The 52,708-nt window shown below is 43.5% G+C and overlaps 1 protein-coding gene and 1 long non-coding RNA gene across 2 annotated transcripts; both read right to left on the minus strand.

Annotated features, from left to right (window-relative positions):
• Window positions 1-3,352: 3,352 nt before the first annotated feature.
• Window positions 3,353-32,160, minus strand: LOC311010007 (CD5 antigen-like; the record flags this gene model as incomplete). The annotated part of the gene is made up of 7 exons (XM_084004490.1): window positions 3,353-3,370; window positions 22,744-22,804; window positions 24,592-24,790; window positions 24,884-25,198; window positions 28,858-29,142; window positions 31,655-31,710; window positions 32,090-32,160. The coding sequence occupies 7 exons, from the start codon at window positions 32,158-32,160 to the stop codon at window positions 3,353-3,355; spliced, it is 1,005 nt and encodes a 334-aa protein (XP_083860616.1).
• A 604-nt stretch (window positions 32,161-32,764) lies between these two features.
• Window positions 32,765-33,260, minus strand: LOC311009679. The gene is made up of 2 exons (XR_014596674.1): window positions 32,963-33,260; window positions 32,765-32,869 (listed from the first exon to the last, which is right to left on the minus strand). It is a non-coding gene; the product is annotated as an uncharacterized lncRNA (long non-coding RNA).
• Window positions 33,261-52,708: the final 19,448 nt, after the last annotated feature.

Below are 52,708 nucleotides of genomic sequence, written 5' to 3' on the forward strand. Positions count from 1 at the left end.
GAGGGAGACAGGAGAGAGACAGACAGCAGATGATAGAGGGAGACAGGAGAGAGACAGACAGCAGATGATAGAGGGAGACAGGAGAGAGACAGACAGCAGATGATGGAGGGAGACAGGAGAGAGACAGACAGCAGATGATGGAGGGAGACAAGAGAGACAGACAGCAGATGATGGAGGGAGACAAGAGAGACAGATAGCAGATGATGGAGGGAGACAAGAGAGACAGACAGCAGATGATGGAGGGAGACAAGAGAGACACACAGCAGGTGATGGAGGGAGAGAGGAAAGAGACAGACAGCAGATGATGGAGGGAGACAAGAGAGACAGACAGCAGATGATGGAGGGAGACAAGAGAGACAGACAGCAGATGATGGAGGGAGACAAGAGAGAGACAGACAGCAGATGATGGAGGGAGACAGGAGAGAGACAGACAGCAGATGATAGAGGGAGACAGGAGAGAGACAGACAGCAGATGATGGAGGGAGACAGGAGAGAGACAGACAGCAGATGATGGAGGGAGACAAGAGAGACAGACAGCAGATGATGGAGGGAGACAGGAGAGAAACAGACAGCAGATGATAGAGGGAGACAGGAGAGAGACAGACAGCAGATGATGGAGAGAGACAGGAGAGAGAGACAGATAGCAGATGATGGAGGGAGACAGGAGAGAGACAGACAGCAGATGATGGAGGGAGACAAGAGAGAGACAGACAGCAGATGATGGAGGGAGACAGGAGAGAGACAGACAGCAGATGATGGAGGGAGACAAGAGAGAGACAGACAGCAGATGATGGAGGGAGACAGGAGAGAGACAGACAGCAGATGATGGAGAGAGAGACAGACAGCAGATGATGGAGGGAGACAGGAGAGAGACAGACAGCAGATGATGGAGAGAGAGACAGACAGCAGATGATGGAGAGAGAGACAGACAGCAGATGATGGAGGGAGACAGGAGAGAGACAGACAGCAGATGATGGAGGGAGACAAGAGAGAGACAGACAGCAGATGATGGAGGGAGACAGGAGAGAGACAGACAGCAGATGATGGAGAGAGAGACAGACAGCAGATGATGGAGGGAGACAGGAGAGAGACAGACAGCAGATGATGGAGAGAGAGACAGACAGCAGATGATGGAGGGAGACAGGAGAGAGACAGACAGCAGATGATGGAGAGAGAGACAGACAGCAGATGATGGAGGGAGACAGGAGAGAGACAGACAGCAGATGATGGAGGGAGACAGGAGAGAGACAGAAAGCAGATGATGGAGGGAGACAGGAGAGAGACAGACAGCAGATGATGGAGAGAGAGACAGACAGCAGATGATGGAGGGAGACAGGAGAGAGACAGACAGCAGATGATGGAGGGAGACAGGAGAGAGACAGAAAGCAGATGATGGAGGGAGACAGGAGAGAGACAGACAGCAGATGATGGAGAGAGAGACAGACAGCAGATGATGGAGGGAGACAGGAGAGAGACAGACAGCAGATGATGGAGGGAGACAGGAGAGAGACAGACAGCAGATGATGGAGGGAGACAGGAGAGAGACAGACAGCAGATGATGGAGGGAGACAGGAGAGAGACAGACAGCAGATGATGGAGGGAGACAGGAGAGAGACAGACAGCAGATGATGGAGGGAGACAGGAGAGAGACAGACAGCAGATGATGGGGGGAGACAGGAGAGAGATAGACAGCTGATGATGGAGGGAGACAGGAGAGAGACAGACAGCAGATGATGGAGGGAGACAGGAGAGAGACAGACAGCAGATGATGGAGGGAGACAGGAGAGAGACAGACAGCAGATGATGGAGGGAGACAGGAGAGAGACAGACAGCAGATGATGGAGAGAGAGACAGACAGCTTAGCTTCTTTTTAAGTTGTGATTTAGAGAAAATGGGCCTGCAGCCATATAAACTACATTAACTAGCTAAAGTTAACATTAATGTTAGCTTAACCCATTTAATCCCAAATTTTTCCCAGACATGGAAATATCCAAATCATATGTCATTACTAACCCATTTCAATAATCAATCATTACTTTTGAAAATCTTCATGGAAAATTAGGTGAAAAGTGTGTTTTATGGTCACAAAGGTGACCGGTGGGATAATGTCTATGTTAGCATATTTCTCCTTCACAGTCTTATAAAATACTTCTAAAATGTAAAACTCTGTTTCTGGCAGCATCTCCATCATCGCCACTAAAATACTTCATCACATGCTAGTGTGACTATTTTACATATCAAAAGTCCTCATACATCACCGATATGAATACAGAAAGCAAACTCAAAACATCTCCTTTATTGTAACATTGTGACTTTTGGAAAATGTATTGAAACCTTCATGTTCTAACTTTGTTCTAACATTTTATCTTGTACTTTAGTTCAATATTACTTTAGTGCATTCATTGTAACATTGTAATATTTAATCTGTAGACCAGTCACATGATTAATTTACAATATAGGGGTTATTCAGGATAGAGGTATTCTGCATTCAAGAAGAGGAAAGCATCAAACTAAACTTTGATATATACATGTATATATTTATGTGTGTGTGTGTGTGTGTGTGTGTGTGTGTGTGTGTGTGTGTGTGTGTCTCCCCCTCATAGTCCATATCTGACCCATCACTATCACCATCACTGAGGACAGCATCTTTCTCATGTAACAAGTACATGTACATCTAGATACTGTACATTGTGTTATCCCACTGGTCACAACATGTTTCTTCATTCTGTGACTTCAGTGAACAGAGTTGAGTGATTGTAAATACATATATCAATACTAAACATCTTAAAGATTATGTGTACCAGAAATATTAGTCTCATCTTCATATTAACATACTTTACTAAGCTTGTTTTGTCGGAGCTTTCATGCAGCCATCCTCCTCTACAGGTGCAACCAGGAAGTAATCAGCTCTGGTCATGTGACATTTACACTAAACATGCAACACTGCACATATGTCATTGAGAGGTTTTATTACTTCAATACTTTCTGGAAATGGATCGATACAATATTCAGTAATGTTTTTAGGACCTGTTAACTGAAAATGTTTTCATGGTCACTATAGTGACCGATGGGATTAAATTTAAAGTCCACAGTTTAACCAATGTTAATGTTATTTAATTTACCTGACAATGTTCCTCTCTCAGCCTGAACCATCATAATATCAAATAAAAAGGATACAAATTATGATCTCTGGCTCCATTTTAATCAGATCAGTTAGTTACGTCTTCTTTGTGCTTTAGGGTCAACAGCAGCTGGTTGCTAAGCAACGGGAGTGGCAAAATGTGAGGGCGGGAACAGCTGGTGACTCAAACAGGAAGTCCTCTGTAGATCAGACCATCTTGGCCTTCACGTTCTACGTCAGCTGTGTTCTCTGAAGGATGAGGCCGCTGAATTTAGACACAACTATTGTGTTTCCTGTGACCCCTCCACAATAAAAGTTTATCTAGTTGAGGTGTTTTAATGTGAAGCAGCAGCATTTAAATGCAGCTCTGACACAGAGTGAGCAGGAAACAGTGAGGATGATCAATCAGATGGACTTACACACAGTAACACTGATCACATGCTGCATCGTTTGTCACAAGTCTGAATATATGGCGGACTAACAACACCAACCGCTGCACAGAGAGATGCTTACTGAATATACATACAGTGATTGTAGAAATAATACATGTAACCACTTCAAAACATTCATTTCACAAATACTTATTTACAACAATGATAACTGCAGTTTAGAAAAATATAAGTAGACACTGGCTGCAGCCCAACCCTCCCACAGTAGAAGAATGGACAGATATGATTAATGATAGATACAGAATGGGAAGAAAATCACCTTTTCACTTCATATACAAATGGATAAATTCACAAAAATATGGTCAAAATGGGTTTCCTTCATGAAAAGACACAGACGGATCTAAGGGAAGTAACGGATTAAATATGAAAGTGTCCTCAGCTAATTGAACGGTCATTTTAAAAGCTGATAGACAATCTCCCTACAAAGGTGTTTTCTCTTTTCATGTATTATTTTCCCACACACCCCTGCTCTATTTCACTTGTTCTAATGTTGGGAAAAACCTGATTCTTATCCCCTCCTCTCCAATGTTTTATTTTTATAGTTATATATAATTATCCATGTACATGAGTACACAATCTGTGTCCATTTATAAAAATGAATATATTATTGGTTTCACAGTCGTTGGAAAATAGCATGTCATTTGAACCCCAGCTGTAATTCATTCTGTCAGCCGCTAGAGGGAGCTAGAGGGCCATCAATCCGACCGTCCGAATACACGGAAGTACATCTCTCATGTGAAGAGATGCACAAAGATGCTCCTGAAGTACAAAGCTGAAATTTAAAAACTGCAGTTTAAGAGCAGCAGAGAACTTTACAGAGGATAACATATTTGAGAAATATAATTTAAAAATGTTATGGAATGTAAGGGCAGAGAATAAAATACAAAGAGATATGTTTGCACTGAAATAATATATGACTCAGTAATGTTTGTTTCTGTGTGAAGTTCACAACATTTTTCTTATGAAAATAGAAAAGTAGTTGTTGAAATATGAATTTTTCTGAAAAATAGATATGTAAATGGTAAAATGTTGATTTTTCTCACGAAAATTAGAAATGTTAAAAATGTTGGCCCACTAGGGAGCCTTGTCTGGGTCATGTGTTCTTGAGAGCCAAATCATCTGTATTTTTTTTAAATTGGTATAATAAACTTTGATTGCTAGTATATATGTTGTTGTATTTATTAAATGAGTGAGCTATAGTAGGCCAATGAAGTGACAAGGTTATAATGGTGGAAGTGTATGGTGATATATCTGGCCCTCTGGTCGTGAGGTGAACATTTGTGTGTCCCTCCCTTTCATCAAAGCTGCCCTCCCTGTTCTGGATGAACTGCTTTTTACTTCCCTGTGATCAAAAGCAAGGAAAACATGATTGATGTATGAAATACTCTGAAAAAACAAACAAACAAGAAATAATAAATGACTGGAATAGAATGAAAACCTCTGATTGGATGAAAACCCCGTGGAGTGGAGCCTGGCGGTGTTGATGTATGTGAGCAGTTTACTTCCCTGTAGGGCTGTCAAAATTACTCTAAAATGACGTTCAAATATTCCCTTTAAAAAAACATATATATTCAAACATATTCATATTTCTGGTTGTTCATTAGGCACATCAATAAAAGGACAAATTAATACAACGAGACATAACTACTTGTATTGGTAATTTATTTAAGTTTAAACATATTCAACAACATATTACCTACAAAAATAAGGAAATGAACTGATGGACAAGCAGCCCTCTCTCTCTCTCTCTCTCTCTTCCTCTCTCTCTCACGTTCTCTTTCTCTCTCTTCCTCTCTCTCTCTCTCTCTCTCTCCCTCCCTCCCTCCCTCCCTCACTCTCTCACCCCCTCCCTCTCTCTCCCTCTCACGCTCTCTCTCTCTCTCTTCCTCTCTCTCTCACGTTCTCTTTCTCTCTCTTCCTCTCTCTCTCTCTCTCTCCCTCCCTCCCTCACTCTCACACCCTCCCTCTCTCCCTCTCACGCTCTCTCTCTCTCTCTCCCTCCCTCCCTCCACATATCGGTTTAAATGAACGACAACAAGAAACAAATGTTGATCAAGAGTTTAGAGCAATTTAAGGTTGTGATTCTTGTCCTAAATATGTCAGGCTTCATTCAGTGGTTGAAACAAATATTATTAACATTAATTGAAGTTGCCACTGTTTTTTTTTTTTTTTTAACGTATGATTCAAAATAATTTTCACATTCGAAATTCTGTTTTTAACAACTATTCGAATACATATTGGAATTTAGAATATTTGTCGACAGCCCTACTTCCCTGTGATCAAAAGCAAGGAAAACATGATTGATGTATGTAATACATACTAAACAAGAAATAATAAATGACTGAAATGGAATGAAAACCTCTGATTGGATGAAAACCCCGTGGAGTGGAGCCTGGCGGTGTTGATGTATGTGAGCAGTTTGTTCTCATTTAAAGATCCAACACAAATAATATCACATCATCTTTAAAGCAGAGTCCTACCTGAGATCCACAGGAACAGTGCCAGCACCAACAGGGGGTCCATGATGTGCAGGTAGACCGTCTGTCTGCCCGCCTGTCTGTCTCTGCTCTGATAAAGACCTGTGCTGCTCTCAATGTAGATCTGTGTACAGGAAGAGGTGGAGCTTTACTCTTTACTTAGAAACATTTCTCAGAACTGCATTTCTGGGAAACTAAAAAACTTTTAATCGGACAAGAATCTGCCTACTGAGGACATATTATATGACTGTTACTATGACAACCAGGAAACCAGGAGATGTTCCTATGAGATTAATGCTGTCAGTGTGGTCTTATCACTTTGATCGATGTTTCAACACCAAGTCTTTCAGAGGAGACTGGATTACAGCTTATATTAACTGTTGATGGATCTATTGAATGTTTTAGTAATCAATCATTGAGTCTATAAAACACCAGTAAACGGTATAAAATGTGCAGCCCAGTCTGTCAGAATCCGAGGTGAAGTCTTTAAATGTCTTGTTTTGTCCGACCAACAGTCCAAAAGCCAAAGAGATTCAGTGGATGTGGATCTCTGCAGGAAGCTCCGAGCTGTCCATTCCTGTTGGATTCCTTCTAACTTCTGAATTCAAACATCGTCCCTCAAACTCGTAGCAGGAAAATGATGATGAGAAACGGTGCAGGATGATATTTGAGTGTTTCAGTGTGTCTCCTTGTTGACTGCAGTCTGTGTGTAAATGCTGCTGTAACTGACTGTGTCTCAGTCAGTTCACTGACATCATGTTTCAGTCTGACTTTGACTTTCATTCGTCCTTCATAAAGCAGCAGGATGTTTTCAGCTCTGCTGCTTTCTTTATTCAGAACACCTCATATTTTATTGCTCTGGAGGCTCATTTTATTCTGAACCTGTAAATCTGTTTGTGTTGTTTTAGCTGCATTTGGCCTGCAGAGGGGTTCCACCTTTGTCACGGCCTCCTGCACTGCTTTACTCTGGCGCTCAAATACTCTAGAAAACAACTTTGACAGGTACGGTGGCTGAGGAGGAACATACAGGGTGAACTTTACAATAGTGATCCAGCGCTTTATCAATACATTACAACCAGAATCAAAGAGAGGGAGTGAGGGGGGCTCACAGTCTGGTTATGGGACCAGCCGGTCATAAACTGATGCACGGTGAACCTTTGCTGAACAACATGAACAGCTTCATGAACACAATTCAATAACATCCATGAATATAGGCCAGAGATCTTCAACATGGGGTCCTGGACCCATAGGGGGTCCACGGATTTCCAGCAGGGGGTCCCCAACATTATTTGATCCCAAACCTTTTTTCTTACAAAATTAAAAATATGTTCAAAAATACACATTAACATTAATACAACATCTAATAAGCAAATATAAATGTTAATTGTTGTGTAAATGTGAAATTGTGATGTAGAAATGCCAATATAGATTTACAACATGTTCTGTAAATATATATTTCTGTCAACAATTATTATTTTAATGGCTAAGCATTGCATACATACATCATTACAAAGTACCTGTATACATGGCACTATAGGCTGCACTACACATTATTATTGGCCCGGCTTAATAAGGAACATGATTAATATGATATGTAATAGGGGGCCCTCCACCGTGTCACTATCAGCCAAGGGGCCCTTGGCCTGGAAAACGTTGAAGACCTCTGATATGAATGAATGTAAAAATATGGTCACACTGTTTAAATAATGACAGTAGGCTACTTCACTGGATGGAAACTTGGAATGAGCAGTGGGATAACCGGAATGAACACATTAGTTTCCCAACAAAGTGACTGAGATACAGATAAGACTGATAGATCCTGGATCTTAGCCCGGTCTGGAGCAGGCTAGCTCCACAGGATACATCTCCATGGTGACCGATGCCATGACATGAGACATACTTTCATGGAACTGGATCAAGGCTAACTTCAGCCAGGATCTGGACCTCTGGACTCTGAACCTAACCCCGGACTCTGAACCTGACCCCGGACTCTGAACCTGACCTACGAGTCACCATGGCAACCAGGAGAGTTAGAGATATTACTTTTGTGTTTATGGAGAAAACAAGCTCATCCTTAGAAAGCGGAGCAACACAGCTGCAGCAACGGAGCAATAGTTGGTCTGGGAAGCAAATGTAGACCGAATTAAATAGTAATTTGATTTCAAAGTGAATAACATTTTCTTTTTAGGTCCACAGCGCAGTACAGCGGTGTAACGGTAAGCAACGCTGACTAATACAAACCCGACTGAGGTTCAGTTCCTGTTGGTCATGGCTGAAAGTTGTGGAAATAAAAAGAAGAGTTTTGATTTAGGTTTAATCCCACAGACACAAAAAGAATGTGGCTGCAGCTGAAAATGAAGCATAAGAATATTGTGCAGCCTAAGATATGGTTTTAATCATATTTCACATATTAAACAGAGTTAATATCAGTGGCTATTTCTACTTCCAACAGAACGCTGCTTCAACACACAGAAATGTCCTTAAACATTTCAGAAAACTCCCGTTTGCAAAAAAACCTAAGAGCTCTGCAAAGAATCTGGTCTGAGATTACGATATGAAATAAAGAAATGGAAGGCCGGAGAATATTGTTCAGATGTGTGATGGATGGTGAGGTAAAACTGAAGAGTTCTACTAAGTAATCAACATCCTCTCCAGACGCGAGGCTGCTAGAATCACTTGTGCTTCCATATCGATGGTTGACGAGGAAAGGACTCTGCAAGTTTCCACAGCTGGTTCAGGATCAGCAAAATGGAGGAGACAGATTGGGAGAAACTCAGTTTGTTGAAGAAAACCTGCCAGCGAGCAGGTTAGCTTCACAGAGTCAGTTACCATGGTAACAGTTTACTGATAAGGAAACGTCAGCCTGTTAAAGCCTGAACGTATTAAGTGTATGTTGCAATAACAGCTGAGTGGAAGGAGAGGCGGTTTGAGGGGGAAGGGGGTGGAGCTGCTGATACAGCTGATAACGACACACACGTGCACGCGCTAGTGCTCGAGACGGCAGAGTGTGTGCAATCAGGAAGTAAGCATCGACACACAGGCACGCCGTCCAAGTTTACCTCCGCCCCGACTTTTTGATTGACGGGGTTTTTAACCTTTAATCTGCAGAATCAAGATCACTTTAGGTATTTACAAATCAGGGATTTTGTCTGCAAAATATTTAAAAAATGATACTACAATGGGAGAGGAGATCCTAGACATTTTTCAAAAAGCCTGTAAAAGAAGCTACTTACCAAAACCAGAATATCTAAATGATATTGAAAAGAGACCATTCTCTGAATATTAAAGCAAGATGGAAAGCCGAGCTTCACAAGCTCTCCCTCCTGGAGAGAACGGGACTCCATTATTCTGAACTCAGCACAAAATACTCACTTCTCTAATCACTCTGCTTGCTGGAGGTCCTGTTGAAGCATCTTCACATTTCCTGGAATCGCCCTTCTGTGGCTCCATTTTGGTGTCCATGGTGTCCTGGAAGCAGTTTTTAAGATGAAAATCTATTTTAGTGTTTAAATCTTGTACCTGGGTGATCTAGAAGGGCTTTCAACTAACATGTAGAAGTTAACTTGACTGACAATTATTTCAGTGTATCTGTATCAGATTGGGTTGTAAAGCGGCAGAACATTTCCAGTACATTTTCTGAAGACTTTCCATGGGAAGTTACGCTGGGGAATTTGGGAAATATTCATATATTATATTTGCACTTTACAATATGCAGCTGCAGTTTTGTGGCATTCTTCACGTATGTCTTTTCACAATATTTACACACAAAGACTTTCCTTGAACATTAGCTTGTGTGAAATCGGATGGTGCACGTGGCATTTCTCGGTAGAATAAGAAAACAGTATTCATACTCTCAAGTGTACTTGCATGAAATCTGTCCGTTTTAGTCAAAATTATGCTTAAGTATATTTTCCACAACTATATTAAAAATCCCTGTTCAGGACCAACCTTCAATTTTGTAAATTGCAGGTTTATTCCCATGAATTCCTGATAATTCCCATGGAAAGTTTCCAACTGAAACTTGCATTAAGCAGCCCTGTGACGTCACTGCTCCTCTCCTGTCAGCCTCTCTGCTGCTGTGAAGACACACAGCGGTGGTAGGGAGGACGGGCTGGTTGTCTCAACCTCAGAGTAACAACAAGTTCACCTGTTTCCAGACGCTTGACGTTAAATTATGACTCAACTGTTTTACCTTCAAACTGACGTTCGTGTTGTTTAATCCGACGTTCCGTTTGTCGTGTAAAACATAACGGAGGACACGAAAAACCCATTCTAACGTTCGGTTTAAATGAATCATTTCACTGTACGACTCCAGTAAACCTGGACCCAAAGTCCGTCTCATTCTCTCCGTGGTCTCTCCGCTTCGCTGTCCGCTCTTCCAGCGCGTCATCCAGCCCGCTGTTCCCCCACAAACACGCAGCAGAGACGGCAGAGACACACGGAGCAGTGAGGGGGGGCGACGCGGCCAAATGTCCGTTCAGAACAGAGTTTTGAGTTCATAGTCTGCAGCATGCTCCACGTTATCACAAGTAATTAGTGGCATTATATTCATTACCAAAGCATTGGTTCATTAATTATCAAACTTCCTGGACAATAGAATGATTAAGAGAGCGAAGCTGGGAAGTGACCATGGCGGTGACTCAGCCGTGAAACCCGCAGCCACAGTAACATATTAGTACGACGCTGAAGTTGGCTTCCGATTCGCCAGCCTCCGATTCGGCACTTAAGGGGAAAGTTAAGGGGAAATTAACTCATTGTGCAGTGCGACTGTTTGTCCACTGATTGACTGTTTTTTGTGACATTTCTTGATGTGAAAACTTTTTAGACATTTTAGGTAAGACACCAGCTTTGCCTGACACCTACTATTGTATCTGTAAAACTTTTATTTTATTTGTGAAAATGCTAAAGGGAGATTTTGCCGTTTTTGTTTTATACCAGACTCATTAGACCAGGTCCAGATCCAAAACCACTGTGCCTAGACTTCTCAGATCTACGCACATTCTGGAGACTGGAGGGGAATCAGCGACACAGCTGGAGCTGTGGTGAACTGAAGTCAGATTGTAGGAAGTAAACGTGAGAAGAACTATTATCATTTTGATGACTCGCACACATTTAATTACACTCCATATCATACGTTAGATCCGTGTTATCATGATGAACTCCAGCAGTGTTTTTGATGCTTTTACTGCATGCAATTTTTTTCATAAACACCTTCTTTTAAAATCCAACTTGTATCTTAAATCAAAATAATTTAGAAATATTGAATCAGCGCTGTCACCGCAGGAGGAGGAGGAGGAGACGGCCGACTGCATGTAATACAGGATACAATAAATACCCTCCATTAGATCCAGTGGCGTGGCGTGGGGAACATTTCCGAGGAAGCCAAGTGAGACACAACCTCGAAGCTGTGTATGTTTTTTACGGGGTGGGAGCAGAAAAACGGATGTTGCAGTTTATATGTTGCTATTTCCCGTGGTCGGATGAACTATTAGAGCGCCCAGCATCATTTTACCAGGACTTACACACGCTGAGCTCTCTCTCTCTCTCTCTCTCTCTCTCTCTCTCTCTCTCTCTCTCTCTCTCTCTCTCTCTCTCTCTCTTATTATTATTATATGATTATTCAGGGAGCAGGAATCCTTGTCAAAAAGGAGACAGGGCCAGCAGAATAGCCGCTGTAGCTTGGCGCTACCAGCTAGCCACTCAGTGCGGACGTAATTCTCCTCATTAAAGGTCCGAAAACCTTTCTTTTTTTCCACCAAGGGAGTTCAGCGCAGCTTGGCCTCCTCACAGACAACAGGGTGCAGTAACATGTTTTCAACGCTCATTCACCCCGTAACATTTAGAGGGGCGCTGTTTAACACATCATGAAACGCTCAATAATTACTGAAGAGAGACGAGGAGGAGACGACAGACACATCACAGAGGGATTACGTAAACTGTTAAAAAAGTGATTTTATTAAATGATGGTTATATTCTGAAAAAACGGAGGAAGCCTGGCTTCCCTTGGCCTCTGCAAGGAAACACCACTGATTAGATTAGAAAATCAGGAAATGATCCATTCGCCAGTGTGCACTTTGATACTGGGAGTGATTTTGAATTGAATTTATTATACAACCATACAGTAGAATGTCTTGATATTTTCTATAATAACATTCAGGATTTTGAGGTGACTTTATTAGAAAACCATCCAGTAAAATGACTTGATATTTGCTATGTAACTGCTAGTCACAGTCACTCTGAACAAAGATCTATTGAAGAAATTAGCAAACCCATCATTTTCCTCATGTTTAACCGTTGCACCTGATATAAAAACTGCTTTCAACACCATTTTGGTAACTTCGGGCACTTAAGTACAGGAATAGATGCGCAACAGATTTCGGCGGCTGGCGTGACCGCAGTGAGCCACGGCCCCCAGCCCGACTGGAGGGGTATCAACATCCGTGAGGATGTCATGCGGGGTTTGTAAGATAAGGAAGACAACAATCATTGTTCATTTTAACAAAGTCACTTATTAATATGGCAATTTCTTGCATCACAGAGCGTGTTTGCTGTAGCTCATCTGCAACGTTGTTGAAGGCGGTGATTGTGTCTCAATTGTGTCTCGCTGAAGTTGCAGGACGGCATCAGTGAGCACCCGACCGCTTGATGTGCCATGCGCCCAGGGTGCACTGCTGCTTTGCGCCGACTTGGAAGCTGTGCCGTCCTCACGTCACCCTCCCTTATAAAGGGAACATTGCGTACAGCTTGCCTGTTTTATAAATCAGATTTTTTTTTTTTGGCGCACGCAAACTTTGGCTTTTGGGCGTACGTACACTTTTAGTAAGGATCCTACTGACAGTTTTATAAATGAGGCCCCAGGTCTGTGCCACGGTCAAGTCCTGAAGTGCGCGAGGGCTCGCTCACGGACATTTTGAGCCCACTACTTTCGATGCTGACTTTACCTGAGGGAATTACCCACAGTTCATAGCGTTGCAACGTGAAACGTGGGGTTACCAGGGGAAGTCAGAGGAATTACAATGTGTGGAATATTACATTTACACAGATATATTAACATTAAAGATTTAAGGAGCATAAAGCACTTGAAATCATAGACATAAATCAGACGGGTGTGTAGAGGTGGATACACAGGTGGAATGAGACGCACACATATTTGTTTCTTTATTGTATGTTTAGGGGGTGAAGGAAAGGTAATGGTACATGCCAATTAGGGAAACCTACACCCTTGCCTCTCAGCCAGATGAACCACCAAAGTGGTTCCACCCCAAAGCTTCAAATAAGTACGCTAGGGACCCCTAGTGGTGAATGAAATAATGAAGAAAGTCAAAGAGTTTCCAGTCAACCTAACATGAGATGTTTGCTTCATGTGTCGATCCAACATCAAATCATTTGAGAATTAAAGTCATCTTGGTGATACATGTGTGTGAGTGTGCCTTTCATAAATAGTTCTGACCTCAAGGTAGAAAATAAGTCATTCGGTAAAATTCAAACCTGGATTTGAACCATCAACACTTTCATAATGTGTCTTATTCCTTAGCCACACCACCATTGTCTATTTGTAACATGAGATAGTAGTAATACTTATAATAATGATATATAATAATAATCATTTTTAATATAAGTAATGGATCCATGAAGGTGGGTCAATGCAACTCATATGATAATAACAATAATTATAATAAACAGGACACTACAGGGAGTCGAACCCCATCTCAGTAAACTGAAAGTATCTCCACCGCTGTCTTTTTATATTATTATCACCATTATGTATTCAAATCACATGTGGCATCAATCGGTTGAAAAGATTTACATTACCGAGCTAAATGTGTCCAATGGACGGATCAAAAGAAGGCCATCGTCGACACATATGAGGCAAACTACAGTCACAACTTACACACAGAGACAAGATCATCTTTAACTCAACACATGGACTCGTACTAAACCTTTGCATACAAGTTGTCGAGGAAAAACCCCAAATAAACCACAACACAAGAAGCTTTCTATGACTGGATTTGCACTAAATCCAACATCCAACAGCTTCCATTTTGGCTCCACGGTTTCTCTTTCCCCCGTGCTTATGGATGACGGATGATCTCTTCACCACGGCCATAGTTGCTTCTGCGTCTTCGTGCTTTCGTCTCTTGCCTCGGCCGACTCCGAGCTCGGTGTCTGGCAGATACGAGAGAAGCGAGGATGAGAGGAGGACAGAAGCCGAGGGGAACAAACACAACGAGGAGAACCAACACAGTCATGGAGGATGCAGAGGAGGAGAGTGGAAAAGAAACCAGGACAGAAGAGCACAAATGGATCTTCTTCCAGGATGAGATGAGATGATTGATTCACCGTTCATCTCCTCTGATTGAACAACGGGTGTCGTCTATGACATCATGCTGACAATTGATCAGAGAAGAATGCAAACACTTGGTTGGATTTAGAAGATTCTGGTTGTGTTTGTGAGACACTGATCTCTCTGGTTCAATAAAACACATGAATTCAATATTAGTTTGGATTAAAGAGGTCTTTTTTTATTCAACAGGTCACTTTTGCACTCGTTTCACCTCCGTGATGCTCTCCACATATTCAGGCTGTTGGGATGAAATTCAGGATCGAATGTCAATCAAATAGGAAACAAAATCTAAACTAATCAAATGCTAAGAAAATATAATCCAATGTGTTTGCAAAACCCACCCTCCTCACCTTGGCCTACCCACATAAAGGGATGCCTTTGTGACCTGTAACCATGGCAACGGACACACGACGTCCTCCGGAGAACGGTAACGTGGTTGTACTTTCTGTTAAAGTTGACTATTTGACGTCATTCACTTTGTAATACAACACTTCACTAAGCTTAACGTTTAACTAAGCTAGAAAGCTGTCGCCTGTTGGGAACTCTACATATTTACTGGAAATGTTTTTGGAACGCCCTCTAGTGGACAAGACGTAACACAACCACGATAATGGCATTGACTATGGATTTACACATGCTAATATTGAACTAGGGCTGAAACGATTCCTAGAGTTATTCGAGTAACTCGATTCTAAAAAATGCTCGAGACAAAAACTGCCTCGAAGCTTCTTAAATTCCTATCTCGCGCATTATGCCGCTGCTCAGCAGGGAACATTGTTCCACACGCACCGTTTTTCAGGAGTCCTGGGCTGCAGAGTGCAACCATTTAGGATGCACATGCGACCAAAAATCAGTGAAGTGCGGCTAAAATGTGTTCCTTGGTCGCACCGGAGCTCCAGCGGGTATATATATATATATGTATAGCATAATAACACAATTACACATATAATATTAATTTCACATATGTCAACATGCACACAGAGCCTTTATAGTTACACATATGTAACAGTGTAAATAATGAATTTGTTATTTTGTTAAATTCCTGTCAAACTTGGGACTGCAACCAACGGTTTTATTTTGAAAATCCACTTTATTTTGAAAGTCCAAAGCGGATGTTTGCGTTACGCTTAATGCTGGGCATTTGGTTTAGCGCTCAGAAGCGAGTAACGTTACGCTGTGGGTGAGTTACCATTCTGTTCGCTCGGACATCACGATAATTATAAATGCAAACTATGTTTTCATATTGTTATATTATTATGTAGACTCGGTCAGCATTTAATGTGTATAATTGCTTGTTAAGCGTAAGTCTTGTAAAAGTCGTAGTTTGACTGTTTTATGAAGAATTGTTGCCGTAATATGTGCGAATGTGATTTAAGCTAGCTACCAGCAGCACGAGGTGTACGTGACCTGCGTACTCTCATCTCTCTCATGCGGAGCTCTTCTTTTGTAGGTCGAGGAACAGACTGACATCTTTCATTGACACGCTGGTTGTGTGTTGTTCCCATGTTTCAGGTATGTTTGTTTGTATCGTTGAATGTAAAATATTCTGTGTTATATGTGAATGTGTAACGGTCCACTATGTGCCAGTCTCTCTTGCTCTCTGCGTTGTATATGTAGACCTGCACCTGCACATGGGGAAACCAGTGTGTCAAAGACAGCACGTCAGCATCACGGACAGAGACACAAGCAGCCCTACACAACACATAATAAATGAGAACGGAGGGCTAGCATCAGAGACAACGTAAAATAAGCTACGCATAAGCTAGCATTGAGCTCTGCGCCTGAACTTAATAATTTACCTGACGCCAAATAAACGGTATTAATTTCTCAATTAGATAACAAAAATACAGTAAACTAAAGTGATGTGTTGTGGGCTTTATGTACGGTGGCCCAGAGGTGTCAGGTCAAATACAAAAGTCACGACACAAATACAAAAGTCACAACACAAATCCAAAAGTCACAACACAAATACAAAAGCTGCAACACAAATACAAAAGCTACAACACAAATACAAAAGCTACAACACAAATACAAAAGCTACAACACAAATACAAAAGCCACAACGGAAGTGATCTAAAACACGGATAAACTCAACTTCCCAAAATGCATTGCGGCTCGTCTGACTTCTGAAAAGTTTTGGATAATGGCGGTGATTCTGGCGACAGTCAGCAACAAACCGCGTACACATGTAAGTATACTGTAACATGACTTTTATGTTTCCAGCTGACTTTTAAATCGTATTGATAATGAACGTTACTTTATTGTTGTTGGAATTGTACGTTAACGTTACGAATCGAAGGTCCTGCTAGCCGGCTAGCCTACAGACGGTAATTTACCACAGAGGTTAGCGAGCGTAACCGAAGCGGCAAATGTGCCGTTTTTACCGACGTTAACTAAAAAGATAGTGCTTATGTTAAAACGTGGTTATATATTTACTAACGGTGGTAAATAACATGGTGCATCATTGTTCGTTAAAGGGAGGGATGCAGACACCGAGCGCCTCATCCGGTGGAGGGAACGATGAGGAGAAGTTCACCGGCAGGAGGAATGCTGCTCTGAGAGGCTTCATTTAAGAAAATGTGGTGTTAAATGTTATAATTCTCATATGCAGGGCTTAAGTACTACTGGTGCATATTTAGCTACTCAATGATATAAGGTTGAACACCAGCGTATATAGATGGGAGATGTCCTGCTCTCCTGAGATGTCTACCTGAAACGTTCTGTTGAACAGCAAGAAATCATCAATGTGCTGTAACACTTTTCTATGTACTGTTCTTCATATAGGATGTTTCTTAAAGAACAGGGGTGGAGGGAAGGTGGAGCTGGATGAGCTAAGAAGAAGTGGGAGACCCTCAAGCAGAAATACAAGGTGAGTTGGAAGCAGTTTAAAGTATTGAACTCTACATGCTTGATGTGAAGCATAAAAGAAACAAGATGAAGTTGTCTTTCTTATTAATAATCAGGTAAAGTCAGTGCTGGGTAATATCTACAATGTGTTCAAACATCAGAGTCCATTAAGTTTGTCCCATGTGGAACAGTATTACAGTACATATTATAATATATGACTAGTGGTGAATAGTTGATCTAAACAATGATTACAAGAAGTGTTTGTATATGTTGTTTAAAGGAACTGACAGTGTCAGCACTGAGGGAGGAGAGGTCACCTAAACCTAACCCCCATCACCACCGTTGAAATATGGACATTTTATTGATCACGTTTTGTAAAAAACAGCATTCTTTACATACAAAGAAATTAAAAGGGGTAAAGCAATCTGTCTGTCACTGCAAAAAAAAAACTTTTATAAATAGTAATGTATTTAAAAAAAACAGGCATCTACCTAAGGCGATGCTATAGAAATAGTTGATAAAAAAGTATAGTATAAAAAATGACTTAAAATTGCAGGTGTTTGTGTGTGTGTTTTTTTAAGTGCATAAAGTGCCAATTAAAGTCCATCATGGTTGAGAAGTCTGACTGCCTGCAGGAAAAAGCTCTTCCTCAGTGTCTGTCCTGGCCTTTATGCAGCGTTGACGTCTGCCCGACTGCAGCAGGGTAAAGAAGAGATTTTCCTGGCTCTCAGCCTCACCCTCTTGCTGTACGTTTCCTCCAGCGTGGTGAGGGATGCCTTGATACCCTCTGCAATGCAGCTCGGTCCCGTGCAGTGCAGCTTCCATAGCAGGCTGAGGTACAACCTGTGAGGATGCTCTCAATGGCTGCGGAGTAGAAGGTCCTCAGGATGGAGGGGGAGACCTTAAACTTCCTCAGCCGCCGGAGAAATTACGTAAACTATATATAAGGTATGTTCTGTTAGTAAGCAGTGGACGAGGTTCTCCTTGGAACGCCTTGAAAGACGGAGGTCCTTCCTTAAATCCCCTCCCCCAGCGGGGGAACATGAGGATTGACCTGCAGTACAGCCCTCTGGCACCAACCTGTAACAGAAAACACAAGATATTACATTTATTCTGAATGTTTTCCTGTTAATTTGTTGATGAACAGTACTTATTTCTTATCATACACGTATTGCAACCTGTATATATAACATGGATTATTTGTCTAATAAATGATTCACTAATAGCCCACTACTTGTGTTTTTATCCCACCAAACTCATACATGATATTAAAACGGCTTATATTAGCCTACATGTCTGTTGATTTTGTTTATGCATGCTTATGCCTGTCTATTGATAATCAAATAATAGAAGAACTTATTTAAACCAGATAAGTGATTTAACTTACTTCAGAGGGAAATCCAAATTCCATGTATGTGAATAATGTAGCTCCTCCGACGGCCGATTTCCTCCGTCGTCTCCGCGGTGAAGGTGCTGGTGTTCCGTGGTCAGAGGAATAATACAATCTATGAACATCAATGATCGATAAAAGCTGCTTAATAGTTGCAATCGATGGCGAGTGAAAGCAGCTACTCAGGTAAGAGGAAGAAAGCGAGAGCGCGCATATATAAAAAACTGTAGAAAACATTTGACAATGGTAGTTTGACTGAAAAAATATTTTGAAATATTTAATTAAGTGTAATACTAATCATGCTTTATATTTTGATAAGTAATGTCCATTAAATGGGAGCTAGAACCAAAATCAATTCAGTTATGTGAGAGAAGATGAGAACGAGATGTCAATAAAGTTAAAAAAAAAAAAAATGTAGTATGAGATGTGTTTGAGGTCACTTCCGTTGCGGCTTTTTTATTTGTGTTGTGGCTTTTGTATTTGGCCTGACACCTCTGGGCCACCGTATTTATGGCACTTTAGCTTGCAATTATCCCTGCAGCGTTTAGCATGTGACTTACCGCAGCAGTTTCCACACGTTCTGCTGTGGATTACCCATAAGTCACTTCTTTTAACCCTGTGCCGCAATGCAACATTTAGACCTTAGGGGGGACATTGGCATTTGGCCCAAGATGTCGCCCGTCTGGTCATTTCTCCGTTGTTGTCATGGCAACATGTGACCTTTATGGGATGCTTTCATACGGTTGTGCTGTGTGTTTCAACTACAGTCCTGTGGACCATCGCACACGTATCAAACAGTATATATAGCAATAATAACAATAATTATAATAATAATAAGCAGGAGACCACAGGGAGTCGGACCCCATCTCAGTAAACTGAAAATACCATCACCAGTGTCTTTTTATCTTATTACGGCCATTATTCATTCCTTAATATTATATTTATAAATGATAGATTCCACTCAAAGTGGTCCAAGACTGATCACATGATGATGTGAAACTACTTGAATTTAAAAACTGGCAAAGTGATTGAGAACAATGATTTGACACGTTGGAGTCAAACATTTCTTTACAACATTAAAGAGACCAATCGGAAACGGAGACAGACTTTGGACTTTTGATTGGAGGAACTGTTTGGTCCCAGAATGCTCTCTGCCAACTCGTCAGCTATTTGCTCTCAGCTGGAACACAAAAACAAACAATATGACAAAGTTCACAAATATTGCTGTAAATATGGTAAAAAGTGACTTTTAAATACTCACCACTTTTTTAACCGTTAGGAGCTAAATGTGTCAACATGTAGCCGTTCATTTCAGAGTGTCACGTGAAAAAACAGACAGATACATCACATGATGTAATATATATGTATTTATTTACATTTGCACAAAGATTCCAGAGGAGCAGTCGTTGGATGTGAGGATTCCTCCATGTTGGACTTCACCACTAAGAGCCCTGTTCCATGTTATTCTTGTACTATGGGGAGCTTTGCTCCGTTCTATTGACTGGAACACTGTTGATGATGTGAGCCTTACCGTTACACTGAGCCTGCTAGCACTGCTAGTTCACTGGACCATAGATTACCATCCGCATGAACACCTGGGTGATTCATGCATCTGGTTTTAAGTCCAAACACTGGGACTACTATCACTGCCATGCACCAGCATTTTCCAAACACAAACAGTCCTTGAGCTCTTGCTTTGACTTCATGATAGAATTGTGAATAAATAGTGAACGGCACGTCGTAGTCTGTCTTCTCTTTAGTCTGTCTTCACAAATCTCAAACAAACCAACACGCTGAATAGATCTCAGGCTCCTCCAACAAAGCTCCTTAAATGTGTCCAAAACTAAATCACAGCACTTCAAAACCACAACGTACCACATGAAATAGTCTAGAAATCAAATATAGGCCGAAAATGGAACATAGAAACATGAAATGAGAGATTTGTGGTCGATTGTAATTCCAAAACAAATATACAAAGTCAAGATTTCAATGCTCTACTTCAACTGCATCGACCTGCTGCATATGTTTCTTATGTTTATTCAGATTGTTTGCTTAGTTATGACCTTATTTCTCTTCAAAATCTGTTCAGTACAAAAATGAGCAAACTCCCTCATTCTCCCTCACTCCACAGATTCTTCATCATTATTCTATATACATACTTTTATTTTGAAATTTACCTTGGATTTACTGATCATCCCATGGCCTCATATTTGTTAGTTTTTTGGCATTTTTGTTTCATTTTGCTTTTTGCTTTCTCTTCTCATCATATAAAACATCGTCATGAATAAAAAGTCACGATAAACAACAACATTCCTTAAACTAAGTCAAATGAGCTCAAAACTTATAAAAAATAGCAAAATCAAGTACAATTTTTATGAAATAAGCAAAATGATTAATAAGAGTAAAATCCTGAAATACAAAATCAAATACTTGTTTATAAAGTACAACATTAAGTCAACACTTTATGTACAAAATGAAGCAGAATTCTTATGAAATATGAATATTGGTTCATCACAAAAATAAGCTGTTCATTGGGATTCTCTTCAGCTAAATGTGTCCTGCTGCCCAAATCGACTTCACAACAACAATGAGCCATGTGAACCACAAGGGGGCGCTGACGTGAAGTCATGACATGTGACTAACAGATGAAGTCGGTGTGAAAACAGTCTCTGGGACCTCCAACAGGACTCTGCAGTCCTGGTGCTGGGAGATTTCAACCACGTCTCCATGAAGAAACCTGTTACCATAGCAACAACAAGCCTCGCTTCAACAAGGAAGTAAGGCGCCTATGCAGTGAGACAAATGTTGCATTTCAATGTGGCGACAAAGACCAATACAAACTCCTTAAATAGCAACTTCAAAAGGCAGCTCAAACAGCTGAAGCCACTTCTAGAGTCACACCTGAAAACAAGCTCCAAGTCCATGACTTTAAGGGGGTTTGGCAGGGCCGGCACACAATCACTAACTACAAGACCAAGCATCATGTGAGCCCCCCTTCCTGAGAGGCTGAAGGATTTCTAATAATAATAATACATTCAATTTATATCACGCTTTTCTGAACCCAAAGACGCTTTACAGACAAGAGATAAACAGACCATCAGACAAAACAATGAAAGAAAGAAGATGGGTTTGGAGGCGGGACTGGAATATGGTGAGGGACTCAGAATCACTGATGGTTTGGGGAAGGGAGTCCCAGAGCCTGGGAGCTGCCCTGGAGAAGGCTCTGGCCCCGAAGCTGCGGAGGTTGGATTTGTGGATGGAGAGGAGACCGGCTGATGTGGATCTGAGGGCCCGCGAGGGTTGGTAGGGGGGGATGAGGTCAGGGAGATGAGGGGGGGCCAGATGGTGGAGTGCCTTCTAGATGGGAAGCCAGTAGAGAACACCAGACTGGAGGGGCTCAAACAGGTTATTAATGTGGAGATGGGATTGTAATTTTGTCATTTCTACTGTAGATTGGAGTCCAGTGAAGCTCAGACCAGCTCTCTCAGTCTCCCCCACCCTAGGTTGGCTGGTCCACCCTTTTCAATCTCAGAGCATGATATCAGAAGGCTGCTCCACCATCAAAACATCAGGAAAGCGGCAGGGTGCTTACCAGGGTGAAGTAGAACAGCTCCCCACTGACCCCTCCCACCCAGCACATCACCTGTTCACTCTTTTACCATCAGGGAAGAGGTACAGAAGCATCACCAGCAGATCCTCACGCTTCAGAGATAGCACCTAGCTCCAAACCCCCCACTTCAACATGGACATCTTTTCATGTCCAGAGTAATAACAATATAGTAGAAATGTGATGAGTCATATTTCCAGAGGAACATGCGTATGAACATGAGCTGGTGTCGGTGTGTTAGAAACCCATGTGGATGTGAGAGGAGCTCCTTGGAGGTGCTACTCTGCTCCCCGAGCTCCTTCCTGTTCAGTCGGCCCTCCTTCAGCTGCACCAACGCCCAGGTTGTAGTAATCCGGCTCCACGTCCTCCCGTCTGCCCGGCTTCTGCCCCCTGCTGGCCTGGAGAGACGTGACAGCACACAGACATGTGACTTCCTGCATGGCTCCTCTCTCCAGGTCAATGAACACAGACTGAGTCAGTGCTGTCAACAACAGACATGTGTCAGTACCTTACAGTAGAAGTAAAGGCCGACCTGCGCCGACAGCAGAATCAGCGGCACGGTGACCAATCTGATGATGACAGGTCTCAGATCTGATGATCAAACACATGGACAGTCATCACATGACTCATCATGACTCCAACAGCTGCCATTCAACACAAACTAGGGACCTGGCATTCTGTCCTCCAGTCCATTGTTTGCTGTCACCATTTACAGACCTGGTTTCACTTTGTTCACTAGATCAGGGCTGGATTCCAGAAAGCAGGTTTAGTTAAACTCTGAGTTTGTTAAGCCTGAGAAGAGGGACACTCTGGGTCCTCTGTTCCACAAAGACAGTGAACCTAAACTTCCACCTAATAGATATGAAGCACATTGATTGGAGCAGCCTGACGTCGGGACACGATGTTCAGAATCAGAATCAGAAAGGAGTTTATTGCCGAGCATGGGCAGACTGGCAATCTGGCATCAGATTAAAACCATATGTCTTAGGCTGCCTGTTTGCACAATATTCTTCTGCTTCATTTTCAGCTGCAGCCACATTTTTTTGTGTCTGTGGGATTAAACCTAAATCTAAAATAATATTATTACATTTCACTTCTTCCAGTCATGCTAATCAGGAATTGAACAGTCAGCTTACCTACGACAGTGACAGAGAGCAGACGGCTCTCATAGGAGAAGTTATGAGAAAGAACATGGACGTGATAAACACAGCTGTAGCGTCCCTGGTGGGCGGGCTCTGCAGCAGGAAACAGGAAGTGGGCAGTGTGATTGACAGCTGGCTGGGTGTAGTTGTGTGCTGAGTTGGAGGAGGTGAAGGTGAGCTGGAAGGAGCCTCCTGGGTACTGTGGCTGGACGGAGCAGAAGACGATGAAGGTGGAGCGCCTGAACGCCTGAAACCCCTGCTGCTGGGCCTCGGAGACCCCGTCCATGGAGGAGGACATGGAGATGTTTGGCTGCAGCAGCAGGTCTGTAAAGACAGAGAGATGATGAACGGTCACATGAGGCTCGTTGGAGATGAACTGCTCCTCGCCTGGAAAGTAGACGAGATCAGGCGGCAGCAGCAGGAGGCGGAGCCTAAAAGCTGCCGTCCAGTCCAACACTTTCCAGCAGCCTTCATAGACGTCACAGGAAGTCATAGAAACAGTTACATCCTGTTAGATGCTACCTGTAGTTTGTGAAGACGTTCAGATTGATATATTTATTAAGAATTAATTTGGATTTATTCAGATTTGTTCATAAATATCTGGAAATGTGTGTATGTTGCATTTTATTCTCTCCTTTCCTCTTTTGATGTCTGCCTCGTAAAGCATGATGTAACTAGTCGTTTTGATAAGTGCTATAAATAACCTTTATTATTGTCGTTATAATTATGGTTATTATTATTATCAAACAAAAAAGATATGTTTGAAAACTTTTATTACACAATATGAGACTTAAAGCCCACGATCTAGTGTTAAATATTAGAATGAGATCAAGATACGCTGTGGAAACAGGAAGTGATGTCACAGGTCTGACAGACAGACAGACAGACAGACAGACAGACAGACAGACAGACAGGTGTGTCCTGCCAGGTGAAGCTCAGCAGTCTATGGAGGGTCTGAAGCTTCCAGAAACCAGCCCACTTCTCTACATTCTAGGACGTCATTATCCTGGAGAACTTTACAGTTCAGTCCAGTGGAAACCACTGACTGTCACTGGGACAGAGGAAGGAACATACTGGGAACACTGCTGTCATAGATGATGTCATAGATGATGTCACTGAGGGGCTTACCTGAGCAGGTGAGATTCAGGATGGAGGAAGAGGAGAATGATGTTGCACACTCCCTCAGAGTGGATCCAGAATGAACACAGTCAGACCTGATCCTCCACACAGGTCTGTATGAGGACTCCTTTCTCCGTCCTACAGAAACAGCGGAGCCACAGTCCAGCTCTCTACAGGCAACAGCTGCTTCCTTCAGGGTCCAGTCATCGCCATCCACTGGTCTCCAGTCTCCCTGATGTCTCACCTCCAGTGTTCCAGCACAGCGACTGGCTCCTCCCACCAACCTGACAGGCTCTGAACAGAAAGAAGAGAGTCGTCAGTCAAAGAGCAAAGTGAGTTTGATGAGAACAGAAATGAACCAGATCAAAGCTGCAGCTCCTCTTCTACCTGAGCAGGTGAGTCCAACAGCTTTGCCAGGTGAGCAGGTGTTTCTATCTGAGCCTGAGCTTCTACAGTCCAGGAGAGCAGACTCATGGCCTCCACACTGGAACTCTTTGGTCCACGTTGGAGCCCCCACGTCTCCATAGAGCGCCCCCTGGAGGACTGAAGGAGCCCCACAGCCAAGCTCCCTACAGACCACCTCTGCATCCTGCTGGTCAAAGTCAGCTTCACACACTGAGGACCACCACTGGTTGGACTGGTTGGACTTCACCTCCAGTCTGCCTGAGCACAGACTAGTCCCATTCAGCAGCCTGACAGAGTCTGGAGAGATGATAGAAGATCAAATAGAGAGAGAGAAAAGACACCAGACACCAGAGAAAAAGATGTCATGAAACTATTCAGTGATTCAAACTGGACTCAAAACAATTCCACCATCAGTTCATCATTTACAGTTTTTCTCAATTGCTTTGCCAGAATTCTCAAAAGATAATGAATATTTTCTAAACATGTGTAAACCTCCAAACCACTGGCCACTGCTTCACAACAGATTATCATTTCTCATTCTTTTAAATAATTTGCAAATATTTTAGCACATATATGCAAATGAGTACAATTATCTACAATTTGCACAATTAATGATTGAACATATCTTGCTGATCAAAACTGATTATGTTGTTTCTCAGTTGAATAGTTGTTCTCTTCAAAACATGTATGAATTCTTTCATGGTGTGAGTCATCACATGTACAATAGTCCATTCAACTGTCTAAATGTGTCAGCATATATACCATGAATATCATTATGTACTATGGAGTATTTTCTAACGTCCACTAAACTGGTAAATTGTCTGTCAGGAGAAACTTGAACTTCACTAACCAATGAGGAGTTTGTCCCATCTTACATCAACCAATCACACGTCATCTCCAGTCAGCTGACAGGTGCTATTCATGAGTACGGCTGTTACCAAACATATTTATAGAGCTGGACTACAACAGAATAACCACAATGTCTGAACATGGAGGAACCTGCTCAGGTACATCATGAACAGGGCAACTGTAACCGTTTCCATGGAAACGTGAGTGCAGTGTGTAATACTGTAAAAGAAACTTGTACTGATGAGTCAGCATGTGGATAGTATTCAGTTTAGTGTTCAGTTCACTGGACAAACAGAACATTCTAGTAGAGGAAACATTCAGGGTCAACTAAAGAAATAGGACAAACCTGAAATGTGGATATAAGGAACATTTCCAGGCTCCACTGCCGTCCTGAAAAACATCTAAACATTCTGACCACCATTGTTTCCATGAGGTCAAAGGAACTTTTCATTTGGAGGGCAGAGACTTTTTATATGAGACACTAACTTTGTTTTGAAGCACGACTTCAATGTTTTGAGTGAGTTCTGACCTTTTGCAGGTGAGTTATGGTGTTGTGTTGGAACATGGAAGCTATTTAGACAAATCAGGTTCTGAGAATATTAACAAAGTTTCAAGAGATGAGCCAAAGAAATTGAAATAAACTGTAACACCAGAACATGTTTAGAACACCACAGCCTGCAGCAGTGTTACATCACATTTACATGAATACACTCTAACAACTGTTATCCATTGTTCAACACTTTCAATATGTTTTCAAGCAGAAACACATCATCATCTGCAGATCCTCTATTCTGTTCCTTCTGCTCAGAGACTCCACAAACGTTGCTCTCCACACAGAGAAGTTACAGCTTTGGATTCTCTCTTATCTTCCTGAGAATAAAGCTGTGTTTAGAAACGTGGTCTAAACCAATAAGAGACAGAGCTCGGGCAGGTCCTTGCCTCTGATTGGCTGTGGTCCTTTTCACTGCTGTAAATTGTGTCAGTTCGAAAAATGCGAGCGAGCTGAGCAGGTACTTTTCTTTGAAAATGAAGAGAGGCAGAAAGCCTGGCCCCAAGACAATTAATTAATTAATTAAAAAGCCCCAAAATATGCCTTCAGACAGGACTGGTTGAAGCAATTCCCCTGGCTGATGTACGATGAAGAAAGGGACTCAATGCACTGCATTTATTGTCGGGAGTGCGGTCAGAATATGGCCGGTAATAGTGCGTTTGTGGAAGAGTCTCTACGAAGGAGTGCGTTATTGTCTACTGCCGCATTTTGCATAAAGGGAGGCCGGTCAACATGTTAATTGGACATGTCGGGTGGAGCATGGACACGCACAGTGTTTGAAGGCCCACATTACAGCATGAGACATCATGAATAGGAAATTGTATAGTAGCCTATTCCTAATATTATTCAAATGAATAGCCTAAGTAAAAATATAAGTAGGCTAGGCTAAGATCACATAAACAGTTTTCCATTTGCAATCTATAGGCTAGTGACCTGTAGGATCTTTTTATTCTTGAGGAATTTATGCTGCCACAAAGCAAGCATTTGCTGCGTTTGGGCATCAGTGTGCAGATTGGCTGGAGAAAACGGGTGCTCTGGGTGCTGATGGTGCTGCAGTTAACCTAGGCCATAAGGGGGCGTCATTATGTAAAAGGAGAGCGATGAAAAGGTGACCTTTTGGTGTTAAAGGCGACGCAATGAAAAACGTGGGTGCACCTGAATTTTGTGCTGGTGCACCTAAAAAAAAAAAGTTAGGCTCACCAGTGCAACCAATGCATAAAGTTAGTCTGGAGCCCTGTAAGGAGGTGTTCAGGGTGAAGGACTCCACGTGGGGGTGGAGATACTGACGAGCCCCCGACTGAGCTGCTCAGAGTTGTGGCCACTTTTGGTGCCTGCTATGGTGGCAACCAAAGAACCTGCTGGTGGAAACCAGCGGCTCAGAAAGCTGTGGAGCTGAAGAAGGAGTCCTTTCAGGCTGCTTGGTGGTCGGCCCAGAGGACTCCTGAAGCAGCACACGTGGAGGTTTCTCTCATACAGATATCTTGGTGCATTCAGCAGATATGTTGAATATGTTGAATTACCAACAGCTGACAGCTTTCTAGATAAGTAAGAATGAAGAAAGTAAAACAACCACATTGCATGCATCTTTGTCAGGACGTCATCGCTTCTAGAGCTCCGTCCATATCTTTGTTTCATTTCACGGAGTGCTGCCGCGCCGTTATTTCTGCGTGCGCTGCTGTCGCTGTTTCTGTGGTGAGATTGTGATTCAGAAAACTTTACTGTTCATCAGACTTCATGTGTCAAAAGCATCCGTTTATGTGGGCAGGCCAAGACGAGGAGGACGAGATTTCCTAGTGTTAAAAATACGTTTCTAAAAAAACATATACTCATTTCATTACATACATGTATACATTCCAATAGTACTGATTTGTTTATTATTCAAATTATATTCGGTTCCAGAAGTTCGTTCCAACAGCCCTAAAACATTCTAGTAGTTTTATTATAATTCCTTGTTATTCAGAGACCATGAACATGTGCATAAATATGCAAATGTGTGTGCAATCATTTATGGACTTTCACCGTGTCTGAAGTCAGCGCGTCTGTCGATCCACTCGCCGCTATTTAAGTTTCACTATCAGTTGTGAATCAGTTCATTTCTCAATGTTTCTAACGTCAGATTGTGTTTGGAGCTGCTCATCACATGGATTCTTGTGGGTCATTTGATGACAAAACTCAGAAAAAACTTATCATAAACATCTTCGACATGACTATCAATCACTGTGTGTGTGTGTGTGTGTGTGTCAGCCCCGCCCCTCTGTGAAACACACAGAGAGGAGAGACCCTGTCTGTTAATTACACTAAAACACAGGAGAGACTCTCAATGTGTTTTTTCTCTTTTCTTTCGACAAACGCTTATAATGTTTATATATATATATATATATATATATATTAGAGAAAACAAAGACTTTTATAAATTCAATGAAATTCCGCATTTTACAGTTGATTACATTTTCATTGTCAAAATATGTGATTCCATCATAGGGCCCTACTCGGCACGCCCTAGTTTGAAAACCACAGTCATAGATGATGTCATAGATGATGTCACTGAGGGGCTTACCTGAGCAGGTGAGATTCAGGATGGAGGAAGAGGAGACTGATCTTGCACACTCCCTCAGAGTGGATCCAGAATGAACACAGTCAGACCTGATCCTCCACACAGGTCTGACTGAGGACTCCTTTCTCCATCTTACAGAAACAGCAGAGCCACAGTCCAGCTCTCTACAGACAACAGCTGCTTCCTTCAGGGTCCAGTGATAGTCAAACACTGGTCTCCAGTCTCCCTGATGTCTCACCTCCAGTGTTCCAGCACAGCGACTGGCTCCTCCCACCAACCTGACAGGCTCTGAACAGAAAGAAGAGAGTCGTCAGTCAAAGAGCAAAGTGAGTTTGATGAGAACAGAAATGAACCAGATCAAAGCTGCAGCTCCTCTTCTACCTGAGCAGGTGAGTCCAACAGCTTTGCCAGGTGAGCAGGTGTTTCTATCTGAGCCTGAGCTTCTACAGTCCAGGAGAGCAGACTCATGGCCTCCACACTGGAACTCTTTGGTCCACGTTGGAGCCCCCACGTCTCCATAGAGCGCCCCCTGGAGGACTGAAGGAGCCCCACAGCCAAGCTCCCTACAGACCACCTCTGCATCCTGCTGGTCAAAGTCAGCTTCACATACTGAGGACCACCACTGGTTGGACTGGTTGGACTTCACCTCCAGTCTGCCTGAGCACAGACTAGTCCCATTCAGCAGCCTGACAGAGTCTGGAGAGATGATAGAAGATCAAATAGAGAGAGAGAAAAGACACCAGACACCAGAGAAAAAGATGTCATGAAACTATTCAGTGATTCAAACTGGACTCAAAACAATTCCACCATCAGTTCATCATGAACACCAGAACACATGGTTACAACACCACAGCCTGCAGCCATGTTCCATCACATTCCCGTGTCCTCGTGGCTTAAGGGTGAAGCTGATGTGGTCTCTGTCCCACTGTGACACCGAGGTCCACAAGCAGACAACACAACACTTCACTAACTGTGGATGCTCCACGTAATAAGGCAGGGAGACACCAACTGTGCCACGTTAACACCATATCAGCCGCGTGACAAAGAAATGTGTTGCACTCTCTTCACACAGCACTGCTGTTGCAGAATAGTGGGGACGTCCATGTTCTCCCTCATGGTCCTCATGCAGCCGCTAACCTGTGATGATCACATTAGAGCTGCACAGTTTGATGTGTGCATAAAAGCACCAGATGGTCAACGCTTCATCGGCCATCGAGCTCATTTAACACTGAATGATTCGGGAGGATTCAGATCCATCTGGCAGATAGAAACAGATGAAAGGGCCCGGAGAATCCCAGGATGCTGCTGCAAACATGTCTGCCACTGTCATCCCTCTGAGGTGCCTTGGATGAGGACATGACATGAAAAACCCCCATTAACATGAACAAATCAATTCTAAAATGGACTGGAAGCCAGTGAAATGACCTGAGCACAGCTGTTATATGGTCCTACTTCCTGTTTGTAGTTCTCTACTGAAAGGAGTTTGGTAAGACTTTAGATGGAAATGAGGGACGAGAGATGAAAGGTCACATTTACCCTCCGTTCAACAAGATGGACCCTCAAAACAGGAAGTGATGTCACAGGTCTGACAGACAGACAGGTGTGTCCTGCCAGGTGGAGCTCAGCAGTCTATGGAGTAGGGGTGGGGAAAAAATCAATACTTAGATGCATCTGTCAGACCTGGACTAGAAGGAGGACTCAGGCGCAGAGTGAGGACAGTAGATCCAAGCTTTTATTTACAGGTTCACACGAATTCCAATAAACGAGTGACAACACAATGGCTATGAAAATTCACTAGGTTCCTAACCTTAGGAAAAGGGGAGAGAGAGGGAAGGGAAAAGGGAAGGGGAGCGGGGATAGGGAAGGTGGCGGACGTACAAACACGACAAAGGAAAATGCTCCGCAGGGGAGGATACAAAACAAAAGGCTAACTAAATGTCTACTCTAACAGGGACTAAATTATAAACTTTAACAAACGAAAGACGCTCCAAAAGGGAGGACACAAGACTACTACAGGAATATCAAATATCGAAAAATAGGAACAACACGAGAACACAAAACGCTCCAACAAGGGAGGAAAAAAAACGAAGCACTGAAAGGCTGAAAACAGAAAACGCTCCTAAACGAGGAGGACAAAACTATTACGAGAATCTATCTATGAACTAGGAACTGAAAACTTTAACAAAACACAAAATCACTCGTCTCGAGGAATACCTGAAACACTGAACAAAGAAGACTTGGACGCGATCGAGAGCTGTGGTCATGGGCTAGATTCAGACGTGGGACGAAATACTCTGGCAACGAGACAGGGGAAGACACAGACTATATAGACATCAGGGAGGGGAGCACAGGTGACAACAATCATGGATTAGGGATGACGTCAGACCGGAGACACATGAGGAAGGGCAAGTGACCTGAAACGAGAGGAGAGTTACTTTTCAAAATAAAACATAAAATTCACAAGACAGAAAACCCAAGACAGGACACCCATCACCGCTGTGTGACAGCATCGTGATGCGGACGATTCGGAATCGATTCACAATTGTCAAAAATGGATTATTTTTATTCCGTATTGTTTACGGAACACAAAAGGTGGAACTCTGAAATGCAGCGCCCGGACAGTCTGTGGCGTTACACATAACAGAGACACGGCTGAGAGAGAAATCCCACCGGCACCCGCTGCATTTACACTGATACTGTTCATCATTCATGGCTGAAATAAACACTAGTACTGCTTTGTACATGTTGTGAAGTCCCAGACACACCAGGAAACTAAACGGCGTCCTGTCTGAGTTTCTACCTTTACCCAGAGGGGGATCAGTGAGTCTCATAGAGCTGCATTCACAGCAGCGGTCGCTGTCAAAGAACCACGTTGTGATTTATTTACCATTTAAAGAGATAAAGAGTATGCCGAAGTAATGACGATTAGTAAAAAGTCTGAAGTCATGGTTTATTAAGTCTGTCCGTTAAGACGATACAAAATAACTTTACAAATACCTGTTTTTGCATTCGGCTCGCTCAGAGCTAAGCTAGGCTAACACCGTAGCTGCTACGTAAACACTGAACATAACGTCGTCTCGGCATAAATACGGCAGAGACCTTGTTGTTGTTCGGTCTCTGTATGAGACGTAAGATACTATCCCACGGGAGACCACAGACCGCTACGCTGTGATGTGTTGAAATGCAGCTGCATTGATTATTGCATTGAAAGCTTTTTATTTGTATAATCGGCTACAGTTCACTGTTTTCTCTCAGGGATAAGCTCATCGCCTGTAACAGGAGGACTTTGTGTTCATAGGAAGTCATTCTACTTGTGACAAAGAAAAGCCTTTTCTTTCATAATATATGAGAGAAGGTAATTAATAGGGTTGATTTTCTTTAATAATTACCACAAAAGAAGGAAGTGACGAGCAAACTCTGAGTAGCAAAGTCAGATTTAATTTTTTTTTTTTTAATCATGCATGGAAATGTACACAAAAAAAATTGTTGTATCAAGATGCATCTATAATCGGTTTATAATCAAATCGTGAGGTGCCAAGAGATTCCCACCCCTAATATGGAGGGTCTGAAGCTTCCAGAAACCAGCCCACTTCTCTACTTTCTAGGACGTCATTGTCCTGGAGAACTTTACAGTTCAGTCCAGTGGAAACCACTGACTGTCACTGGGACAGAGGAAGGAACATACTGGGAACACTGCTGTCATAGATGATGTCACTGAGGGGCTTACCTGAGCAGGTGAGATCCAGGATGGAGTAAGAGGAGATTGATGTTGCACACTCCCTCAGAGTGGATCCAGAATGAACACAGTCAGACCTGATCCTCCACACAGGTCTGTCTGAGGACTCCTTTCTCCGTCCTACAGAAACAGCAGAGCCACAGTCCAGCTCTCTACAGGCAACAGCTGCTTCCTTCAGGGTCCAGCCATCGCCAACCACTGGTCTCCAGTCTCCCTGTCTCACCTCCAGTGTTCCAGCACAGCGACTGGCTCCTCCCACCAACCTGACATCATCAGGCTCTGAACAGAAAGAAGAGAGTCGTCAGTCAAAGAGCAAAGTGAGTTTGATGAGAACAGAAATGAACCAGATCAAAGCTGCAGCTCCTCTTCTACCTGAGCAGGTGAGTCCAACAGCTTTGCCAGGTGAGCAGGTGTTTCTATCTGAGCCTGAGCTTCTACAGTCCAGGAGAGCAGACTCATGGCCTCCACACTGGAACTCTTTGGTCCACGTTGGAGCCCCCACGTCTCCATAGAGCGCCCCCTGGAGGACTGAAGGAGCCCCACAGCCAAGCTCCCTACAGACCACCTCTGCATCCTGCTGGTCAAAGTCAGCTTCACACACTGAGGACCACCACTGGTTGGACTGGTTGGACTTCACCTCCAGTCTGCCTGAGCACAGACTAGTCCCATTCAGCAGCCTGACAGAGTCTGGAGAGATGATAGAAGATCAAATAGAGAGAGAGAAAAGACACCAGACACCAGAGAAAAAGATGTCATGAAACTATTCAGTGATTTAAACTGGACTCAAAACAATTCCACCATCAGTTCATCATTTACAGTTTTTCTCAATTGCTTTGCCACAATTCTCAAAAGATAATGAATATTTTCTAAACAACATGTGTAAACCTCCAAACCACTGGCCACTGCTTCACAACAGATTATCATTTCTCATTCTTTTAGAGAAATTGCAAATATTTTAGCACATATATGCAAATGAGAACAATTATCTACAATTTGCACAATTAATGATTGAACATCAGGGTTCGACAATAACGGTTGCCCGATTGCCCGGGGCAAGTAAAAATAACCGGCGGGCAGGTAGAACCTGTTCAGACTTGCCCGGTCGGGCAAATTCGTATCATCTGTCTGCTGCTGTGGCGGCGGCATTGCAGTGTGCTGCTTTTTTTTTTTTTTTTTTGTGTGTGTGCTTCGAATTGGCTAATGGTACAGACACACCAACTCCGGCAGCGACGCAACGGACCGTCGAACGCACCCGCGAGTGGGCAGTTCTGTGTTCAAGTTGGATCAATGGGATAGACGTCCTGCGAAGTGGGCGGGACTTGAGTTTTGCTCTGCCGTTTCCAACATGGCGGCCGGGCCACAAACGATCTCATTTTACAGTTAAACTACACGCTAAAGCATGTTTCTGAAAACATTTGAGGCGGGAAATGTGTAGTGCAGTAACAGAATCTGGATTCATATTTGATCAACACTGCCTAGTTTGATAGTTTGAACGAAGTTTCTGGAGCCGGCGGCACTGCGTTGGACGGACGGCATTTGCATAAAGTTCAATCCATCGAACTTTATGCAAATTCACGTACGGCGACAGGGCCGCCAATTCGACGTGCCGTATCCATCATGCGGAGCTCCTGCTCTACAAAGACAATGAATGGGATCCGTTGACTTGACGTCTGCTGCCGGAGTTGGTGTGTCTGTACGAGCCTCTGTGCTGACGTGCTGACGTACCGACGCAGACGTACGGTGACGTTGTTTCACTTCCGCGGGAACGACAGCTATCGCAAACAAAATTTAGACAGCCATAGCAAGTCACTTCCTCACCTGGCCTGCGTACAGGCTAAAAAACACAGAAATGTTCCCGGACCGATGGACCGTTGTGTCCAAAGACTCTACCTGGAGAGCCACAACCAGATAAAAAAATGTCTAACGACAGCTTATCATGTCGCCAAAACGGAGCAGCCGTTCACGCAGTATGCATCTCTTCTAAATCTCCAGACGACAAATGGAGTGGACGTCGGGTCAAGATACAATGTCACAACATTTCTTTCATTGGTTGGAAGAGAGCAGGGAGAAGTTTCATATGAAATGTAATGACAAATGAAAAATAAAAACAGCTTTCTGACAGAAGAAGTGTTGTGTAGTGTCGTCTACAGTCAACAGATAATGGATTTTAGTAAGATATAAGTCTTGAAGAAAATTTGCACAACACCGCGGCGCCACAAAAAGAACCTCTTAGGCAGGGCAAGTAAGAATTTAGGCAGGGCAAGTAGATTTGAAAAGTACTTGCCCGACGGGCAAGTAGGAAAAAACCTTAACGTCGGACCCTGAACATATCTTGCTGATCAAAACTGATTATGTTGTTTCTCAGTTGAATAGTTGTTCTCTTCAAAACATGTATGAATTCTTTCATGGTGTGAGTCATCACATGTACAATAGTCCATTCAACTGTCTAAATGTGTCAGCATATATACCATGAATATCATTATGTACTATGGAGTATTTTCTAACGTCCACTAAACTGGTAAATTGTCTGTCAGGAGAAACTTGAACTTCACTAACCAATGAGGAGTTTGTCCCATCTTACATCAACCAATCACACGTCATCTCCAGTCAGCTGACAGGTGCTATTCATGAGTACGGCTGTTACCAAACATATTTATAGAGCTGGACTACAACAGAATAACCACAATGTCTGAACATGTAGGAACCTGCTCAGGTACATCATGAACAGGGCAACTGTAACCGTTTCCATGGAAACGTGAGTGCAGTGTGTAATACTGTAAAAGAAACTTGTACTGATGAAATCAGCATGTGGATAGTATTCAGTTTAGTGTTCAGTTCACTGGACAAACAGAACATTCTAGTAGAGGAAACATTCAGGGTCAACTAAAGAAATAGGACAAACTTGAAATGTGGATATAAGGAACATTTCCAGGCTCCACTGCCGTCCTGAAAAACATCTAAACATTCTGACCACCATTGTTTCCATGAGGTCAAAGGAACTTTTCATTTGGAGGGCAGAGACTTTTTATATGAGACACTAACTTTGTTTTGAAGCACGACTTCAATGTTTTGAGTGAGTTCTGACCTTTTGCAGGTGAGTTATGGTGTTGTGTTGGAACATGGAAGCTATTTAGACAAATCAGGTTCTGAGAATATTAACAAAGTTTCAAGAGATGAGCCAAAGAAATTGAAATAAACTGTAACACCAGAACATGTTTAGAACACCACAGCCTGCAGCAGTGACACACAGCAACATTACTGATGATGTCATAGATGATGTCACTGAGGGGCTTACCTGAGCAGGTGAGATTCAGGATGGAGGAAGAGGAATCTGATGTTGCACACTCCCTCAGAGTGGATCCAGAATGAACACAGTCAGACCTGATCCACCACACAGGTCTGTATGAGGACTCCTTTCTCCGTCCTACAGAAACAGCAGAGCCACAGTCCAGCTCTCTACAGACAACAACTGCTTCCTTCAGGGTCCAGCCATCGCCATCCACTGGTCTCCAGTCTCCCTGTCTCACCTCCAGTGTTCCAGCACAGCGACTGGCTCCTCCCACCAACCTGACATCATCAGGCTCTGAACAGAAAGAGTCGTAAGTGAAAAGAAGTGAAGATTCTGCTTTCTTTCTCTCTTGTTAATTTCTCTATTTACCTGTTGAGTTGTGATTTCCTTCAACCTGGAGTCCTGGAGAAACACAAACATATATATTGTTTTCATTCAATGAAATAAAATCATCAAACATGTTTTCAAATGATGTTGAAGAGAGCGAATATCTGGTCGATGTGACCACTGCTCTTTGAAAATCCTGTTTGTGTCCACTCCTGCATCCATCCTTCTGAGGACAAGCAGATGATGGAGGGAGACAGGAGAGAGACAGACAGCAGATGATGGAGGGAGACAGGAGAGAGACAGACAGCAGATGATGGAGGGAGACAGGAGAGAGACAGACAGGAGATGATGGAGGGAGACAAAAGAGAGACAGATAGCAGACGATGGAGGGAGACAGGAGAGAGACAGACAGGAGATGATGGAGGGAGACAGGAGATAGACAGACAGGAGATGATGGAGGGAGACAAAAGAGAGACAGATAGCAGATGATGGAGGGAGACAAGAGAGAGACAGACAGCAGATGATGGAGGGAGACAAGAGAGACAGACAGCAGGTGATGGAGGGAGACAGGAAAGAGACAGACAGCAGATGATGGAGGGAGACAGGAGAGAGACAGACAGCAGATGATGGAGGGAGACAAGAGAGACAGACAGCAGATGATGGAGGGAGACAAGAGAGAGACAGACAGCAGATGATGGAGGGAGACAAAAGAGAGACAGACAGCAGATGATGGAGGGAGACAGGAGAGAGACAGACAGCAGATGATAGAGGGAGACAGGAGAGAGACAGACAGCAGATGATGGAGGGAGACAAAAGAGAGACAGATAGCAGATGATGGAGGGAGACAAGAGAGAGACAGACAGCAGATGATGGAGGGAGACAAGAGAGACAGACAGCAGGTGATGGAGGGAGACAGGAAAGAGACAGACAGCAGATGATGGAGGGAGACAAGAGAGACAGACAGCAGATGATGGAGGGAGACAAGAGAGACAGACAGCAGATGATGGAGGGAGACAAGAGAGAGACAGACAGCAGATGATGGAGGGAGACAGGAGAGAGACAGACAGCAGATGATAGAGGGAGACAGGAGAGAGACACACAGCAGATGATAGAGGGAGACAGGAGAGAGACAGACAGCAGATGATGGAGGGAGACAGGAGAGAGACAGACAGCAGATGATGGAGGGAGACAAGAGAGACAGACAGCAGATGATAGAGGGAGACAGGAGAGAGACAGACAGCAGATGATAGAGGGAGACAGGAGAGAGACAGACAGCAGATGATAGAGGGAGACAGGAGAGAGACAGACAGCAGATGATGGAGGGAGACAAGAGAGACAGACAGCAGGTGATGGAGGGAGACAGGAAAGAGACAGACAGCAGATGATGGAGGGAGACAAGAGAGACAGACAGCAGATGATGGAGGGAGACAAGAGAGACAGACAGCAGATGATGGAGGGAGACAAGAGAGAGACAGACAGCAGATGATGGAGGGAGACAGGAGAGAGACAGACAGCAGATGATGGAGGGAGACAAGAGAGACAGACAGCAGATGATGGAGGGAGACAAGAGAGACAGACAGCAGATGATGGAGGGAGACAAGAGAGAGACAGACAGCAGATGATGGAGGGAGACAGGAGAGAGACAGACAGCAGATGATAGAGGGAGACAGGAGAGAGACAGACAGCAGATGATAGAGGGAGACAGGAGAGAGACAGACAGCAGATGATGGAGGGAGACAGGAGAGAGACAGACAGCAGATGATGGAGGGAGACAAGAGAGACAGACAGCAGATGATGGAGGGAGACAGGAGAGAAACAGACAGCAGATGATAGAGGGAGACAGGAGAGAGACAGACAGCAGATGATAGAGGGAGACAGGAGAGAGACAGACAGCAGATGATGGAGGGAGACAGGAGAGAGACAGACAGCAGATGATGGAGGGAGACAGGAGAGAGACAGACAGCAGATGATGGAGAGAGAGACAGACAGCAGATGATGGAGGGAGACAGGAGAGAGACAGACAGCAGATGATGGAGAGAGAGACAGACAGCAGATGATGGAGGGAGACAGGAGAGAGACAGACAGCAGATGATGGAGGGAGACAGGAGAGAGACAGAAAGCAGATGATGGAGGGAGACAGGAGAGAGACAGACAGCAGATGATGGAGAGAGAGACAGACAGCAGATGATGGAGGGAGACAGGAGAGAGACAGACAGCAGATGATGGAGGGAGACAGGAGAGAGACAGACAGCAGATGATGGAGGGAGACAGGAGAGAGACAGACAGCAGATGATGGAGGGAGACAGGAGAGAGACAGACAGCAGATGATGGAGGGAGACAGGAGAGAGACAGACAGCAGATGATGGAGGGAGACAGGAGAGAGACAGACAGCAGATGATGGAGGGAGACAGGAGAGAGACAGACAGCTTAGCTTCTTTTTAAGTTGTGATTTAGAGAAAATGGGCCTGCAGCCATATAAACTACATTAACTAGCTAAAGTTATCATTAATGTTATCTTAACCCATTTAATCCCAAATTTTTCCCAGAAATGGAAATATCCAAATCATATGTCATTACTAACCCTTTTCAATAATCAATCATTACTTTTGAAAATCTTCATGGAAAATTAGGTGAAAAGTGTGTTTTATGGTCACAAAGGTGACCGGTGGGATAATGTCTATGTTAGCATATTTCTCCTTCACAGTCTTATAAAATACTTCTAAAATGTAAAACTCTGTTTCTGGCAGCATCTCCATCATCGCCACTAAAATACTTCATCACATGCTAGTGTGACTATTTTACATATCAAAAGTCCTCATACATCACCGATATGAATACAGAAAGCAAACTCAAAACATCTCCTTTATTGTAACATTGTGACTTTTGGAAAATGTATTGAAACCTTCATGTTCTAACTTTGTTCTAACATTTTATCTTGTACTTTAGTTCAATATTACTTTAGTGCATTCATTGTAACTTTGTAATATTTAATCTGTAGACCAGTCACATGATTCATTTACAATATAGGGGTTATTCAGGATAGAGGTATTCTGCATTCAAGAGGAGGAAAGCATCAAACTAAACTTTGATATATACATGTATATATTTATGTGTGTGTGTGTGTGTGTGTGTCTCCCCCTCATAGTCCATATCTGACCCATCACTATCACCATCACTGAGGACAGCATCTTTCTCATGTAACAAGTACATGTACATCTAGATACTGTACATTGTGTTATCCCACTGGTCACAACATGTTTCTTCATTCTGTGACTTCAGTGAACAGAGTTGAGTGATTGTAAATACATATATCAATACTAAACATCTTAAAGATTATGTGAACCAGAAATATTAGTCTTATCTTCATATTAACATACTTTACTAAGCTTTTTTTGTCGGAGCTTTCATGCAGCCATCCTCCTCTACAGGTGCAACCAGGAAGTAATCAGCTCTGGTCATGTGACATTTACACTAAACATGCAACACTGCACATATGTCATTGAGAGGTTTTATTACTTCAATACTTTCTGGAAATGGATCGATACAATATTCAGTAATGTTTTTAGGACCTGTTAACTGAAAATGTTTTCATGGTCACTATAGTGACCGATGGGATTAAATTTAAAGTGCACAGCTTAACCAATGTTAATGTTATTTAATTTACCTGACAATGTTCCTCTCTCAGCCTGAACCATCATAATATCAAATAAAAAGGATACAAATTATGATCTCAGGCTCCATTTTAATCAGATCAGTTAGTTACGTCTTCTTTGTGCTTTAGGGTCAAAAGCAGCTGGTTGCTAAGCAACGGGAGTGGCAAAGTGTGAGGGCGGGAACAGCAGGTGACTCAAACAGGAAGTCCTCTGTAGATCAGACCGTCTCGGCCTTCACGTTCTACGTCAGCTGTGTTCTCTGAAGGATGCAGCCGCTGAATTTAGACACAACTATTGTGTTTCCTGTGACCCCTCCACAATAAAAGTTTATGTAGTTGAGGTGTTTTAATGTGAAGCAGCAGCATTTAAATGCAGCTCTGACACAGAGTGAACAGGAAACAGTGAGGATGATCAATCAGATGGACTTACACACAGTAACACTGATCACATGCTGCATCGTTTGTCACAAGTCTGAATATATGGTGGACTAACAACACCAACCGCTGCACAGAGAGATGCTTACTGAATATACATACAGTGATTGTAGAAATAATACATGTAACCACTTCAAAACATTCATTTCACAAATACTTATTTACAACAATGATAACTGCAGCTTACAAAAACATAAGTAGACACTGGCTGCAGCCCAACCCTCCCACAGTAGAAGAATGGACAGATATGATTAATGATAGATACTGAATGGGAAGAAAATCACCTTTTCACTTCATATACATCCATCCATCCATCCATTTTCTACCGCTTATCCTGTATTCAGGGTCGCGGGGGGGCTGGAGCCGATCCCAGCTGTCATTGGGCGAAGGCAGGGTACACCCTGGACAGGACGCCAGTCTATCACAGGGCTAACATATAGACAAACAACCATACACGCTCACATTCACACCTACGAGCAATTTGGAGTCACCAATTTACCTATCCCCATCCTGCATGTCTTTGGTCTGTGGGAGGAAGCCGGAGAACCCGGAGAGAACCCACGCTTACACAGGGAGAACATGCAAACTCCACACAGAAGGAACCCGGGGCCGACCCGGGGATCGAACCCGGGACCCTCTTGCTGTGAGGCGAGAGTGCTAACCACTACACCACCGTGCAGCCCACTTCATATATAAATGGATAAATTCACAAAAATATGGTCAAAATGGGTTTCCTTCATGAAAAGACACAGACGGATCTAAGGGAAGTAACGGATTAAATATGAAAGTGTCCTCAGCTAATTGAACGGTCATTTTAAAAGCTGATAGACAATCTCCCTACAAAGGTGTTTTCTCTTTTCATGTATTATTTTCCCACACACCCCTGCTCTATTTCACTTGTTCTAATGTTGGGAAAAACCTGATTCTGATCCCCTCCTCTCCAATGTTTTATTTTTTATTTTTATATTGTTGTATATAATTATCCATGTATATGTGTATATAATCTGTGTGGCACGCTAGTCCATTTATAAAAATTAAACTATCACCAAACCTCACCAAAAAGAACGCAGACATCGCCAGAAAAGCTCGTCAACTGAAGAAGGATGGCAAGATACAACACACCTGGAGGGCAAACTGCAGGATCTACATCAAAACAAGGCAAGGCAAGGCAACTTTATTTGTATAGCACATTTCATACACAAGGCAGACTCAAAGTGCTTCACATCATACAACAAAGTGAAAAAAATAGAAGAATTAAAAGAAAATAAAGGCAAATTTAAAAATGCATTACAGAAAGAAAAGGAGAATAAAAACATATTTGCAATAATTAAAAACAGTGCAGACATTATAAGATTTAGCAGAAAGCTACGGTGAACATAAAAGTTTTCAGTCTAGTTTTAAAAGTGGTCAGAGTTGGGGCAAGTCTTACATCTTCAGGAAGTTTATTCCAGCCATTTGTTGCATAGTGACTAAATGATGCTCTCCCGTGATTGTTGTTTACTCTGGGAATCACTAACAGATTGGTCAAATGCAACACCAGAAGAAGTTAAAATAATCCAGATCAGGAGTAAGGATGAGTTGGAGAAATACAATAACTAAGGTATGGATCACGAACACTCCATAACTACAGCACAGCAGAGGTCAACGGTTCTTACACGGACTGAAAGTATGATGGGAATATCTGAAAGGATTGCTGAGCAAGGAAGTGTGGAGCTCATTACAAATCAACATGTGAATCATACCTTATCTGACCCGAATGAAGGAATTGATCCGGACAACCACTTTCTTTTAACATGACAAATGCACCGATTTTTTATATAATCTTGTATGTGTTAACAGGAGAAACAAAGGCGTAGGAGGAGTGGCCCTATTCATTGACAGTAACATCAAGTATGAGACAGTACAAAATATGTCTGAAGCTGTGGATCACTTATTGGAATGTGTGACAATTGAAATCTGTGTAACGAAAGGTAAAAATATAGTTGTAAGCTGTGTTTACAGAGCACCGGACTCAAAAATAGAAGACTTCAACGAATGTAAGGGTCAGAGGCACGAATCAGCAGACACTGTGTTGAGACGGCATGGGAGCATAACAAAAAAACATTCTGTACCCAAACAATAAGTTGAACCAGAAACTTGTATGGTCCAAGGCCAATGTCAGTGGTACGTAGCAGGATGTGAAGAACTCAACTGAGCAAATCGACACACTAAGGTCACTCGATTGGAGACTTGTCTAATACACACCTAATCTGTATGTACTGTCTAGAGCTAGACTTCAGCTCTGTATACTACCTACTGCTGTAACATGTTATGTCAAAATGCCATAAGTAAAAGAAAATGTTATGTCAAATGTATATGTATATATTATTGGTTTCACAGTCGTTCGAAAAAAGCATGTCATTTGAACCAGACCCCCCCAGCTTTAATTCATTCTGTCAGCCGCTAGAGGGAGCTACAGGGCCATCAATCCGACCGTCTGAATTTGGCACACTTCCCCTCATGTGAGATGTGCAAAGAGTTTAAGAGCCTTCCAAGATTTGTACGCCATGCAGCCACGCATGGCGTTGTTCATTGAGCCGCTCCCTGCTGCCGTCGGCGAGCAGCCCCCTGAGCTGCAGCTTCAACTGTGCCAACTACAGGCACACCTGTTCTTTCAAGCAAACCGCAACAGAAAAATATTGCAGGGGGCTTTGGCACATTTCTACTACCCACACGGTGAGCTGTGTTGCTCATTCCACGAATTGTACCTTGCAAAACAAACAACAGGCTCTAAGTGCACGTAGAGGTGCGTTGTGTCGGCTTCAGTGAATATGATCAAAAATGTAAACAAAAACCTAAAAAACAAATGAAGTGAGGAACAAGTTTTAGGCCTATCCATGTGTCCAAATGTTTAGGTATGCTATTTATTTTGTTTACAAGAGGACTATGTACACTTTATTTTCCCTTTTGTATATTTTGTTTACACATTTACCTTTACATTATTTTTTATATGACCTCTTCAGTTCAGTGTTCAAACAGTGACACAAAAGGATAAACGATTATTATTATTTTATTACTTATTATTTGATGCATTGTCACTCGGGGTACTTTGTCCTTTTTCATTATATTTTCAATATTTATTCCAGTGAATTTCATGGGAATTAATAAAATGGAGGCTGTTTTGAATGAAATAGTTTTCACCATTTTGTCCTCTGATCAATATCATCTGATGTACATACAGGTACTTGTGTTTTCATCTTTATTTATATCGCAATATTGTGATACGCATCATATCGTGAGGTTCTTGCCAATACTCACCCCTACAACTAACCTATCCTGCATGTCTTTGGACTGTGGGAGAAAGCCAGAGAACCCGCAGAGAACATGCAAACTCCACACAGAAGGAACCCAAACCCGAGCCAGGAATCGAACCCTGGACCCTCTCTTTTTTAGGAGTTTATTTTGTTGTATTTATTAAATTAGTTAGCTATAGTAGGCCAATGAAGTGACAAGGTTATAATGGTGGAAGTGTATGGTGATATATCTGGCCCTCGGGTCGTGAGGTGAACATTTGTGTGTCCCTCCCTTTCATCAAAGCTGCCCTCCCTGTTCTGGATGAACTGCTTTTTACTTCCCTGTGATCAAAAGCAAGGAAAACATGATTGATGTATGAAATACTCTGAAAAAACAAACAAACAAGAAATAATAAATGACTGGAATAGAATGAAAACCTCTGATTGGATGAAAACCCCGTGGAGTGGAGCCTGGCGGTGGTGATGTATGTGAGCAGTTTACTTCCCTGTAGGGCTGTCAAAATTACTCTAAAATGACGTTCAAATATTCCCTTTAAAAAAACACATATATTCAAACATATTCTAATTTCTGGTTGTGCATTAGGCACGTCAATAACAGGACAAATTAATACAACGAGACATAACTACTTGTATTGGTAATTTATTTAACTTTAAACATATTCAACAACATATTACCTACAAAAATAAGGAAATGAACTGATGGACAAGCAGACCTCTCTCTCTCTCTCTCTCTCTCTCTCTCTCTCTCTCTCTCTCTCTCTCTCTCTCTCTCCCTCCCTCCCTCTCTCCCTCCCTCCACATATCGGTTTAAATGAACGACAACAATAAACAAATGTTGATCAAGAGTTTAGAACAATTTAAGGTTGTGATTCTTGTCCTAAATATGTCAGGCTTCATTCAGTGGTTGAAACAAATATTATTAACATTAATTGAAGTTTTACAGTAAAGAACAGACATTCCCTGACCTCAGGCGCACGCCCACCCGCAAAGCAGACAGTCAGACCACTGTTGTTTTTTTTACATATGTTTCGAATATTTATATATATAATATAATTTTCACATTCAAAATTCTGTTTTTAACAACTATTCGAATATATATTCAAATTTAACCCTACTTCCCTGTGATCAAAAGCAAGGAAAACATGATTGATGTATGTAATACATACTAAAAAATAAATAATAAATTACTGAAATGGAATGAAAACCTCTGATTGGATGAAAACCCCGTGGAGTGGAGCCTGGCGGTGTTGATGTATGTGAGAAGTTTGTTCTCATGTAAAGATCCAACACAAATAATATCACATCATCTTTAAAGCAGAGTCCTACCTGAGATCCACAGCAACAGCACCAGCACCAACAGGGGGTCCATGATGTGCAGGTAGACCGTCTGTCTGCCCGCCTGTCTGTCTCTGCTCTGATAAAGACCTGCGCTGTCCTCAATGTAGATCTGTGTACATGAAGAGGTGGAGCTTTACTCTTTACTTAGAAACATTTCTCAGAACTGCATTTCTGGGAAACCAAAAAACTTTTATCAGACAAGAATCTACCTACTGAGGACATTACATGACTGTTACTATGACAACCAGGAAACCACTTAGATGTTCCTGTGAGATTAATGCTGTCAGTGTGGTCTTATTATTTCCTCTCGATGTTTCAACACCAAGTCTTTCAGAGGAGACTGGATGACAGCTTATATTAACTGTTGATGGATCTATTGAATGTTTTAGTAATCAATCATTGAGTCTATAAAACACCAGTAAACGGTATAAAATGTGCAGCCCAGTCTGTCAGAATCCGAGGTGAAGTCTTTAAATGTCAGCAACATGAACAGCTTCATGAACACAATTCAATAACATTCATGAATATAGGCCAGAGATCTTCAACATGGGGTCCGGGACCCATAGGGGGTCCACAGATTTCCAGCAGGGGGTCCCCAACATTATTTGATCCCAAACCTTTTTTCTTACAAAATGTAAAATATGTTCAAAAATACACATGAACATTAATACAACATCTAATAAGCAAATATAAATGTTAATTGTTGTGTAAATGTGAAATTGTGATGTAGAAATGCCAACATAGATTTACATTCATTCTGTGAATATACACTGCTCAAAAAAATAAAGGGAACACTAAAACAACATAATGTAACTGCAAGTCAATCATATTTCTGAGATATCAGCCTGTCCAATTAGGAAGCAGCACTGATTGGGAATCAATTTCACCTGCTGTTGTGTAAATGGAACAGCCCACAGGTGGAAACGAGTGGCAATTAGCAAGACATCCCTATAAAGGAATGGTTCTGCAGGTGATGACCACAGACCATTTCTCTGTTCTCGGCCTTTCTGGCAGATTTTTTTCTTTTTTGAATGTTGCCAGTTTGCACCACTAGAGGTAGCATGAGGCGGTTTCTCCAACCCACAGAAGTTGCCCAGTTAGTGCAACTCATCCATGATGGCACATCAATGCACACTGTGGCAAGAAGGTTTGCTGTGTCCCCCAGCACAGTGTCAAGAGCATGGAGGAGATTCCAGGAGACAGGCCAGTACACCAGGAGACAGGCCAGTACACCAGGAGACGTGGAGGAGCCGAAGAATGTCAACAACCCAACAGCAGGACCGATATCTGCTCCTTTGTGCACGGAGGAACAGGAGGAGCACTGCCAGAGCCCTACAAAATGACCTCAGCAGGCCACTGATGTTCAAGTTTCAACTCAAACGGTCCTAAATCGACTCCATGAGGGTGGTTTGAGGGCCCGACGTCCACAAATAGGCCCTGTGCTTAAAACCCAACACCGTGCAATGCCATTGGCATTTGCTAGAGATCACAGAGATTGGCAGATTCGCCATTGGCGCCCTGTGCTCTTCATGGATGAGAGCAGGTCCACCCTGAGCACATGTGACCGACATGACAGGGTCTGGCGACGCCGTGGAGAACGTTCTGCTGCTGCAACATCCTCCAGCATGACCGGTTTCGCGGTGGCCTAGTGATGGTCTGGGGAGGCATTTCTTTGGAAGGTCACACAGCCCTCCATGTGCTTGCTGGAGGTACCCTGACTACCATTAGGTACCGGGATGAGATCCTCAGACCCATTGTGAGACCATATGCTGGTGCAGTGGGCCCTAGGTTCCTTCTAATGCATGACAATGCTAGGCCTCATGTGGCTGGAGTGTGTCAGCAGTTCCTGCATGATGAAGGCATTGATGCTATGGACTGGCCTGCCTGTTCCCCAGAACTGAATCCTATTGAGCACATCTGGGACATCATGTCTCATTCCAGACCTGTGCTGTTGTTGGGACCTAACCGTTAGGACTACACAATGCGGCCTACAGAAGCCCACACATGCGGCCAGGACAAAGGGACAAAGGGGATTAAAACTACACCGCCATTTTAGTTTCACTTCTCACCCAGGTGAGGAATGTGACGTCACAACGGGCGCCCCAGGGGGTCCCCTGGAGCGGCCTGAGCTTTATAAACCGAAGCCGCCCGGAGAACGCTCTCTTATTCACTCTTACTCCGACTCCTACTCTGGCCTCTTCCTACAACCGGCGCAACACCACGTTGCAACGGGAGGCGACCCCCTCCCGCAGCGCACCGCTGCAACAAGAGGAACCAAGCCGGTTCCTGCCGTCCAGCTACCAGACGCTGTCTGAAGTAAGCTGACTAAACCCCAAGCCGCGATTATATCGCCGTCCGTGGAAGAAAGAAACACGGACTGTTTTCTTTATTTGAGTTTGATCAACGAGAGGAAACCCGCTCCGCTCTCGTCTGGACGAAGCCGACTCATCACGTCCCCCGCTGACGCCGGGGACTCACGAACCACCGCCGTTACGGAACGCCGTCATCGTCTTACGCAACGATACCAGTAAGAGGCTATCAGTCTGGGCAGAGACACAAGTGATAGTGTAGGATATGCTTGTAATTCTTGTTAATGTGTTTTAAGTTCTGATCGCGGACCGCCGAGTCCGTTGGTTCATGTGCTGCTGTATTTGAATGCTGATCGTGATCGCCGCTGGGTTGATTTCTGTAACAGTGTTTTCGACTAACCTCCGCCATATTCGCGAGCTCAGAAAGCCTCTACTATCAGTTAAAAGACCGGTCTCGCGGAATAAACGCCAGTTCATTCACGCGAGCCCGTGTGATAACGGCACGCTTTCTGTCCCTCCGAATATCGCTCGCGCATCCTCTCTCTCTTTGTTTGTGCCCCGCTAACACACACACACCGCACACACGTGTCCTAAGCCAGCTGTTCCCGGCGGGCGCTAGGGACATAGCTACATCTGGTGGCTACATACGGCTATCTCTCTCTCTCTCTCGCTACTCCGTCAGACCTCAGTGGCTCCGCCCCTGACCGCTGCGAGGAATAGCTCCACCTCTCTCTCTCTCTCGCTACCCCATCGAACCTCAGTGGCTCCGCCCCTGAACGCTGCGAGGAATAGCTCCATCTGGTGGCCGCACATCAGCTATCTCTCCCTCTCTCTCTCGACACGCACGCACGCACGCACACACACACACACACGCGCACGCACACACACACACACATACGCACACACATACGCACACACACACTCCACGTGTGTCTCTCCTTCTGTTTAGCTTAGTTTTGCGTGTTAGGTAGTTAGGTAATAAGGCTTTGTTAATTGCAGTGTTATTGATTGTGATCATTATTACTGATTTTAATAAATCTTATTATATTATAACTAGCGGTCTCTTGTGCTTGTTGTGTATATGTCACTGGATAACAGCAGGTTGTGAAGGCTAGTGCTTGAATTTCACGCCTTTTTATTGTTCGATTGGTTTTGTACTCCTATGCCAATGATCACGATGGTTGGCATGTGAGTATAAAACCTTTATATTGAGACTGAATACAGTTTTAGGTTATCTTTTCCCTGATCCCAGGGTGGTGCCCCGTTTATTCATGATTATATCATGATAATATATTAAATATAATTATTAGTACCGATAATCATATTGATATTAATAATTAACTGTTGATAACCAAATCTGCTCCTGCTACAACCCCAACATAAATGACGCCCCGTGTGAGGCCTTCTTAAACCAGCTTTATCCAGAGATTTATGCACAATAACCTGAGAATTATAGTAATAATAACAATAATAGGAATTGTTGTTATTGATATCATTGTTTAGAAATCGATGTTCAAGGATCGATTTGTTTGCTCCCTGTTACTATTTGCCAAGCAAATACAGTGATGGGTTGCATATGCATGTTGTGATTAGCCATTTATTGTTTGACAACAATACTAACAAACACAGGATTAGGGATACTAAGACGCGTTATAACACTGTTATTACTCACCAGAGGTGCTAGAGACACCTCATTGACAGTCCACAGGCTGTAGAAGAGTACTAACATTTCCATTGTAAGTCACAGGTCGACGCAGCTCACCTGTGCACCCACCTCAGTATAACAACAAATACAGTTTTTCTTGCGATTAACACCGAACAAGTAAAGCCACCGTATTCTCCCTTTCACTAGAAGTAGAGCAGAGAATAGAGCCACAGAGTGTACCGACTCTGTGAACGTTGAAATTGTACCTTGCTATTTCCACCACGGGTTCTAGCTCGAGTTAAAATTTCAAAATAATTCCCTAACTGTTCATGCCGCGCATTTCAGTTAGCGTGCCTTTGGCAAAGAATTAAGTAAGCAGCCTGCAGTAAGTCTGAGTTGCTGTATAGAATCATTAGAGGGTGAAGCTGACCTCTCTAAAAGAGAACCGCCAGTCACCTTATCAGGTGATTTGCATAACCCCCCTCCTTTCTCTCCAGACACAATGGAGAACTTTTGTGAACAGTTCATCTCATCTGTGGCACAGAGCCTTCAGACAGGCTACTCTGAGTTTTTGCAGAAACTAAATCTCAGTGAGTGCCAAGAGGAGATCAACGTGTTACTGAACAGCAGATCTGATGAAGTAACATCATCCAAGGGTCCATTGTTAAAATGCTTGCTACTGACTTTCTACAAACAAACCTGTCTCTTGGTTCAGAGTAAATCTGCCCTAGAGAAAAAAGTGGTAGCACTAGAGGAGCAAAGTGCTTGTCACCTCCACGACGCTCAAGCAGCAGACATGAGAGCCATGCGTTATTTAGATGTCCTGCACACCACAGAGTCCCAGTTTTTGTCCTACAAGAACAGGTGGTCGAAGTCTAAACCAGAATGTCCTCCCTCAGCCGACTCGGCCAGTCAGTGTGATTCAGGCTTCTCCGACTTCCCCTCTTTTCGTAGTGAAAATACGACTCCCCCGCCATGCAGAAGATGGGAACAGTTACCAGCGGACACAAAGTCCTTAAGACAAACTCCACTGAGAGACAGCGGTAACGGCTACGCAGCTTCCCATTGCTCCGACACAGACAGTGAAGAAACCAGCAGTGGAACTTACACAAGTTCTCCTCCAAAATCTTCCTATCTTTGGAACAAACCTGTAATTTGCGACGCGCCTCCTCAACCTAGCTTAGTCTCGCCTTCACCAGAAAGGATGCCACAGCGCTTCCGCTTTCAAGAGCTAGAGAGCATGGCTAAAGATATTCAACATTTTGATCCCGACAACTCGAACCATAATATTGACGAATATTTGAGAGAGTTAGACAGACTCCTGATTGACCTCCCCCATGCCTCCTCACGGGAGAAGCTCAGACTAGTCGGGAAGACCACAACCAGACATGTCCGCAGTTTCATAGGAACACTTGCACCCAGAACCCAGGACCGATACCCCAGACTTTGTGCAGCACTCCGGAAGGAGTATAGCCGGGACTGGGATCCCGCCGCCGCTACGATCAGTGCCCTCGCCGTCGTACATGAGGAGCAGGAATCACCCACGGAGTACTATTGGCGCTTCAGGGCCGCCTATGCTCAGGGCCGTAACTCCCCAGGAGTGGAGGAAGAGCCTGCCTTCAAGGCCCTCTTCCTGCATAACCTACACGAAAGTGTGCGCTACGATGCCACCATACACTTCAGGACACATCGACTCTCCATGCAAGACATTCGTAATTATGCACAGATGGCTTGGGAAACCCACTCAGCGCGCAAACTTAAAAGCCAGCCCGCTAACTTCGACACATCTGCGTCCGAAACGTCTGCCGCCTTAAAGCATAGCCCTCATAACAGCGCGAAAGGGGGTGAGCGGCCAGCACGCCCCAGGAATCAGACAAAACCAAGGAACGAGAGTAACTCCCAAACATCCGCCGCCTTAAAGCATAGCCCTCATAACAGCGCGAAAGGGGGTGAGCGGCCAGCACGCCCCTGGAATCAGACAAACTCCCAAACTGACGAAGATAGGGATCCGTGCGACCCGATCGAGAAGCTGATAAAAACGATAGCGCTATGGCGTGACTCGACCCAACCATCACTAAACTCCCCCCAGAAGCCTGGTAAGAGACGGCGTGGGGATACTGAGCATCACCGACATGCCCACCAACTGCGTCGAGATGGGCATTCACACAGAAGTAGTAGGAAGCCCTACTCCGAAATTCTGTCCCAGTCACGTGAACCAGCAGTGTACAAACATGACAACTCAGATAATGACAGCGCCTCTGACATTTCCTCTGTTTCTGGCTACATGGAGCGTTACAGCCCTGAGCCACAACATAGTAAATATGGTTAACTTAAATCTTCTCCAGGAGTAAACCAAACGACCACTAACCCCTTCTCCTTTTCCTCGCTTTCCTTTTCCTCCTTCGTTCCGTTTTCATAGTTGGGGTGTGTCCTGTTTGAAACTACCTGAGTGTAATGACAATGTTGATGTTTGTGAAAATTGTGTCTTAGCAGATGTTTGATATAGGTTAGATGGTTAGAAATCTCTGCCCAGACCGTAGAAATCTCTGCCCAGACCTTGCCTCAATCTCTGCCCAGACAATGCCTCCATCAAAGTCATGGACTTTAACCTGAATGAACTGTTTAACCTCTTTTCCATGGAATATACAGACTGTTTGGACTCCCACGTGTTTCAAGGAATACATGGACGGTTCGGCCCTTATGTTGCTCCGAAGGTTGCGTCCCACACCTCAACCTTCAGACCAAAAGGGGGACTGTTGGGACCTAACCGTTAGGACTACACAATGCGGCCTACAGAAGCCCACACATGCGGCCAGGACAAAGGGACAAAGGGGATTAAAACTACACCGCCATTTTAGTTTCACTTCTCACCCAGGTGAGGAATGTGACGTCACAACGGGCGCCCCAGGGGGTCCCCTGGAGCGGCCTGAGCTTTATAAACCGAAGCCGCCCGGAGAACGCTCTCTTATTCACTCTTACTCCGACTCCTACTCTGGCCTCTTCCTACAACCGGCGCAACACCACGTTGCAACGGGAGGCGACCCCCTCCCGCAGCGCACCGCTGCAACAAGAGGAACCAAGCCGGTTCCTGCCGTCCAGCTACCAGACGCTGTCTGAAGTAAGCTGACTAAACCCCAAGCCGCGATTATATCGCCGTCCGTGGAAGAAAGAAACACGGACTGTTTTCTTTATTTGAGTTTGATCAACGAGAGGAAACCCGCTCCGCTCTCGTCTGGACGAAGCCGACTCATCACGCCCCCGCTGACGCCGGGGACTCACGAACCACCGCCGTTACGGAACGCCGTCATCGTCTTACGCAACGATACCAGTAAGAGGCTATCAGTCTGGGCAGAGACACAAGTGATAGTGTAGGATATGCTTGTAATTCTTGTTAATGTGTTTTAAGTTCTGATCGCGGACCGCCGAGTCCGTTGGTTCATGTGCTGCTGTATTTGAATGCTGATCGTGATCGCCGCTGGGTTGATTTCTGTAACAGTGTTTTCGACTAACCTCCGCCATATTCGCGAGCTCAGAAAGCCTCTACTATCAGTTAAAAGACCGGTCTCGCGGAATAAACGCCAGTTCATTCACGCGAGCCCGTGTGATAACGGCACGCTTTCTGTCCCTCCGAATATCGCTCGCGCATCCTCTCTCTCTTTGTTTGTGCCCCGCTAACACACACACACCGCACACACGTGTCCTAAGCCAGCTGTTCCCGGCGGGCGCTAGGGACATAGCTACATCTGGTGGCTACATACGGCTATCTCTCTCTCTCTCTCTCTCTCTCTCTCGCTACTCCGTCAGACCTCAGTGGCTCCGCCCCTGACCGC

Source organism: Eutrigla gurnardus (genome assembly GCF_963514095.1).
Source record: "Eutrigla gurnardus genome assembly, chromosome: 24".
NCBI lineage: Eukaryota > Metazoa > Chordata > Actinopteri > Perciformes > Triglidae > Eutrigla > Eutrigla gurnardus.